This window comes from Thunnus maccoyii, chromosome 8 (genome assembly GCF_910596095.1).
Source record: "Thunnus maccoyii chromosome 8, fThuMac1.1, whole genome shotgun sequence".
In the NCBI taxonomy this organism is placed as follows: Eukaryota; Metazoa; Chordata; class Actinopteri; order Scombriformes; family Scombridae; genus Thunnus; species Thunnus maccoyii.
The window spans coordinates 33,607,501-33,663,172 of NC_056540.1; the positions used below are offsets into that span (position 1 = coordinate 33,607,501).

Below are 55,672 nucleotides of genomic sequence, written 5' to 3' on the forward strand. Positions count from 1 at the left end.
CTTCTCTCCTCCAGCCACGTCAACACCTCCCTGTTGGCTCTGTACCACATCACAAACCAAGCGCTCCCTTTTCACCTCTGTAGCAGCTCAGGATTCTCTCCTTCATCAACAACACTCCTCTTCTCTGGCATATCATACATCACAAACCAAACGCCCCCTTTGACACCCCTGAATCTCTGCTGAAGCTGCAACACCTCCCCACTGTCGAATATACTTAACCACCCTTCTCTCCTTAACTGACATGTGTTGCTTTACAAACCAAGCGCTCCCTTCATTACCTCAGGAGCTGCAGCTTGCCTTAGGTGGCATGTAGGGCATCGCCGACCAAGCGCTCCCTTTACCTCAAGAGCAGTTACAGCCTCAAAAACATAAAGCGGTGCTACAACCACATCAGACCTCCGCCTCCTCATCTCCCTACTGCATCACAAACCAAGCGCTCCCTTGATTACCATCTTGTTTTTTTTAATTTTTGTTTCTTTTTTACAACAAAATCAAGCATCCCCTCCTCTCTTCACTTTCTTTACCTCCCATCTCTCAGCTGGCATGTGATGTATCTAAAATCAAACACAGTTCTCTGCAACAAACTCAAACCGACCCGTCATCTCTTCCAAACCAGCAGCAGTGCAACACAAACCAAGTGCTCCCTTCATTATCTCAGAAGCATCATGTGTGTTATTCTGCAACAAAAATCAAACCAACCCTGTCTCTCGCCCCCTTCTCCCCTGTAGCTGGCGTGTGGTGCATCACAAACCAAGCGCTCCTGTTATTTCCTCTCTGTTGGAGCGTCTTCTGACGGACACAAGCATCGAGGTTTGTGTCCCTCCTCTATCTCCTCCCCCCATCTAGACTCTGAGCTGGCATGTAGTGCATCACAAGCCAAGCGCTCCTTTCATTTCCTGACCTGCACAAGCAGTATTTCTCTTTTCTGTGTTGCTGATACTGAATCAAACCGACCCCTCCTCCATTTAGACCCTCTGCTCTCTGCATGTGGTGTATAACAAATCAAGCGCTCCCTTGACTACCTCATGAAGTGGAGCTTCTCCTCACATACACAGGAAGATGTTTTTATCTATACGCAAGCACAAAGTGAAGCTGCAACAAAATCAAACCAACCCCTTCTCTATCTCCACCTTTCATCTACACTCCAGGCTGACATATAGTGTATCATAAACCAAGCGCTCCCTTCATTACCTGGCTTGTACGACCATCATCTCATCCAAAGTGTGCCTGCAACCAAAAGCCCTCCTCCATTTAAGACCCTCTCCCCTGGCATGTGATGCATCACACACCAAGCGCTCCCTTCATCACCTCAAGAGCTTCACATGCTTGTGTTTTTATTCTGTAACACAAAGTGAAGCTGCAATAAAAATCAAACTAACCCCTCCTCCATGTAGACCCTCTTCCCTTAGCATGTGGTGCATCACAAATCGAGCGCTCCCTTCATTACCTCATGAGCAGGGGCTTCCCATCACATCCACAAGCATCATTTCTGTTTATTTTCTTGTGACATGAAGTGTAGCAGCAATAAAAATCAAACCCACCCTCCTCTCTTCAGCTGGAATCACAAACCAAACGCTCCCTTCATTCATCACCTCAGGATGCAGTAGCATCTTATGTTTTTTTTTTTTTTTCTGCAACACATAGTGAAGCTGCAACCAAATCAAACCAACCCCTCCTCCTCTAGACCCTGTCCTCTTTAACTGACATGCAATGCATCACAAACCAAGCGCTCCCTTTACCTCCAGCAGGAGCATCTGAATCCTGCAGCTTCACATCAACACCATCATGTGCTTCTTTTTTCTCTCCCGCAACATCCAAAAAACGCAAAGCTGCAACAAAACCAAACCGAGCTGTTTGTGAAGAGCCCCCTCCGGCGTGTCGAGCATGACAAACCGAACACCCCCCCTCCTCCTCCTCCCCGGGAGCGGGTCTTACCTCTGGAGCTGCTGAAGGCGGTGTACCAGGACAGGGAGACCAGCCCGCACAGCCCGAACAACAAGACCGTCAGGAAGGAGACATTTCGGAGCCTCATCTCCGGAGCCCCGGGAGCATGTCCGCACCGAGAGGGGGGAGGAGAGGGACGGAGGAGGAGGGGGGATGGAGGGAGGGGGGGAAAGGCAGGTAGACAGAGAGAGACAGGTAGACAGACGCGCCGAGAGAGACACACACACACACACACACAGAGAGGCGGTGACAGAGAGAGAGAGGCGGGCGGAGCTGTTACCGTCTGAGCAGCAGCAGCGAGACTGAAGAGAGAGAGAGAGGGGGAGAGAGAGAGAGGCGACATGAGAGAGGGAGGGAGGGAGAGAGAGACAGAGAGAGAGAGAGGCGACATGAGAGAGGGAGAGAGAGAGAGAGAGGAGGGCGGAGACACACACAGGTAGAGGGACATACAGAGACATACAGAGAGATATGAAGAGAGAGGGGGAGCAGAGAAAGTGACAGTTCACATAATAATAATAATAATAGTAATAATAATAACAATCATCATTATCATCATCATCATCATCATCATCATCATCATCAACATCTTTATTTAAACTGTGGAGCAAATTTCCAGACCTGGATGATAAGACTCACACGCAGCAGTGAATAATCCAATTTTTTCTAAGATAAAATATAAATTTTTATTCAAATGTGGAGCCGTGTGGACGTGAAACATTGAAAACATTTACAGCAGTGAGAAGAGACATTTCAGCCATAAACCAACCAGCAGGAACAGAAACGAGCAGGAAAAGAAAGAAATAATATAAAAAGCAGAGTGGAAACATATTTGTTGAGTCAAATTTGTACCCAGTTTTGAACAATAGAGCACTGATGCAACATGCGGTTTGTTTTGAACCAACGTCAGTGGTGTTTATTATATGACTGTTGAGTTATTTACCCAAAACTAAAATATGGTTATTTTGTCCCAACGTTAAACACAACAAGCCTCAGCTAAAAAACTGTCACAAATGCAACGATTCATGTACAAAACGATGTGCAGACGACATGCTGAGTATTATTCTGGATGTAGTATATTATTACAGTAATATACTATAATATACAGTAGTATGTTACTACAGTAATATACAGTATAACTACATGTACAAGTTCAGTCTAAACGTCTCAGATCAGAGTGTTAAATGTGAAGATGAAAGGAAACGTCCTGTCCAACTTATGTTTATATTTCCTGCTGTATGTAAGTTAAAGGATCATTCTGCTGATTTTCTATATTTCTCTTCATGTTTGGATCCAAATGAACAATGAACTGATCTACTAACTAGTATTGTGTTTGTATAAAAGTCTGATATATCTGATTAAAAACACGTCAGTGAGTCACACCGCTGCACTGGGTGACATGTTCCTTCATCATGAAGAGTTTGGTCAAAGACTAATAACAGCATCATGTAGTTCTGTGTCAGGCAGACGCTACTGAGCATGTGCAGGAAACGTGGTTCTGTTTATAGCTTCACTAGCTTGTTGTGCTGCAGATCACAACCTCTGGACTTTGACCTGCATTGTACATGTACAAAAAAACATTAGTAATATAAGTCTATAGTAATTTGATGCAGTAGTGTTTGTTTGCACAGAGGGATTAGATATATCAGGTTGAAACAGGATTCTCTGCACATGTTCCAGCAAAATGCAGCTGAATCAGCTGCTTCTCCAGAGACCAGAAGAGACTGGAGCACATTGATGAATTCACAGCCTTTAACTGTGGCAACAGACTAACGTTTCAACACAACTGTGTCTTCAGTGCACTTTGACTCTGATGAAGACACAGTAGTGTCAAAACGTCTGTCTGTTGGCACATTAAAGGCTGTGAATTCATCAACGTGCTCCAGTCTCTTCTGTTCTCTGGAGATATATCAGGCTTTAATACACACACACAATACTTGATGGTTTGGATCCAAACATGAAGAGAAATACAGAAAATCAGCAGAATGATCCTTTAAACTGTGAGAAGATGAGATGATATATTTTATCTGCACATCAAATATGGAGAAATCCTGATACTGAAGCATCTGTCAGCCAGTTTAACTCACTATCACTAGAAAAATAACATCTGCATCCATTTAATTCTTTAATTTCCCTTTGAGATTAATAAAGTATCTATCTATCTATCTATCTATCTATCTATCTATCTATCTATCTATCTATCTATCTATCTATCTATCAAACTGTACACCATCTTTTCTTTTGACTTCATATAATTTTCTGTTTCATTCGTTTAACTATTCAGTTGTTTTTGTTTTTCTTAAATGCAATTTTACTTATATATGTGTATATCATATATCTGTATATTTGTGTTGCTTCTACAATAAGAGTAGTATATATATATATATATATATTTATATTATTATATCTCAGTTTATCACAGTAAAAGTTCATTCTCATGTCATGTTTTTCGTGTTTTGTACACTGTATGAATACTGATGATTAAAACACAAAGAAATGAATCAATAACGAAACATTCTTCATTTCCTAAATCAGATTAGAAATCAGACGTTTTGTGCTGCTTCGTCTCCGTCTCTGTCTGTGCTTTCTGTCTCTTGTTCTCAGTGTTTGTTTCTTGTGAATTCAGTCGTAACTGTGGATCAGCTGAGGGCTGTGAAGTAAAGGTCACAGTTTGATTCATGTTGGAGTGAGAATCCAGCAGCCTGCGGCACCACTTGCTGGTCAGCATCAAACCTCAGGACGATATGATTCTGTCTGTAAATCTCTCCATCTGGAGATGAACAGAAGAACATGTAAACAACAATAAAAATCTATATTTAAATTAACTAAAAGACAAAAATACCAATCTGGTTCGTGTGCTTTTCTTCAGATCAGGACAGAATATATTATTATCCATCCACCAGGTCACGATGGCATCAGACTGAGTAAAGAAAACCAGACATCCTTCATCCCAGCAACGCCCTCCAGCTGCTCCTGGGGGACCCCGAGGCGTTCCCAGGCCAGGAGAGATACGTAGTCCCTGCAGCGTGTTCTGGGTCTGCCCCGGGGTCTCCTACCAGCTGGACGTGCCTGGAAAACCTCCAGAGGGAGGCGTCCAGGAGGATCCTAACCAGGTAAACCACCTCAGCTGGCTCCTTTCAATGTGAAGGGAAGGAGCAGCGGTTCTACTCCGAACTCCCCCCAGATGTCTGAGCTCCTCATCTGATCTCTAAGACTGAGCCCCAATCACTCTCTGGAGCCGCTTGTATCCATGATCTCATTCTTTCAGTCACTACCTAAAGCTCGTGACCACAGATGAGGGTTGGGACGAAGACCGTCTGGTAAACTGAGAGCTTTGTCTTCTGGTACAACGTCCACATTACTGCTGATGCTGCACCGATCCACCTGTCAACCTCACGCTCCGTCTCACCCTCACTGTGAACAAGACCCCCGAGATACCTGAACTCCTTCACTTGAGGCAGCAACTCCCTAAAAACCCCAGAGGGAGCAGTCCACCTTTGTCCAGCAGAGCATCATGGCTTCAGAGTCATCATGTCATCCCGACTGCTTCACATTCAGCTGCACACGCCTGATGGTGTTTGAAATGCCGGGATAATTGAGATGAATTGTGACCCTTGCAGCTTCTTAGGTGAACAACCAATCTATAATGGTTAACATCATTTTTCCCACCATGACCGACACTAAAGTCCAGTCACTGACGTCAACAACCATTTAACAGCTTAAGAAAACATCATAATAATACAGTTTTATGAAGAATTTAATTTGTTTTCCCTTTTTTTGTAATTGTTTGTCTTTCTCCTTAAATTGAGGGAAGGTCTGTTGAACAAGTCTGTGGCTGCTTGACCTCTCCTGACACATCTCTTTTTTGAGATAATTTTTCATTATCTAGATTTTATGCAGTCTTATGTGTTTGCAAATAAAATGAATAAATCAATTTAATGCTTTTACTTAAAAAGCTATCTAGCCTAGGAGTTTTAGTCCTCTATCAAAGGGAGGGTTAACTTTCTTCTCTCCTGTAGCTTTAATTAAATCAGATGAGGAAGTTGAGAGGTGTGAAGTCTCTGCTTTTATTAAACTGTCTCTGATGTTTGCTGTTATACTGACCTCTGCTGGTCACAGCAGGGAAACACATACAACTTGTGTAAAACTCAGTGACTTTGAGAGGAAGACTCTGATATCAAAATAAAACACTGACACAAACAGTTTCTTCTTCTGCACAGGATTTAACTGCAGTGATGCTGCATTCAAGATTCAGTTTATTCATTTTCTTGTGTTTTTGCATCCACAAACAAACTGAAATGCTGTTCAGCCCACAGCAGTGCATCGACAACAGAAAGGATAAATAAAGTTCATGTCTCAGCTCTTGCATGTCAACGAGTCACCAGCACTGATGGGGGAGTGAAATAATCCATTTTTTCCGTCCAGAGAACATCAGGCAGCAGATTGTTGGACCTGCTGGTTTGTATGGGGGTCGAGTCGTTTCATTCACCACAAAATGTGTTTTAAAACGTGTCTTCAGATTGTCTGTGGTGTCTTTGTTCAGGTTGTTGTCAAACCTTGAACAGAATCAAAAGCTCATTAGAATATGCACAGCGGCTTTGTGACGCAACAAAAACAACAGTAACTCTGATAGTTGATTCGATTCTAGTTTAACTTCAGACAGACAGAAACACAGAAGCACCAGAGCCAGAGGTTCACACCTGAATACCTGAAACCCTGAACAGATGGATAACATCAGGAGAAGAACAGAATAAGGATAACATCAGGAGAAGAACAGAAGAAGGATAACATCAGGAGAAGAACAGAAGAAGGATAACATCTGGAGAAGAACAGAAGGATAACATCTGGAGATGAGTCCTCTCTGGATGTGATCCCACTGGAGTTACAGGTCACTGAACAGGGTTGTGAGTAAAGAACCATCTAGAAACACCTGATAACACCACCTACTGCAAACTAGAATAATCCAAACTAGTCTAATCTAACTACATTTAATCTGATGCAATCTAATCTGACATAGTCTGGATTAGATCAGGTCTGATACATGATCAAATCTTTCATAGTTATGTTAGATTTCATTATTATTATTATTATTATTAATCAACCACCTGAACTGACTCAAGCAACCACTTGATAACATCCTGAGTGCTGTTGGCTTTTAACGTGCTTTTAAAGTGAAAGATAATAATAATAATAATAGTGTCCAGAACAAGTCTAATATAATACAGATGAAATACACCTTATGCTAAAATATAACACTCATAACAATTCTTGTAACTGAACAAAAACTGGCATCTACAAGAGAAACAGGAGGGATAAATATAACAGTAATGTGCATTTTCCAATACAGTCGACCACAATCCATCTTTCTAATGCTGTAAAGATCTGATTCACATAAAGCTCATGACGTTTTAAACAATGTGTAATATGTAAAGTAACATTTTACATTAGAAATATGAGAATAGATGTAAACTAACTATGACTGTAGAGCAAATTACTGACCATAACAAGACTGAACATACTGGAAGTGAGCAGGTGGACGTGACTTCTTACAAAGCTTCTACCTTCAGTGTTCACGGCCTTTCTGCTGTTTTTGACTGTAGATGAGTCATCCTCAGGCTGAATCAAGCCTCGATGTGACGTGATCTGGTGAGATGCTGTGTCGGTCAATCACACATATGCAAGTTCACTCTGCTGGTGGATTAATTTACAACGTGAACTAACTCTGCATTCATGTGGTCTCGGAATAATCAGAGAAACGAGTCAGAAAATCAGTGAAAAGTTTGGTGCACAACTTGCTGACTTTGATGTCATATATGCAGAAACATGCAGGACAAACGTAAATGTTTGGTTGATGACAAGAAACCTTTTATTAATTCATGCATCAATCTTTTGCTCACATGTGATTTATACTATGGTTGTAACCGTTAGTTGACGTCCTAGATTAGTTAGAAAAGTGATTTATCAGTATTAACCCTGATTAGTCAGATAAAGCAATATTTTAGTGGTTTAGTGGTGCATCAACAAGTCTGGGACAAAATACAACACATCTTCTTTCTAGCATCCATGTTGTTTCCACATTACAGCTTAAAAGCTCATGAACACACCAAATATTCCACAGTTGTAACATCCTGTCTGTATTTCAATCAGTGAAGACACACGTTGACATCATGCAGAAGCTTTATTTGACGCACCCTGTCGATTAGATGGACGTATGGGGACAGAGCCCTATAAAGAGCAACCAATCAGAGATCCCCTTGCAGATGCATGTTGTCGGGTAGCATCGTAGCAGCTGCAGCCGCGGTTAATATCGCTAATATCAGTTAATATTGCTCCTTATCTGCCATGCTGCTACTTTACAGGTTATTTGATTAATGTATTATGTTGCTCCAGCTGCAGCCTTTTTCTTCATTGTCATTTTTGTTTAATTGCCTTTTTTCTTGTTAATCCTACTAAGGCTATACTGAGAAAAGTGTTGGTGGTCTGTTGTATAGTAAGAAAGGTAGCTTAAATGTTTGCATCCTCCAGTTCTACCTGGAGGATTTAGAAGCATTTCCAGGCCTAATAGAATATGCAGTGTGTCCAGCGTGTTGTGGGTCCATCCTGGGGTCTCCTCCCCGGTCGGAGGTGCCTCGAATAGTTCCCCAAGCAGACATCTGGGAGGCATCCTGATTAGATGCCTGAATCACCTCAACTGGCTCCTCTCGGTGTGAAGGAGCAGCGGTTGTGCTCCGAGATCCATCCGGCCGCCTGAGCTCCTCGCCTTGCTCTCTGAGGGTGAACCTGCGCACTCTGAGAAGAAAACTCATTTCAGCCTCTTGTATCTGCGATCACATTCTTTCCATCACTATATGAAACACCTGTGAGCGTTGGAGCGCACGTTGACTGGCTATATGTAGAGCTCTGTCTTCAGGTTTAGCTTCCTCGTCACCGTGACAGTCTGGTACAGCGTATTATCAAGCTTTATCTCACATATCACACATGAAAAAGGCAGGTAGGGAAGACTGATCAGCCGATGACGGGTAAGATCCTCCTGCTAAACTTTGGGGCAACCTGAGGCAGGCACAGCCACGAGTACTTGACCTTGATGCCGCTGTGAGCAGGTGCAGTGTGCAAAGAGAAAATACTACCTGTTGGTATGTGCTATGGATGATATCCTACAAAATATGGTGTAATAGTAACTGACAAAATAAGATAAAATGGTCTGAAACTAGTTTGCTTAGCAGGATTATTGGGTTTGCTCTTAGAGAAAGGGTGAGGAACGTAGGTAGGGTTAGGGTTAGCTTTGGGCAGAGCTGCTGCTGCTTTGTGTAAGAACGAGCTAGTTGATGTTAGTCTGGGATCTGATCGGGATGCTTCCTGGACAACACCTTCAAGAAGTATTCAGGACACGTCCAACTGTAAGGAGACCACAGGACATGATAGAGGGATTATATATATATCCGCATATATTGAGCCTGTTGCCACCAAGAGTCAAATGAGCATCAGGAAATGTATAATTGGATTGTTGTGCTTTGGCTTTGAGATGTGAATGTGTCTGACGATGACACCCCACCACTGGCTTCTGATGAAGGTCAACCTTCGTCTAATGCTGCTAAAAAGTAGGATCTCTATAAGTGAGTTATTTAGTTTGCTAGTAACACACATATGAATTTTTATGTCTTGACCAGTGTAGAAAGATTCCAGTTTAAGATTGTGTTATTATGAATTATTAATAATAATATCTTGACTTGGGTGTGTAGAATGCAAATTTATTTTTCTGGAGCTCTCTGACCACATCTCACAGTCTTCTTCATCATAGGATGGAGTTTGCTTAGTTATCATCTCCTTATATGGGAGTACAATACGATATCTGTTGATAATGTATACAAGAAAATATATTTAAGGGTGGAAATACTGTGTTGGAAATTGCAAAAGCAGTAACACGAAAATCCACACAAGAATATTGCTTTTGTCATCATTTTTTTTTTTTTTTTTTTTTTTTTTTTTTACCATATAACATCATTATTGGTGCAATATACTGTATAACAATTACTGTGTCCCTCTATCGTCTATTTCAACAAGAAAAGTCTGAATTTCCTTTAAAAACAGAGGAGTAAAATCTCCTGTTTGGTTGCTTTATAGGATATCTTTAATGGTTGCTCAGGTGTTGGTAGGTGGGAAAATGATGCCATGTTCTATCTGTACCATTTACTTGAAAATTAGACAAAATCTGCAAACATCCTTGTCTGCAGAAACTCATCTGCCGATAGTTCACTGCTGCTGAAACCAACCACTGCAAAGCCCTGCAGGCCGTCCATGTATTAGTCCTCTGGCCACTTCTCAGATCGTCCTGGTCCATGCTCCGTGTTTCCCAGTTCTCATTTTCTTTGGCTACAAATTCCTCTAATATTATCCTGTTAGACCAAGAAAATTCCTCCAGTTCCTCGGCATGTTCATGAAACAACTTTGAAGCGTCCTCTCTCCTCCGAACTCGAACATAACTTTCTGCTGAAACTACTCTGACAGTAGTTCTCCGCTGCTGAAAACAGCCTGTGTAAAACACTGCCTCCCATTTGTTAGTAATCTGGCAACTCCTTAAGTCCTCCTGTGAGCCTTTTAGATCCTCGACATGTGTCTGGTTCTCCAGAACCATTTGAAGCGTCCTCTCTCCTCTCATCTTGCGTAGTCTGTTAAAAACTACTAACGATGTACGCCTCCGTATTTGTTGTTAGTCATCTGGCAACTTCTTAAGTCCTCCTGTGAGCCATTAAGGCAAGTTTTCTTCCAGATATTTCAGTAATCAAAGTATCATAAAAGGAAAATTAAGTTACCTGAACATAAAATTTGACAGTGCAGGAAGATAAATGTTGATCTGTTTATTAACATTCATGTTTAATTAATAGATAAATAATAAGTAAATTCAGTAAGAAAACTACAAAACACATTTTCACTTTAAGATGTTAAAGTTTGACGTTTGCTTTGAATAAATCTGATCTCATATATTTATTTAGATAAAGTCTGAGTTACATGTAGATACAAAAAACAATGAACCAATGAATAAGAAGAATCGTCAGCTTTCAAAAAACATTTACATCGACCTTATTGTGATGAACTTACAAATAAATGAGACCATTTAAATACATTTCAAGACGTTTTGTGTTGTTGTCAGTCGGTTTGGGACTCAGATGAAATGCTGCTACTTGAAATTATATAATTATCAGTTTTACTTTTAAACAAAACAACGAAGCCTCATGCTGATGTTTAATGCAGAGAAGGTGTTAAAGGGTCTTTTGTTATTATATTTGAAGTATGTCAGAAATTTTAATTGTGCATCAAAGGCAAGAATATAGATAAATGCAATAAAAAAGTAGCACAAACAGCAACTTATACTCTTTCACATAAATAACAAGTACAAGTTGTTGAATTTTAGAAATATAAATGATGAGCATTTAAAGCAAAAATTGAAATCCTGTCAACAAATCGAGCTTCAACAGCAGCAACATTTAAAGGATTTTAAATTCTACTTTTGTTTTGTAGAAAAAGCACGTCAGACGTTATTGTTCCATGTAAAGTATTTTTATGTCTTATACACGTCTGGATGGGATCTTTAAATAAACTTTACTTTTATTATGAACTGAGTGTCATTAGATCATTTTGTCAGCTTCAAGTTTAATTGTTTAATTGTCACTTTCAGAACTTATAATCATGAGTTCAATGAGAGTAGAGAGAGTAGAAAACAACAACATACAACAATAACAAACAACAACACAAAATATAAAAACAACTGCAGCGAAACACTGATAAAGAATGATGCAGATATTAAAAAAGTAACAATAAGAATATTTGTCCATCTCTGCAGGATGATCGACTGTGACGTCACAAACCTTCACCTACAGGAACACAGTTGGAGTGTTTTGTTGTGTTTTGCAGTGGATTGTGGGAAGTGTAGTGTTTCTCAGAACATTAAAGGAACATTAGAGGAACATTAGAGGAACATTAGAGGAACATTAGAGGTCACTGGTGTGTTTCTTTAAGAAGCTCCTGAACTCAGTGAGCTGAGTCATTTCTCAGCTTCATTATTGAGTCAAACTGCAGCGTTAATACTGTTTGGTTTATGATGAGAACATGTGGACATGAACTCTGTGTTTACTTCTGATTATCAAAAACTCCTCCTGCACGTCACCTGCAGGTTTCTCAACGTGCTGCAGGGAGAAGAAACTCACAGTGTCAGTATAGTTTCACATATTTCATAATTATAACTTAATGTCTCATCATGTTGAAGTAAATGTAAAATTTCAGGGATGAAGTAATGTGTCAACAACTCACAGCATGTCTGCAGAAATGGAGGTAAATGAAGCCTTGGATGTTGATGCAAACACTTCCTGCAGGTTTCCCAACTTTAGTTGATTACTTACAAACCCTCAGTCTGTATAAAAGTTGGGAGGAGGAGGCGTGATGGATCCAGAGTTTGCCGTGCAGCGTCTCTGATCTACACCTCGCTGGTTCATCCTGCAGCGAGATAATGAACTAGAACAAGCCTCCAGGCTGTCAGAACCACCATAGAAGAAGAAAACGAGACAGTCTGCTTCAGATCATGGAACCAGTACAGTCATCCAGCTGGTTTGGGATGAACTGGACAGAAGGGTGAAAGCAAAGCAACCTGACAGGCTGTTATATCTGCAAATCAGCTGCTTTGATTACATTTAGTTAAACAAAAAGATTTATTTGTATGTTCACTTGTGCTTTAATTTCAGAGAACACTGAGACATTAAGCTACATTTCAATAATGTAGTGTAAATCTCAGGTTTATTTTATTGTCAATATATTTAATTTCTAAGTTTTTGTTTTGTGGAATTTGTCTTGTTTCTATCGTAATTAATTTTTCCTTCTTCTTTGACCAAATTCTATTTATCTTTTCGTAGTGAGAAACCTTCAGAAACCCATATTGTTTTTAAAAACTCTCATTTATATGAATGCATTATGTTTTATTGTTTTACTTGTGGAAATAAAGATTAAACTGTTGTTGCAGTGTGCAGCTCCATATAAACAACATATTCCCTCATTGTTGTTACCAATAAATCTGTCAGTCTCACATTTTTAAACTCAAAAACAATGAGAGAAGAATGAAAAAGAAAACAACTTTGTGTACTTTACATTCAGCCAGATGAGCTTCTATAATCTCTCTTTAATAGTTTCACTTTACACATAAATAATCATTTACAGGCAAACAGGATCTGACAACAGTTTCAGGTTTCACTTCTGCTTCACTGAAGACAACAAAATATGTTTTGGAGAAAAGTTTGTGTGACTCAGTTCAGCTGCGTCCATCAGTGCAGACGAGTGTTACTGTGTTATAGTAACAGTGAATGAATGAACAGAAGGACACAGATTAACCTAAAGTACAATGATATCAGATAATTTTGCATATGTAGTAATTATTATAGTTTGTTATTATGAAATCAGTGTGAGATGATACATTCCAGTTTAATTCCCAAGAAAAGAAATGTTTTCATATTTTTCTCACGTGTGGAAAAGACAATAACACAGCAGGTTTTCTTTTATAATCTGTTTGTCTCTCTAACGGTGACATTTGAAACAGTTTCAGTGTGTAAAGACCAACAACCGCTGACAGATTGTCATCGAGTGTATTTTCTATCTGTACTGTACATTTGAATGTAATGTTAACTCTGTGTTACATCATGCATTCATTTACTGATTTTTTTTAAAGCTATAAAGTCCAGTGAAGTATTTCCAGATCCTTCTGTTCTTCACTAACAGTTCACTTCTTTAGATAACTGTTTTGTTCACAACAGAGCCGTTTGACTAATTACTTATTAATTAGAGCCTGATTCACCAACATGAATTCAATTAAAATTTTTAATACTTCAGTAATGAAGTAATCAGTTTTAATAGCTCAGACTTTATTGAACTAAACAACAATAATGAAAGCTGTAAAACCGTTTACAGTGTAGTGTTACATTTAATCTATTTAATGCAGTAACAACACTGACCCAGCAGGTGTCGCTATTGACAAAAGCAACTTCCCTGTAAACTCATCCTGTCACATCTTATGTAAAACCTCACAATAATAGTCACTGCATAACGCTTATTCTGATGTGTATTTCTGAGACTATGCAGTCCCGATCCTCACATGTGGGGAATCTGCAGAGATCAATCAGCTCAGGTGTAATGATTGATCCTCACTGAGTGATCCATCTGCATGGCCATGTTTCCCCTGACAGGTAAGTAGAAGTTAAATATGATTAATATAAGGAGTCACTCCGAGTCAAACTGTTCTCACTGAAGATGTCACACTGAATATATGAGCTATATCATATGAATAATCCCGAACACACACAGAAACTCAGAAACGTAACTTTAAACACGGTTATTTGCTCCCGTCATGCACTGCGAATTATATTCCTGCAATTCTAGTGGACGAGAAACACATAAACTGCAGCTGAACATATTTTACAACACAACACAACACAACACAACACAACACAACACAACACAACACAACACAACACAACACAACGCAATACACCACAACACAATTTAAACTGTAGCATTCCCGCTCAGGAGACTGAGTAATGCACCGCGCACGCGCCAACCCTACGCATGGTAATGCCACGTTGACGTCACATCCGAATTACCGTAATTGCCGTGGTAATTACCCACAAAGTCCTTTTGGTAAGAACCTGCTTCCCATATTTTCAGCTTCATTGATACTTTTACTTCATATGATTTAATTGTGTTCAGTTTCCTTTCAACAGATTTTCAGTTTTTATATTTTTGATGCTGAATCTTATTTCTACAGACATTAATCTAATAAATCATCAACAGTCTGCTGCCTTTCCTGTCTGAAAGTCTCCTGCAGTCATTGGTTAAACCACAAAAGAAGAAAAAAAACACAAAAGTGTCTCACTGTTGTCTCAACACTCACAGTCACTTATGTAAACATGCCATATTTATTTATTTATTTATTTATTTATTGTCTTCAGTTCTCTTATTCATTTTAGTTTTTTGTTCCTTTGCCTTTTATGTTGTTCTGTGTCCTTCATGGTTTTTATTCCACTGTTTGTTTTGTGTGATGGTTCTCCTATATCCCTGTATTATTCCTATATTATTCCTGTATTATCCCTGTATTATTCCTGTATTATTCCTGTATTATCCCTGTATTATTCCTGTATTATTCCTGTATTATCCCTGTATTATTCCTGTATTATCCCTGTATTATTCCTGTATTATTCTTGTATTATCCCTGTATTATTCCTATATTATTCCTGTATTATCCCTGTATTATCCCTGTATTATTCCTGTATTATCCCTGTATTATTCTTGTATTATCCCTGTATTATTCCTGTATTATCCCTGTATTATTCGTGTATTATCCATGTATTATTCTTGTATTATCCCTGTATTATTCTTGTATTATCCCTGTATTATTCCTGTATTATCCCTGTATTATTCCTATATTATTCCTGTATTATCCCTGTATTATCCCTGTATTATTCCTGTATTATCCCTGTATTATTCTTGTATTATTCCTATATTATTCCTGTATTATCCCTGTATTATCCCTGTATTATCCCTGTATTATTCCTGTATTATCCCTGTATTATTCTTGTATTATCCCTGTATTATTCCTGTATTATCCCTGTATTATTCCTATATTATTCCTGTATTATTCCTGTATTATCCCTGTATTATTCCTGTATTATCCCTGTATTATTCCTGTATTATCCCTGTATTATTCCTATATTATTCCTGTATTATTCCTGTATTATCCCTGTATTATTCCTGTATTATCCCTGTATTATCCCTGTATTATTCCTGTATTATCCCTGTATTATTCCTGTATTATCCCTGTATTATTCCTATATTATTCCTGTATTATCCCTGTATTATTCCTGTATTATCCCTGTATTATTCCTATATTATCCCTGTATTATCCCTGTATTATTCCTGTATTATCCCTGTATTATTCCTATATTATTCCTGTATTATTCCTGTATTATCCCTGTATTATTCCGACATGATACTGATATATTGATATAGCCCTCTGCACAAATGATCACCAAAATCTAAGATTTAATGTCATTCATTTATAACTGGTTCTTAACCTCAGAGAAAATTTCTACTGAACTTAAACTTAAAGTAATGTTTGCTTCAGGACGCAGACGTAAATCCTGTAAAACAAAGTGTTCTCAAGTTGTTTTGCTGTCACTCAAACACACAGATCTTTATTTAGCAGCAAAAGGAAGTTTGTTGGTAAATCATACAAACAGTTATTTATTATCCTGAACTGGAAAAAACCTGATAAACATGATATTGATGTCTATGGGATTTTTAAAAATACACTTGTTTGTTTTGTTTTGTTTGTTGTTTCTGAAGATGTCAGTGTGGAAGTTGTTGACTGTTGTTTTTCTTTTAAAATGAAACATCTATATTGCATATTTTACCAGAGATACACTAAGTTGGGGAGAAAATAAGGAAAATTGGAGACAAAGCTTTCAGAAGATAGACGATGGAGGATTGTGTGTTTGTATGATGACAATCAAAAGATTCTTGAAAAAAACAATTAGTCCAAATATTTCTGAGTCAAAGAAAATCAATATGCTGCTGCCTATTTATGACTGTTGTCATGAATATTAAACTCATCTTGTGTTTGATTTGCTGATGACGTCTGTGAACGACCTGTGCAGGTGAGGAAAGAGGACAGATGAGCTGAATCCACAACATTTATTTGGACACTGTTGGCGTTTCACCTGACTCTCCGTTCCTCGGCCCCACCGAGGATTGATCTTCTACTTTGTGACCACCAGTCACATGATCACATGTCCCTCTTGGACACACTGGATGCTGGAGACGTGTGGACGGATCTGCAGGTGTGATGTGGAAGAGAAGACAAAGCTGACCAACACTGCTGTACTTCTATATCTGCTGCTCTCCTTCACATGTCCTGTATGTATAGTGAATATTTAGAGTTTTGTCCTGCATTACTTTAGTAATTACTGCAAAAATTGAACCGAATTGCTGAGTTTTTGATTAATTTCTGACATAAACTGAGAGAGGAAGAAATGTCTTTCATCTTGTTGTGATGGAATCTTAATTTATTTCAAATAAATACATAAAAGACAGTTATCAGCCAATAGAGACGCATGCTGTAACGCTCCCTGTTATTAGTGTTTCTGAGTGACGAGGTTTCTTTGTTGGGAGACAGACAGATGTTGTCAGACAGATGTGAAATGTGGATGAAGTGTTTTGGTTGCATTTGTGTATTTTGGACATGAGATTAACTGCTGCGCTGAGCTGAACTCAGTATAGAGAAACGTGTGTTACAAATGTAAAAACTGCATTTATTTATCTTTAAACCAGGTTTTTCATTACAACCAAAAGAAAAGGTGCTTCTTTACTGCCTTACAGTCACAGAAATGAATCCAACTGCACACAATGAACTAAAGTAGTCCCAGTAATGCAACGCTAAAGTTTGCATTTACATTTTACATTTAGTCATTTGGCAGATGTTTTTATCCAAAGCGACTTACAACCTGGTGGTGGTAAACCTTCCACATCCATGAGAAGAGGGATGGAGAGTAACTGGGAGAGACACTGAAACGCCACATCGTCACATCGTCAGTTATAAAATGTTCCTGGTTCAGCTCACCTGCACACGACTTTCATTCAGGTCATTGGTGAATGAAAGGAGGCGTTCACTGTTTTATGACCCACTTAGCAGTTTATGTATTTCTATTTTACTATTTCTTTTTATGTAGCAGATTTCAGCAAATGTCTAATTTACATAATTCTGTGTTATGTTTGGTCTTGAATGTAAATGTAACAGTTTTGACACAAAAAAATAAGCTGGTTAGAATTTGACCTGGTTTGGATCAATATGACACAATAACACAATACTGTGTTAATGTTGTTTGACCCAGTTTTAGTGTTGGGTTATTTATCCAAAGTAAAGCTTGTTATAATCTATTTTACTCTTTTTAAACTGGGTTTGTTATTGAATGTCGTCTGCACATTGTTTTTGTACAAGAAACAAAACATTTGTGACAGTTTTTAGCTAAAACTTGTTGTTTGTAACACTGGCTCACAATAACAGACTGCTAATGTTAACCTGATGTTGTGTCGGTGCTTTATTGATCCAAACCGGGTAAAACTAAAAACACAGTGATTTTCAGTGTGTAGTGTTTAAAGATGTGTAAAATGGACAGTAAATACACAGAGGTTTGATGGTGGTTTAGTCCACACTGACCTCTGTTGTGTCTCAGTATTGAGACATTCGTGTTACAAACTGTAAAACACGGTAACTGATTTGTTTCTTCACTTGGAGGCTGAAGAACAAGCTGCAAACACAACACTGATGTACCATCACGTTATAAAGTCTGCTGTTTGGTAGCAGTGGAAGAAGTATTCAGATCCTTTACTGCAGTAAAAATACTAATACAGCAAAGTAAAAATACTCCTGCATGAAAAATACTAATACAGTAAAAGTACATAAGTATTATGAGCTTGATGTAGTTAAAGTATTGCAGTAAAAGTACATAAGTATTATGAGCTTGATGTAGTTAAAGTATTGCAGTAAAAGTACATAAGTATTATGAGCTTGATGTAGTTAAAGTATTGCAGTAAAAGTACATAAGTATTATGAGCTTGATGTAGTTAAAGTATTGCAGTAAAAGTACATAAGTATTATGAGCTTGATGTAGTTAAAGTATTGCAGTAAAAGTACATAAGTATTATGAGCTTGATGTAGTTAAAGTATTGCAGTAAAAGTAGTGGTTTGGTCCCTCTGACTGATATATTATTATATATGACATCATTAGATTATTAATAGTGAAGCATCAGTGTTAGAGCAGCATGTTACTGTTGTAGCTGCTGGAGGTGGAGCTAGTTTACACTACTTTATATACAGTTAGCTAGTTTAGTCCAGTGGTTCCCAACCTAGGGGTCGGGCCCCTCCAAAGGGTCAGCAGATAAATCTGAGGGGTGGTGAGATGATTAATGGGAGAGGAAAGAAGAAAAAACAAAGTTCTGATACACAAATCTGTTTTCAGTTTTTGGACTTTTTCTCTAATCTTTGATTTTTGCTGAAATATTGGATCATTTGAACATTTATTGAAATGAAAGCATGTGAGAAGTTTAGAGGGAAAAATCACTATTTGGTGGAGCTGTTAACAACTCATAGACATGTGAAATGTGACCCCGACTACACACTGCTTTTTGTAAGACGTCGAAAGACAAAAAGGTTGGAAACCACTGGTTTCATCTTTAACAATGTGTTGTATTTTAAAAGCTTGTTATATTATCCATTGTGTCAAATCTTCATCTGAAAAGTAACTAAAGCTGTCAAATAAATGTAGTGGAGTAGAAAGTACTACAAAGTAAATGTACTTAGTTACTTTCCACCACTGCTGTCTGATATTGGGCAGGTTGTGTAAATCAAGCTTTATTTGTTTAGCCCAACTATCACAAATAACTCATTTTCCTCAGAGGGCTTTACAGTCTGTACAACAATACAACGTCCTCCGTCCTTGGACCCTCGATTCAGAAAAGCAAAAACTAGGAGCTAAAACAGGCAAAAAGCTTCATAGAGCTGCAGAGTTAGTGACGATTCTGTGATGATTCACAAGAGGGAAAGCAAAAAGGAAATGAGAGATGAAATTAGGCAGGAAAGAAGAAGAAAAACAAAGTATGGGAGCGAAGAAATGAAAGGACAAAAAGGAAAAGATGAAGAAAATAGGAAGGAGTGGGAATGTTGTAAACAAGCAAAGACTGAAAGAAGAGGAAGACGGGGAGGAAGTGAGTAAAGAAAAAGAGGAAGGAAAGACGCAAAAGAAGAACAAAATAAGGAAGTAAAGGTATCTGTTCACACATGTTAATTATGACTGATTCATCCATACAATGAAATTCAGAAGATCTTCCACAGATGAAGGGAGGAAGGATGGAAAATTGGAGGGAGACAGGAAAGGAGGTAAAGGAAGAGGATGAAGGGGAGGTAAGGAAAGAAGGCGAGGGAAGGAGATGAAGGGGAGGGAGGGAGGAAAGAAAGCGAGGGAAGAGTATGAAAAGGAAGGAAGGAGGAAAGGAAGCAAGGGAAGTGGATGAAAGGGAAGGAGGGAGGAAAGGAGGTGAGGGAAGAGGATGAAGGGGAGGTAAGGAAAGGAGGCGAGGGAAGGAGATGAAGGGGAGGGAGGGAGGAAAGGAGGTGAGGGAAGAGGATGAAGGAGGGTAAGGAAAGGAGATGAAGGGGAGGGAAGAAGGAAAGGAGGCGAGGGAAGAGGATGAAGGGGAGGGAAGAAGGAGAGGAGGCGAGGGAAGAGGTTGAAGGGGAGGGAAGAAGGAAAGGAGGCGAGGGAAGAGGATGAAGGGGAGGGAGGAGTAAATCAGTGTTGGAGACTGACGCGGAAGAAGAATCAGCCTCGGAGAAGGAAGAAGAAACCCAAAATGAGGGCAGCCCCTCCGGCTCACTTCACACTTGTTGATTAGCGTTTATCTTCAGCCCTGCGGCGGGTTTGGACGCTTTCCCAGCCGGGCTCTCGTGTGTTTAACCCGCGTCTGGAGCTGCTAGTTTTAGGCTTCACGGCTGTGATTGTTACTGAAGCCTTTGACTCAAAATAACATCACCGACAGGCTCAGCATCCAGCTTCACTGGATCAACATTTCATCTTTTATTCATCCAGCTTCCCATGCAGGAAGCTCCGGGAATCACGCCGAGCACGGCGCCCTCTCCGCCGCGCAGCGCCGCTGGGTGGCACCGCTGTCTCCGGGCGGAGGGACTCTGATCTCGGCGTGGTGGGTGATCTCTCTGACGTCGAGAAGACTTCAAACCCGACCATTACTACCTCCCTGATATACCAGCGCAATGTTTTAAGAAGGTGAATACACGATTAATACTTCAGGAGTTGGATATTTAGCTAGCCTGTAAGGCGGGAAGCTCCGTGAGACACGCCGACCGCGGCGCCCTCTCCGCCGGGCAGCACCGCTGGGTGGCACCGCTGGGTCCAGCCGGTGGGATGACTCTCCAACGGGGGTTAGCGACGTCACGTTTAGAAGAAAACTAATCTCGTTTGGATCACAAAGTCGTGACCTACTCTGTATTTTAGGACCTGGGTAATTAGCTTCTGAAGCAGAGGAAGCTCAGCACTCGTACCGAACACAGCGCCCTTTCGCCGGGCTGCGCCGCTGTGTCCGGCCCGGTGGGATGTGTCGCCACTGGGGGTGGAACATTTTCTAGAGATCCAGGCTTTTCTGTATCTGAGCCCTTCCCAGTGTGCTTTCCCGCCTGTCGTGACTTTGTGTGTGAAGACATGGCCGACAGCGGCCGGGCCAGACCGGCGGACCCTGACGCCGCTGACAGCCGGACTGCGAGCCCTCTGACGGTGAAGAAGAGGGCGCAGCAGTCCCCCGGGCTCCGGCCCAAGTACCAGAGCTCCACAACGGGCCACTGCTTCAAGAGAGTCACCCTGACCAAACCCACCTTCTGCCACAGCTGCAGCGACTTCATGTGGGGGTTCCTCGGCTTCCTGTGTGAAGGTAAGACTGCAATAACTGATGCATTATGTAAAATATACCTTTAATTATTTAGAGCATAAAGTTGAAGTCATGTCCTGCATGCACTAAGTGCACAAACCGGTACTCCCAGTAGGAAGACAACCTCCAGCCCTGGCTGGCCTGCTCTGTATGAATGACAAGAGACCCAGTCAAGGAGTGTTTGGGGGTCTCCTTCAGCTCCTTCCAGTCACGTGATGCTGCCTTTTCAACTTGCACCATACTGCACAGATTTAACCTCCACCAGAGACATGGAGCTGATTCTGTCAGGTGTGACTGGTTCCCAGTTTGCTCAGTTTGAAAAAACAAAAAGTAAAGATGCAGATTGTGGAGTGTGTGTTCAGTGTTCAGTGTGTGTTTCACTGTGTTCAGTGTGTGTGTTCAGTGTGTATTCAGTGTGTGTTTCACTGTGTTCACTGTGTGTTCAGTGTGTATTTCAGTGTGTTCAGTGTGTGTTTCACTGTTTTCAGTGTGTGTGTGTGTGTGTGTGTGTGTGTGCTCAGTGTGTATTTCAGTGTGTTCAGTGTGTGTTTCACTGTTTTCAGTGTGTGTGTGTGTGTGTGTGTGTGTGTGTGCTCAGTGTGTGTTCACTGTGTGTACAGTGTGTGTTTCACTGTGTGTGTTCAGTGTGTGTTTCACTGTGTTCAGAGTGTGTTTCACTGTGTTCAGTGTGTGTTTCAGTGTGTGTGTGTGTTCAGAGTGTGTTTCACTGTGTGTTAATGTGATGATGTGATGGATCCTCTGCAGGCAGAAAAAGTGTGTGTGTGTGTGCATGCTTATGTGTGTGTGTGTGTGTGTGTGTGAGTGTGCCAGAGGAGGTGTAAAATGTCTGTTGCACAATTGTAGCTGCAGTCAAGTCGTGATTTACTTCCTCTGGTCGGCATGGCAACAGCAGATTGGCAGGGATGCTGGGTGTGGGGGAGTGAGTGAGTGAGTGTGTGTGTGTGTGTGTGTGTGTGCGTGTGTGTGTGTGTGCGTGTGTGTGTGTGTGTGTGAGTGAGGTGAGCAGAGACATGACCATCATCCTCTTCCTCCTCCTCCTCATCACAAACAGCAGCAGGCGCATTAAAAGCTGCAGCAGAACAACAACAATGCTGCTGCGGCTGATTACATAATGTTTCTTCTTTAAGCCGTCAGTTGGATTAAAACAGACCTGTGATGTCATCAAAGTGCTTCATCTGTGAATGTTTCCTGTTTTTATTATAATACTCGATTATTATTAATTTAACTGGAGGCCACAGCTGCACATTTCACTGCACATAGCCGCCCTGGTTTATTCCAACCAGGCTGACATTTCCATCAGTAATAATCATCACACATCTGGGAGCAGAGCGACATCAGAGTGACATCACTAACAAGAAGTCTGACAGGTTATTAATGATTCATTATTTAATCACTCTTAAGGCAGAATACCAAACATTTGCTGGTTCCAACTTCTCAAATGTGAGAATTTGCTGATTTTCTTCGTCTTATGTTAGTAAATTTCTAGGTTTTAGACTGTCGATCAGACTAAACAAGACAGTTGATGACATCTGACACGTTGGTCTCCATGAAAGTGTGATGGACATTTCTCACAATTCACTGATGTTTTGCAGACTAAAGGATTCATTGAGAAAATAATCAGCAGGTTAATCGATAATGAAAATAATCACTAGTAGCAGCCCTTCGTCACACTTAATAGTGGTCACGTGACTGTCAGTTCTCTCTGCTACAGTTTGGATCCACATGAAACTCTCCTGTTTGAATCATCATTACAAAAGATGAACGACTGAGTTAAAAATATCTGGTTGTCTTGTAAAAAGTTGAAGGTACAAGACTGCAGACATAAAAATTTTGGGGTAGAAATAAACTACGACTCCCAAGGTGCATTTCAGAGAGAAACAGCCAATCACTGTGCTTAAAATTCTGTCTCGTGTGCCTCTAACGGCGAACAGAAGCTAAAGATTTCTGTGTTGAGAAAACTTATTTTACAATCTGCAGAGTGAATCAGTTCACTTTTATTTCAGGGGTCACTGGGCAGAGGCTCATGGGTATTGTAGTATTCTATGACATGATTTGTCAGAAACAAAGTGTAAATAAGTGAAACTGGTGTCAGAATATGAACCAGTAGGATGGTTATATTATCCAGCAGAGTCCTGAGTTTCTGTGTTCAGTAACATCGAGGAAAACAATTAAAGAACGTTTCGAAATGGGAACAGAATGAGAAAAAGCAGCTGCTTCCACTTCACAACTCCATAAAGAAACACGACAGGTTGACTAACAAACTTAACAGTGTTTTACAAATTGTCAAAGAAGACTTTTGTGTGGACGAAGTAACGAGGCTCTTAAAAAACTAAACTACTGACGCCTTCGACTCCTGGAAAGGCAAATCCATGATTGGCTATTAATCATGTAATTTGGGATCTAATGTGCATATAGTAAACACTTAAAAACTATGAGAACAGCCTTTTACATAGCCTATGTAGTTCTTTAGAAAGTTTCTCTCCCTTCCTTTGTTACTGGGTTGCAGTTAGACGGGGCTAAACTAGGGAATTTATTACGTAATAAATACCTGCCCAATCATATTTAAGAGAAAGATGATTGACGTTGCTTTGCTTTTAGATAGATTGAGAATTCAAATTAGCCTGACATGGTTTGAAAGTTACTGTGTTAAGCTAACTAGCAGACTTGGCTACACCATCCAGATCTGTATTAATCACTGAGTGGATAAGTAGCTCAAAAGTGTAGCATAGCAATGCTAATGCTAACAGTTTCATGTAAGTGAATGAAAGATGCTAAAACACTTAGCTTCGTAGTCTGGAAGGTATAAATGAATAAAAACAGATATGTGTGGTCTACTCTAGTCTGCTAGTTAGCCGATTAGTCAAGATAACTAGTAGACCACTGGGGTAATTGATAATATGCTCAAAAGTTTTGAATAGAAAAGCTAATGCTAACCGTTTCATGTAAGTGAATGGCAGATGCTAAAACGATTAGCGCCATACTCCAGGAGGTACAGTTCAATAAAAACACAGTTTCAGGTGGTCTGACATTTGTTAGTTAGTGGATTATTCAAGCTTTCAACCAAGTAGAGTCCATTTGATAGATTAGATTTATTTCATATCAGCAAAACGTTTTAGTGAATGAATAGAAAATAAAACTACTTGAGCTGAAAGTGAGCTGTCAATCAAACGTGATCTGGACACGCCCACACAGTCCTGAGAAATGGTTTGAGCAGCCAAATGAGCTGTTTATGAGCTCAGTTTTCTAATAGTTATAAATGTTTATTTTCATTCAGATTTTTGTGGATGCTTAATGAGACACTCAACCCTGATATCATATATGCATTTTTATGATTTCAAGCCACGTTTCCAGAGACTTTAATGATCCTCTGACTTTCCATCTAGTGCCACCATGAGGTTTTCAGTTCTTTATTGAAATATCTCAACAACTATTGGATGGATTGCTGTGAAATTTGGTTCAGTCAATTAGTTGTTGAGTCTATAAAATGTCAGAAAATGGTGAAAAATGTCAATCATTGTTTCTCAAAATAGTTGCAGATTAATTTCCTGACAGTTGACTAATTGTTTAATTGACCAGTTGTTGCAGCTCTGGTGGAGACGTGAAGTTTCATCTGGTAAAAAATGTCATTTTGTCCAATACTTTAGTTAACGACCAAACACCTGCAAAACTAATGATTTTTCCATCAACCTCAGTGGTATTTTTGTGTAAAGCTGTAAACATGATAAAGAGTCTTCTTGTTCCTCAAACTGTCTTTTTTAAGTTTTAAATATAAGTTGAGTTTGATTGTATCTGTAGGAAACTGCTGCTGCTGCTAAATGGAACAAAAACCGCACTGGTGGTTGACCATGCAGCCAGAGCAGAGGGTTGTGGGGGATGTTTTTGACTTCAAGTGTTTTGTAGATTCAGTCTTGTAGGTCTGCAAATAATAAATATTTCATTGTAGATTATTTGTCCGATGTCCTGTGCTTCCTCGTGCTTCTAGTGTGGTTTTTTTTGTAGTTTAGGATCCTTTAAAGCATCTTGACTACCTTGAAAAGCGCTCGATAAACAAAATGTCCAACCATCTAAAACCCAAAGATATTTAGTTTATGATGATATAAAACACACGAGGAGAAGCTGCAACCAGAGAATGACACGGCACTTTTTGCATGATAAAAGACTAGAAATTAATTTATTATCAAAACTGCTGTCAAATAACATTCTGTGAAATGAATAAAACACTAAAACGTCTGAAGTCTCAGCAGCCGGCCGAGTCATTGCTGAGTCACTGTGATTGAATAACAGGCGTAATGATGACGGCGTGTTTGGAGCTCCTGGACAGGAAAAACCTGACTGATCTCCTCTGTCCAAGAGTTTTTTTTTTTGAGATGATGATGATGATGATGATGATGATGATGGCGACGCTGAGCTGAAACAGACACAAAAGTGTTTGACTGCAGAGCGTTTGTTGATGAGCTCAGAGAGTGAAACTGGCCGGAGTGAGCATGTGGTTTACCATAGTGTGACAGAACAGACAAAAACACCACAAACTAAATGTCAGTTGAGCAACGCAGGCAGGGCGGGGCGAGGCAGAGACGCATCCACACCTTCATTTAGCCCACACTCTCTCTTTTTTTTTCATGTGGTGTCGCATAGTATTATAGTTCTTTTATTAAGACGAGTTTCTGTGTAGGAAACCCTGAATTCATCAGGTCATTTAATCTGAACTCTGCAGTGTTTCCTCCTTTTGTTTAGATGAGAACGAAGACATTCTTTAAATAGCAGGGTTGAGAGGAGATCAAGTGTTGATATGTGTGACTTCTCGGTATTCACAGGGTGTTATAATAGAAGAAGAGTGAGAGGTGCTGCACTTCCTGCACCAGGAAAAAGTAGATTTCTTTAAGAATAATGAAGTTCATTATGTATTAGGACAATATGGATGATCTCTTTTATCGTGGAATATGTCATTTTATGTTGCAATAATAATACTTAAGTTATTACGTTTTTTTAGCAACTCAATTTAGAGCAATTACAGTAAGTGTATGGCTGCAACTAATGATTACTTTCATTACTGATTAAGTTGCTGATTAGTTGTTTGGTCCATAAACGGTGAAATATATGGATCAGTGTTTCCCAAAGTCCAAGACGACGTCCTCTAATGTCTTAGATTATCTTAGATGTTCAGTTTACCGTCACAGAGACTAAAGAAACCAGGAAATATTCACATTTAAGAAGCTGGAATCAGAGAATTTGGATGTTTTTCTTAAAGAATGACTCAAAATGATGCATCAGTTTAATAGTTGGCAGCTGACTGGTTGCTCATCGCAGCTCTAGTAAAACGTGGCTTTAACTTTAGCAGAAGTTAGTGATGAGGTGACTGTTGACATCTGATCAGCAGCAGTTCCTCTTGTGGGAAACGCTGAGCAAAAAGATGTCTTGAGAAAGTTTTTTAAAATGTGTTTTTGAAGTCAGAGAGCAGCTGCGTGCCAGTTGTGTGTTCGGGTCTGTAGGGATTTGAACCTCCACCCCCCGACGGTGTCGATGCCTTGCTGATGGGTCTGTTCTCTGTCTCCTCCTCAGTGTGTAACTTCATGTGTCATGAGAAATGCCTGAAGACGCTGCGTTCGGCTTGTTCCTGCATGGCTCCGTCTCTGGTCCGGGTGAGTAACAAACAGCTGCTGCTGCTGCTGCATCAGTGAAACTCTGCACAACCCCGACATGATGTTTATTGATCAGCACAGCACTGATCACAGAGCCTGACAAACTGCACTGATCAATACACCAGCGATAAACATAGACAGGCAGGAATGGAATGAGTTGACTTATCTTCCAGGTGTTTTTTTTTTTTCCTCACCTGTTCTCTGGGAAAATTCCTGCATCAAGACGTTATAATAAACAGGATTTCTGTCGGGAACGTGACACTCAGGGAATTGTTTACTGATCAGGACTCCAGCTGCTATGATTAATTACCACAAAGCAAATGAACCATGTGATTGATAAATCTGTTATCTGCTGTGTCCGTAACAGCAAGAAACAAAAACTTTCAGGTGCTTCAAACTGACATCAAATGTCAACTCTTGTCAACTTATTTTTTGATCTGATAGTTATTGATTTAAATCGTCATTTTGTCAGTTTTAAGCCTCATTCAGGCAGGATGAACATCACAAAGGGAATGAAATACTCTTTATGCACCTCGGTGATGTACTCATGGTTCAGGATGGCATTTTAAAAGTGACATATTCATCACATTTCCAGCTCTATATTATTATTCTAGGGCTCTACTGGAATATCTTTGCATGATTTCCAGTTAAAAACTCCTTATTTATCTTCTACTGGTCCTTTATGCAGCCCCTCAGTTCAGCCTCTGTCTGAAACAGGCCGTTTTAGCTCCTGTCTCTTTAAGGCCCCGCCTCCTGATGAGCCCACTCTGTTCTGATTGGTCAGCTTTCAGGAAGCTTCCTCCGGCTCCGGAGGCTACGTAAACAAACTATAGTAGCAGGATTTCACTTCTTTTTCTCCTTCTTTACTCCAAATGTCAACTTCTCAACTCTCTGTACATGTTGGAGCTGAATCACATCTGAAATATGAGAGTGAACAACACATGGAAACACCTTAGCAACCTCTTTAGCAACCACCTTAGCCACAAAGATTACACATTTATGGGCTTGTGACAAGCTGACGTCATTGTCAACATTCAAATTAGCCTGACATGGTTTGAAAGTTACTGTGTTAAGCTAACTAGCAGACTTGGTTACACCATCCAGATCTGTATTAATCACTGAGTGGAAAAGTAGCTCAAAAGTGTAGCATAGTAATGCTAATGCTAACTGTTTCATGTAAGTGAATGAAAGATGCTAAAACAATTAGCTTCGTAGGCTGGAAGGTATAAATGAATAAAAACAGATATGTGTGGTCTACTCTAGTCTGCTAGTTAGCCGATTAGTCAAGATAACCAGTAGACCACTGGGGTAATTGATAATATGCTCAAAAGTTTTGAATAGAAAAGCTAATGCTAACCGTTTCATGTAAGTGAATGGAAGATGTTAAAACGATTAGCATCATACTCCAGGAGGTATAGTTAAATAAAAACACAGTTTCAGGTGGTCTAACCTAGTTTGTTAGTTAGTGGATTATTCAAGCTTTCAACCAAAAAGCAGAATATGTCCCCTTTAACCACGGGGAAATGACAGGATCTGGTCTGGACAGGAGCATTCAACAGGACAAAGACAAAAACTTCCTCAGAGCTGAAGGTGAGGCAGAGATACTGCGTGAGGTGAAGAAGAGTCAAAAATCCGTCTCAGAGTCATAACCGAACACAGACATGAAACACATATTGATGTCATTCAGTGCGACTTTCACTTCCTGACTATTTCATTATCTCTGATTTCCAATAAACCTCATAAATCCACTTAGAAACCAGAGATTAAAGAGGCTGCAGAACCTGAGAATCATCACGTTTAAGTTTTCTTCAGTAATCAGTGATCAGTGATAGTCATCTGAACGTCATGTTACACTGCAGACAGATGATTCACATGACTTTATCGGAGACTGTTTGACTAAATGTGAACTAATACGACATAAAAACGGGTCTTTTATGTGGTTTTGTGGCCGACGTGTCGCTGTCGGCATGTTTCCATCTCAAGATTAGCAAAAGGAAAGTGTTGTGTTTTTTTTATCTTATTTCACCGAACGTCGTCATGCTAACGTGTCAACATGTGCTGCCCCCCGCAGGTCCCGGTGGCTCACTGCTTCAGTCCAGCTGGTCAGAAGAAACGTTTCTGCTGCGTCTGCAGGAAGCAAACGGAGGGAAGCACGGCGCTGCGCTGTGAAGGTCAGACCAGTACCGTCACCCGGTAGACCAGTTTAACTAACATCTACTATCAAGTGTATTATCACCGCAGGAAAAAACACTATTGCAATGTCACACTATAGTGGCAAAGTCCCTCTTTTTGTTACTATACTTCCACCACAGCTCAACAGGAAACACTGTCCGAGGAAACACAAAGAGGGGAAATTTTATTTATATAGCACCAAATCACAACAAAGGTCATCTCAGGGCACTTTTCACATTCCCGCCATGAGCAGCACTTGGCGACAGCGGTAAGGAAAAACTCCCCTTTAACGGGAAGAAACCTCAAGCAGAACCGGACTCTAGGTGGGCGGACATCTGCTTTGACCGGTCGGGTTGAGAGAGAGAGAAGAGGGTGGGGAGTGAGGGGTTGGGGGGGGGGGGGGTAATATTACGTAAGTGAAAAAAGGCAGTCCTTGAAATTTGTTTTATGTGGGAGTTGAAGGACATATCCTGATCAAAGATAACACCCAGATTCTTTACGGTGGTGCTGGAGGCCAGGGTAATGCCATCCAGAGTAGCCTAGCTTAGCACTGCTAGCCTAGCGCCACCAAAAAAATACAACAACTCCGAGGCTGCCAGCAAGACTGTACCTGTATGAAGACTGTGTGATCTCTTTTTCTAGTTTTAGTCAGAACACGTGCAGCTGCATTCTGGACCAGCTGGAGAGTCTTTAGAGACTTGTTAGAGCAGCCTGATGATAAGGAACTGCAATAATCCAGCATAGAAGTAACAAATGTGAGGACTAGTTTTGCTGCATCTTTTTGGGACAGGATATGCCTGATTTTTGCAATATTACATAGCTGAAAAAAGGCAGTCCTTGAAATTTGGGAGTTAAAGGACATATCCTGATCAAAGATAACTCCCAGATTCCTTACAGTGGTGCTGGAGGCCAGGGTAATGCCATCCAGAGTAGCTATATCATTAGATAATGTGTTTCTAAGATGTTTAGGGCCAAGCATAATAACTTCAGTTTTGTCTGACTTTAGTGGCAGAAAATTGCAGGTCATCCAGGTCTTTATGTCCTTAAGGCATGCTTGGAGTTTCGTTAACTGATTGGTTTCATCTGGCTCTATTGATAAATATATTTGGGTATCATCTGCATAGCGATGAACATTTATGGAGTGTTTCCGGATAATATTACCAAGAACAGAACCTTGAAAGACTGTAAATGTGTCAGATATCCACTTGATATGACTAACTCAGACTGATGAAGCTGAATATAAGCTTCACACAGACTTTTAAATGCATTGAAAGCACATTTGAAGGATCTTTTTAATATCCAGTATGAACAGGAGGAATGATTACAGCGAGGAAAACCTCTTTCACTGTTCATATGGACACCTGACTGCTGGTTTATAAGACACACTGGGAACACTGGGAACCTGCACTTTGTGAACTTCTAGTTCATGTTGGCGGCTTGTAAGGTTAATTCTCATTTGTTCAAAGCACAAGTGATGTGAAAACTGATCATTTAACAGATATTTTTTTACAGTTTCAACATGTTCCTGCTTTTCTCTGTTACACAAAAAAATAGTAGTAGAGAAACGGCAGAAGAATGAAAACAGCACATGCTTTGTAAACCTCGTTGTACAGAATGTGTGTCAGCTCCTGTCTTTAGACTCTTTCCCTCTGTCTGAGACTGATATGAATGATTTTGCTGGTGTTGATGAAGAAATGCTCAGGAATGAAGTAATGCAACTAAAACCCTCCACCTGCTCGCTTTGCCACATCCCAACACCTTCTTTAAGACTGTTTACTTGTCTAGAACTGCTAGTGTGAAGAAAAGTAATCTGAACCTTTCTTTTTTAAGTAAAAGTCTCGAGAAATTAGTATCTAAACAGCTAAAATGATTACCTAAATTTCATTTGAGAGTTTCAATCTGGCTTCCGTCCTCGCCGCAGCACTGAGACGTCGTTAGTTAAAGGTGTAAATGAGCTGAGAACGGCCTTTTAGTTGCTCCCCAGGTGAGGACAAAGAACTACAGGGAGGCGACAATTAGTGTCTGTGGTCCTCGCTGCAGGAACAGTCTGCTGGAGGAGCTGAGAGCATCGCAACACCTTTTAAAAGATATTTTAAGACCTTTTTAGCTTAGCATTCGCTTAATCCATTTATCCAGTCATTTATTCATGGCGGCCCGCTGCAAAATAAACATTGACCACAATTTAATTTACTATTTAAAATGGGTAAAATCTAATTTCATTGTAGAGCCTCCTCTCTGAATCAAAACATGATGATGCTTTGATTCAGGAAGGATCGTTGTCGGCTTTTCCTGCAGAGAAAACGACTGAATAGAATCAAACCACAGTTATCAAACTCTCAGTATCTCATGAACACCTGCACACATTTGTCCACGTTAATCTATGTTCTTAACACAAAATATAGCCGGGTGGTCGAGATTAGCACGCTGCACGGTAGCTGCATGCTATTTGCAGTGGAGCACCTTATCTACAGTATTGTTTAATAATTAATTGAAGAAAGAGCAGGTGTACGGCTGAACTGAGCTTTTACATTTAGCAACAGTGTGATGCACCACATTTAAAGGATGAAAGGAAAATTAATCTGTGTAATTTTTGTTGCCTCAAAATATTCAAATACAAGCAGCTGGTCGGTTGAAAACAAAGACCAAATTTGCATTTTTCTCTCTATGACTTCCTGAAAGTTTGTTCATTTACATGTAAAGACGTTGAGCTGCTGCCGCTGAGTGTTTTTACTGAAGCTCAGCTGCTGTCCTGCAGGAAACGGAGCAGTGACAGTGAGTTTAGACCGGACAGACGACAGGAAGTAGAGAACAGACACCTGCAGGGCTCAGGAGGGAAAATATCAAAAAAATGCTGCTCATAAAGTTAGTAAATGACTTAGTTTTACCTTCTATTTACTATATTTAAGTATAAATAAGTATCACTGTGTTTAGATTGTTCACAGGCTGTTATTATGTTAAATAATTCAACTGTGAACTAAAATGAAATTAGAAGGTTTTATTAATAACATACTCAGTGTGCAGAAGTCAAGTTTTATCTATAATGAGCTGCTGAAATGTGTAAAATTGTGCCGTACAGGCTGTAAAGTTCCTGAGCAGATGTTTGTTGTGACTTGTGGCTGAACCTGTGACCTCTGACCTCACATTCCAGACACAAGCTGTGAGTCAGATTACATGTCAGCGATATAACAGCAGTGTAATATAAGACGTTACGTTCCTGTCTGACAGCTACTGCGGCGCTGTGTTTTAGTTATGAGTCACAGTAAATAACTGGCTTTAACGTGTGTGTGTGTGTGTGTGTGTGTGTGTGTTTGTGTGTGTCAGTGTGTGAGCTGCAGGTCCACACTGACTGCGCCGTCTTCAGCTGCGCCGACTGTCGCAGTTGTCACCTGGACGGGACTCTGGAGCAGGTGAGTCCTGACGTGTTCTGAAACTGAAGGTATAGACTGAGTTACAACTGTAGATGTTTAATGAGTAACTACACACTAAGATGTTGTTGTTGTTGTTGTTTTTTTTACACTGTACACATGATCACAGATGTCTGTTGTTGGTGTATGATGGTGATTTTTTTCAACAATACACATATTGTGTGTAAAAAAAACACAAACAAACTGCTTTTTCTGCTCAGAATTAGCTTATTTCTGTCTGCTTGGATTTGAAAATTCAGTTCCTCACCTCCCTAAACGTGATGTCATTTTATTTATTTATTTATTTGGATCCCCGTTAGCCAATACCAAGGTAGCAACTACTCTTTCTGTTGTCCACACACGTGAACATTACATCATAATGCAAAACAATAGTGTGATAAAGTCCCTTTTAAAGGTAAAGGCAACAATAGCAAGAACCCACATTATATCTAAATAATCAATAAAAAACATTTGATACAGCTCAGAAACGGTTGTTATCACTAAAAACAGCACATACAGTGTTTAGGAATAAAATGACTTAACGATCATATGGTCACATGTTCTGCTTCTTATTGGAGAGAAGCTGATGTTCTGGTGATAAGCAAGACTCTGACGTCTGTTGCATATATGAGACGGCAGAGAGGCTGGTTTCATCTTTAAAAGCTTGTTATATTATCCATTGTGTCAAATCTTCATCTGAAAAGTAACTAAAGCTGTCAAATAAATGTAGTGGAGTAGAAAGTACAATATTTCCCTCTGAAATGTAGAAAGTAGCATCACAACATTGTACTTAAGTAAACAGCAGGAAGTTAAAGTAAATCAACATTTGTTGTCTTTAAATCAGCAGCCGTTCTCAGTGTTTCAGGTTCTCGGCAGCATCTCGGAGAAGTCGCCACAGTTCTTCTTCTGCTGCTTCTGTCTCTTCATGTTAATCCCAGAATGACTCCATGATGTGGAGATCAGACACTGATGATAGTTCATTATGACTCCGGCTGCAGACGATCAGACGCCTCACTGATGCTGCTGCTGCTTCATGGAAAAGAATCTAAACATCTAAAGTGATTAAAACATTTGCACAGCACAAAACAAACGATTAGACGACAGCGAACAACGTCTGCACAGATCAAACTGGATTATAAATAGTGTGTGTGGGCGTTTAGACACAGTGTGACTGTCGGGGTTTCTACTAGTAACAGTGATCTACAGTAGGAACTGGAGCTGACTGGACACTGTGTGTGTGTGTGTGTGTGTGTGTTGGTGTCAGATTAATGACTAACTTGATTGAGTGTTATTGATCAGAGTTCAGTCTGACTGATCGCCCGACACCTGCCGCCGTCACACACTCTTTAATCAAAGACTTCTTGTGAGAACAAGTGGAGCAGAGTGAATGAAGAGGTTTGAATGTGTGTGTGTGGATTGATCGGTCACACATAGCTGTTGATTAAAATCAATAGCGTGGAGCTGAAAACCAGTTCGGCCATCAACAGGAAACCAGCAGCAGACGTCAGAGATGGACTAATAGCTCGATAGCTGACAGGAAGCGGTCATCAAAATTCAGCCGATACATTCGTTCAGTCATTGATCTGTGAATCAGGCGTGACGGCCCTCGTCCCGCGGCTTCCTGTCTCTTCCCTCCATCTTCATGTGGTGGACTTATGGCGACACACACAGTTCATGTACAGTGTTTAATGTGGCAGAAATCTACTTATATGAATAAGCCTGAACAGGATCTACTTTGTGTCGTTGCAGGATACGTTCCACCACCACTGGAGGGAGGATAACCTAGCGTCGGCGGCGAGGTGTGAGGTTTGTCGGCGTTCCCGCGGTTCATCTGAAGTCCTGGCGGGGATGAGGTGTGAGTGGTGCGGCATCACGGTAAGAACCAGCTGAGAACCACAACCACACAGCTCCACGTGGAGGCTGGTAGTAAAGGACGAGTTCAGTCAGTGTGTCTTTAAACCAGCAGTCAGGTGTCTGTAATCATTGTGATGGAGGCCAAAATCCACAGTGTGTCCACACAGTCATTTAAAAGTCTGTGTGAAGCTTCTATTCAGCTTCAGCAGTCTGAGTTAGTCATATCAAGTGGATATCTGACACATTTACAGTCTTTTTAGCATCAAATTCTCCTCTTTGTGTTTCCTCGGACAGTGTTTCCCTGTTGAGCTGCAGGTGGAAGTATAGTAACAAAAAGAGGAACTTTGGCACTAAAAAGACTGTAACGTTGAAAGATATCTACTTGATTTGACTCATTTGGACGCTGAAGCTTCATATTAGCTTCAGATAAACTTTGAAATACATTTTTGTCCTCCATCACTTCCATTGTAAGGTCATTATGAAGGGATCTTCTAATGGTCAGTATGAACAGGAGGAATGATTACAGCAAAAACAACAGCTTTAATGTTCATTTAGGCTCCTGACTGTTGATTTAAGACACACTGGAAAAAGTGTGAACTGTCCTTTAATGCACCTTCAGATTCACTGTGTCACCTGCTTTTAAATGTGATTACTTGCAAATAGAGATTAGATTATTTGGTTTCATCAACAGCTTTAGATAAATCTGTGCAGGAAATCTTAACAGTAGAATTTTGGCTCGTCAGCTGATAAATAAACTCTTAAATATCAATATCAGCCTCAAAAAAATGTCATTGTGTGATATTTCTTCATGCTGTCTGTGTCGTCTCTGCAGAGCCACGTGTCGTGTTACCTCAGCGTGCCACCAGAGTGCACTATGGGACGTCTGCGCTGCATGCTGCTGCATCCGGCCTGCGTCCGCCTCGACTCCAGAAACTTCAGCAAGATGCACTGTTACCGCATCACCGAGAGCTGCAGCCAAGACCTGGGTACACATGCACACACACGCACGCACGCACACACACACACACCTCCAAACCACATCCTCTCTGCTGCTGCTCACACAAACTGTGTGTGAAGCAGAAACACTCGTTTCATTTCCTGACGCTTCTCTCTGATCTGAGCTGTGAAACTAAAGGATGTTTTTCACAAAATTGTGATGTTGATAACGGTGACTGTGTCTGTCCCGCCTGATGTGTAATATATCTGTTGATTCCAGCTGTGGAAGAAGTACTCAGATCCTTTTCTTAAGTAAATGTAAAAATACTCCATTACAAGTAAAAGTCCTGCATGAAAAGTAAAAGTACACAAGTGCGACCAGGTAAATTTACTTGAGGTACTAAAAGTAACAGGAAATGAGGCTGCGACTACATCAAATACATCTAATAAAGTACGTTATTAATACTGATGAATCAGTGCATAAGCAGTCATTTATAGTTATTTGATCTTCAGGAGTCACAAGATAAATCTGACTGGGAGATGAAACTGCATCCAAATTTTTCTCTCATCTTTGCATTTTTGTGAAGTTTTTGTGAGTTTTACTTTTATTACTATTAAACTGCTGGTTTAATCTTAAATAATGCAGCATAATTTAGAAGCTTGTCTTTAAGTCTTCAAGTAAAATCTTTATCTGATAAATAACTAAAGCTGTCAAATAAATGTAGTGGAGTAGAAAGTACAATATTTCCCTCTGAAATGTAGTGGAGTGGAAGTATAAAGTAGCATTGAGTGAAGTAAATATACTATCTAAAACAAGAGTTCCTGTTTTAAAGTCAACAGTGAGGTTAGTTGATCATTTCAGAGTAAGTTGAACATTGTTTCTTGACATTGCTGTAAAGTTTTTCACACACTCACAGCTTTAGTTTCTTTTGGGGATGACCTCAAAGCCACAACAAATACATTTTTAGAGGTTAATGATTCGATGCAGCAGAGAGCAGGTGGGAAAATGTATTTTTTTGTGATTTTTGTGAACTTGTCCTTTAAGTCTTTTCATCTCTTAAAAACTATTAGAAAGTGAAAGCAGCTGTTTGTTTTTTATTTCTCGGCCAAAGTGCACAAAGAAAAGACACCATTTCCAAGAATTTAGAAACTGAAACTGAGAGGAAAACTATATTCAAGGCTATATAAGACAATTAAGAAGATATTAGATATAGTTTTTGCCAGGACTGCAGTGACTCAACCAATTTAACTTCATGATGTTCCTAAACTCAATATTTAAAATGTTTCTTCTCTTTTCCTTATGTTTCCTTGTTTATTGTTTTCCACAATTCCAGCCCTTTAAAACTGACACAAATTCTCCAAAAATAACAAAGTTTGACAATTTCAAATCCGTCTGCACATTGTTTGAGCCGCCTTTTTTAAAGCTTTTATGCCCAACTCTGTCCTAAACTTACTGCATCGTGATTCTAAACCATCAGGAAGTTCTCGAGCCTTAAATATCTGCTGTTATCTCTCTGACTGACTTTCTCACTGTGTTTTTATCAGATAACTCGGATGACGTCGATCCATCCGCTGCGGTGTCAAAAGACGGTCAGCCGGCTGCTTCAGACCCCGGTCAGTTCCAACACCCAATCTTTGACCTGTCGCTCAAACGTTACAAACTTATGTTGTTTGTCCAAACTTTGTTCAAACTCACAGAACCCAAAGATACCAATCTTTATATGTGTGTGTGTGTGTGTGTGTGTGTGTGTGTGTGTGTGTGTGTGTGTGTGTGTGTGTGCTCTGTCTCACAGGTAAACAGTTTCTCAAGGTGTTTGACGGTGATGATGCAGCCAAGCGTGGAAACTTCCGACTGATCTCCATCTTAAGAGCCACCAGAAATGAGGAAGTGGTGGTGAGAAATCTGCTTCTTCAAAACATTTTACACACTGCCACTGCTATTTTTATCACTACTACTATGTCTAACACCACTACTATTACTACTACCACCTACAGAGCAGATATCCGGTGTACAGTAAAAAAAAAAACTTAGTAGAAAAATCCTAAGTAAGTCATATATGTATCTGTCTTTTAAAATAAAATCAGGTAAAACAGGTTTAAGTTTAGGTTTTATGCACCCGTGTTGTCCTGCAGGAGTCTAACAGTGTAGTACCCGTGTAGTCCTGCAGGAGTCTAACAGTGCAGTACCCTTGTTGTCCTGCAGGAGTCTAACAGTGTAGTACCCTTGTTGTCCTGCAGGAGTCTAACAGTGCAGTACCCGTGTTGTCCTGTGTTGTTCTGCAGGAGTCTAACAGTGCAGTACCCGTGTTGTCCTGCAGGAGTCTAACAGTGCAGTACCCGTGTTGTCCTGCAGGAGTCTAACAGTGCAGTACCCGTGTAGTCCTGCAGGAGTCTAACAGTGTAGTACCCGTGTAGTCCTGCAGGAGTCTAACAGTGCAGTACCCTTGTTGTCCTGCAGGAGTCTAACAGTGCAGTACCCGTGTAGTCCTCCAGGAGTCTAACAGTGCAGTACCCTTGTTGTCCTGCAGGAGTCTAACAGTGCAGTACCCTTGTTGTCCTGCAGGAGTCTAACAGTGCAGTACCCTTGTTGTCCTGCAGGAGTCTAACAGTGTAGTACCCGTGTAGTCCTGCAGGAGTCTAACAGTGCAGTACCCTTGTTGTCCTGCAGGAGTCTAACAGTGCAGTACCCTTGTTGTCCTGCAGGAGTCTAACAGTGCAGTACCCTTGTTGTCCTGCAGGAGTCTAACAGTGTAGTACCCGTGTAGACCTGCAGGAGTCTAACAGTGCAGTACCCTTGTTGTCCTGCAGGAGTCTAACAGTGCAGTACCCTTGTTGTCCTGCAGGAGTCTAACAGTGTAGTACCCGTGTAGTCCTGCAGGAGTCTAACAGTGCAGTACCCGTGTAGTCCTGCAGGAGTCTAACAGTGCAGTACCCGTGTAGTCCTGCAGGAGCCTAACAGTGCAGTGCCCGTGTAGTCCTGCAGGAGTCTAACAGTGCAGTGCCCGTGTAGTCCTGCAGGAGTCTAACAGTGCAGTACCCGTGTAGTCCTGCAGGAGTCTAACAGTGCAGTACCTGTGTTGTCCTGCAGGAGACTAACAGTGCAGTGCCCGTGTAGTCCTGCAGGAGTCTAACAGTGTAGTACCCGTGTTGTTCTGCAGGAGTCTAACAGTGCAGTACCCGTGTAGTCCTGCAGGAATCTAACAGTGCAGTGCCCGTGTAGTCCTGCAGGAGTCTAACAGTGCAGTACCCGTGTAGTTCTGCAGGAGACTAACAGTGCAGTACCCGTGTAGTTCTGCAGGAGTCTAACAGTGCAGTACCCGTGTAGTTCTGCAGGAGACTAACAGTGCAGTACCCGTGTAGTTCTGCAGGAGTCTAACAGTGCAGTACCTTTGTTTCTTGCAGGAGTCTAACAGTGCAGTACCCTTGTTGTCCTGCAGGAGTCTAACAGTGCAGTACCCTTGTTGTCCTGCAGGAGACTAACAGTGCAGTACCTTTGTTTCTTGCAGGAGTCTAACAGTGCAGTGCCCGTGTAGTCCTGCAGGAGTCTAACAGTGCAGTACCCGTGTTGTCCTGCAGGAGTCTAACAGTGCAGTACCCGTGTTGTCCTGCAGGAGTCTAACAGTGCAGTACCCGTGTTGTCCTGCAGGAGTCTAACAGTGCAGTACCCGTGTTGTCCTGCAGGAGTCTAACAGTGCAGTACCCGTGTTGTCCTGCAGGAGTCTAACGGTGCAGTACCCGTGTTGTCCTGCAGGAGTCTAACAGTGCAGTACCCGTGTTGTCCTGCAGGAGTCTAACAGTGTAGTACCTCTGTTGTCCTGCAGGAGTCTAACAGTGTAGTACCTCTGTTGTCCTGCAGGATGCGGCACTCAGAGCCTTCTACCTCCCTGACGAACCACAGGACTTTGAGCTTCATGAGATCGGCGGTCTGCAGCGTCTCCATAGTGATGACATCCTGAACCGGAACGGCAGTCCGGATAACAGGAGCTCGCTGAAGGATGGCGGTGACACCTGGCTGCTGAGGGCCAAACCCAGAGACACTGAGGTCATCAAGGTGTACGCTGCCTGGCCCAGGTCAGCAGGATGATCTTTTATTCTACAAATGTAAAAGAAACAAAGTGCACAAGTTAGATTTCGTAGACTCTTTCTTATATTTTACCAGTAAATGATCCCTGAATTTGCTCAGATGTGCTGTTTTTTTCTCCAGATTGTTAATGTTTTTACCTGTGTGTGTGTGTATGTTTGTGGGTTTCAGGTCGGGTGCAGGTTTCGTCTCCGTCTCTGTCTCTAAGAACAGCACGGCAGCTTCAGTCCTCACTGAGGTCCTCAGTCAGCTGGACAGACAGGTAGAGACGAGCTCCTACAGGCTGGAAAATCCTGAAAATGTTGTTAAACGTTGCCCTAAAAACGTTTGGAGATCTGCTGAAATACTGTTCAGAAAGTTTATCATTTTCTCCAGAACAGGAACTATGAGTGACCCTTAAGTCTTCTTAAGATGAGCACAGAGAAACTTTCCTCCATGTTTTTACTTGAACTTGATGTCTATAAAATATTAACTTTAAATAAATGGAAAAAAAGCAGCAAATCCTCATTCATTTCAACAATTAACTGATTATCAAACTCGTTGCTGATTTTTTTTTTTTTTTTTTTAATCTCCTAATAATTTCAACTCCATGTATGTTATACTTGTATTGCTGCTGGTGTATTTATGGATGAATGTTTAGTTTGCGTCGGAGCTTCTGCTGATCAGTTTGCGTTGTTTCAGGATGAAGATGCGTCCAGATTCTACCTGCTGGAGGTTCTCATGAGCAGCAAACAAGGTAAGTTTAAAGAATTATCAAGTCTGAGCTGTCAATAACAGTTTATTCTCATCCTCATAATGGATGGCTCATCACATGTGACGTGTATGATGATGATGATGATGATGATGATGATGATGATGAACATCCCTTTAAAAAAAAAAAAAAAAAAGCTTCAAAATGCCTCGATCATGGCTGTCAATGCAGACTGAGGCACGTTCAGAGTTTAACTGGTCTGTGTGATAATAACACAGTAGTGACATCATGAACAGGAGGTCAGAAGGTCGTGACCTCTCTCCTCTCTGTGTCCTCAGTGCAGAGACAGACGCTGACGCCTCAGGAGAAGATCCTGGACAAACTGCAGGAGATCAGGAAGGTAAGAGGAGCTACAACACAGCAAATCTAATTTTTTTTATCTCTATTTTACTTGAGTCTAAGATTTAAACTACTTTACTGACAGCATAAGTAAATAAACACACACCTAGATGAACCAACAGATAAATGAATTATTGGTTAAACAGCATAAAAAGTGCTCTATGTTAGACCTTCAGTTCGAGCTGTGACTCCTGTCCTGACGTCAGACTTGTTGTGGTTGTGTTCCTCAGACGTCTCTGCGGCAGATGAACCAGACTCGGTTCTACATCGTGGAGAACAGGAACCGGTCGGTGCAGGTCGGCCTGCTGATCGGAGGACTGCCCCCCCTGCTGAACAAAGACGAGTACACCCGGCTGATCCAGGAACACCTGACCATCAAGAGTGAGTCTGCAGCAAATACACCTGAAAAAAACCAGAGTTCTGCTCCACATGACACACAAACCTGATGTAAAATATTAAACAGCTCAGTGCCACATGAATACAGACACACAGTCACACATTTATAATAGACAGTGATGGAAAGTAACTAAGTACATCTACTCAAATACTGTGTTTTAACTTTATACTTCCACTTACTTATGTACTTTTACTGTAGGAGGATTTTTCATGCAGGACTTTTACTTATAATGAAGTATTTTTACATTTCTGTATTGGTACTTTTACTGCAGTTAAGTACTTCTTGCATCACTGATGATGAAATATAGATGAGGATGAAGAGTCTCAGCACATCTCTCCTCTGTTTGCTTCTTATTGAGGTCAGTTCACAGCAGGACTGTTCATATAACTCCCCCTCCTCCCCCTCCTCCTCCTCCTCCTCCTCTTCCTCCTCCCCCTCCTCCTCCTCCTCCTCCTCTTCCTCCTCCCCCTCCTCCTCCTCCTCCTCCTCCTCCTCCTCCTCCTCTCTCTGCAGGTCACCTGGTCACTATCAGCCACATCTATGCCAGTCAAGGTGAGACGGTTGTCATGGAAACAACTCTCCAACAAAATATAACACAGAGTTAATACAGCCTATACATGCCTGTGTCTTTACTGTGTGTGTGTGTGTGTGTGTGTGTGTGTGTGTGTGTGTGTGTGTGTGTGTGTGTGTGTGTGTGTGTTCAGGTGCGGTGGCGTTACAGATCTCGTGTTTCACTGAAGCCGAGAGGATCTACATGTTGGCTAAAGACACGTCTGTCAACAATAAGACGCTCAGTTCATTCGTCATCCCAGAGATCCTGGTAAACAACATGATACACTGACACATATCACAACAATCTGTTTACTGTACTGAACCTATAAACCATCATCACGGTGGTGATGAAGGTCGTCTGTGTGAATGTGGAACTTCTTCTTCAGTCTTAGAAGACGAGTGACGTCGCTCATTAAAACCAGCAGGAATTACTTTCAATCATCAAACTTCTGATTTCTGTCCCTGTAATCAGAAGAAATGAACATGAAATATATAAATAAACAAATATCAATAAATATAAAGACACATTACGCTAACACCAAGCTAACAGCGGGTCGGTGGTTTGTCAGCCACTCAGAATGAAACATGAGGATTTAATGCAGATTCCTGGAAGTCAGCAGGTCTGATGGAGCAGAGACTCCTGCTGTCAGTCTGTTGTTGCAGCAGCTGATAAAAAAATTCAAACTGGAACATTTAGTTTGTAGATTAAAACCTTTATTTTATATTTTCAACAGAGAACTTGCTGCTACAGGATCTGCTGACAGGTTTCTGTGCAAAAGCTCTTAACAGAGGGAAACCTTCTACAAACATGACATCATTAGATGCTGTTTAACGAGTGAAGAGTCACTGCAGTGATGGAGGATTTTCTGCTTCCGCCTACAAATCATATTTGTCTCCATCAAACACCAGATCTCACTCTGAGCGGCCTGATTTAGTTCAGATTTAACTATTTTTAGTTTAGTTTCAGTTTCCTGTTCAGTGATTGTTGTTGTGGTCTTTCAGCATAATAAACTGGGACAAGACGTCTGTCCTCTGCTGGTGTTTGTCAACCCGAAGAGCGGCGGACTGAAAGGCCGAGAGCTTCTCTACAACTTCAGGAAACTTCTGAACCCTCATCAGGTCTTTGACATTTCCAGCGGAGGACCGCTGGCTGGGTGAGAACCAACCAAACACTCAGAGGACGGATCATCATAGTCTCACACCTGCATGTTTATATGTCCAGTTGTTTGTTGAATCCATGCAGAATATCTTAGATAATGTGAGGTTTTATTATTTTCTTACATCGTAGCACTTCTAGAGGATCATAATAGTGTTTTTGTGCATTTTAGCCCATCAATCAGGTATCATTCTCAGGGTTTCTGCAGGCGTCCTGTGAAGGCTTTAAAAGTGTTAAACTTCCTGTCCGCAGGTGTTGAATATGGTCCCTGCTGCTGTAGACAGTAACAATATGTTCTACGTCTATAAGCTACAGTGAGACTGAGCTGCAGGAAGCTGTTTCATCCTTCTTTGTGGAGTTTCAGTCGGCAGCGTCAGATCTGCAGCAAACACTGTCACTGCTGCAGCGACAGGAAGTTCCTCCGCTCTGAGGACAAGACGACAGTTTAGAGACAAACTTACACTCATTATTTTTTAATTATTTAATCCATCCATCACTCGAACGCCTCTTATCTGGCTCAAGCATTAATTTAATTAATTATATCATTAGGAATTATTATTATTATACTGCTGGAAAGTAATGAAAAATGTGATGTCATAATAAATAACTGAGCGTCATATTGTTCCTACTGGTTTGGTGGTGTTAAATTTCCTTCTATGTGATATTAAAAAGGTCTTAAAAAGTCTTAAATACTTTAATTAAAACAATCATTAGAACAAGAATTAAAACAGAGATTTTACATAAGAAATTTGTCTAATTAATGACTAAAGTCTGGTCATATTTCTGCTGCTCAAATAGGATTATAAAACCCTTTTAATTAAAATATGCTGTAAAGGACTTTAAAGTTCAAAAGAAACTTTTCACCCACTGACGTAAAGTAGTTCATACATTTAGAGCCTTTAACTGGAACATTTACATAAGACAGCAGGTTTCTCTGAGAAACCAGGTTAGACAGGAAACCTGAGGATGTATTTACACGCACTGATGCGCTGTAGAAACCTGGTTACTGTGAGATTACGGGTCAGTAATCACGTCTCTCATCTACCTCAAATCTGCACGACTCAGAGTTTCAGCAGGTCTTCGAACATCTTACGAAGCATCACATTCAGTTTCCTTAAAATCTTACAAGGTGTTAAAAAGTCTCTGTGACTTGGTTAACTTGGTGACACCGACTTATTTCAACTTATTTGTGTTGGTTTCAGTTTAAGTCGAACTTTGAATGAAATGTTTTTGAATTTAAGGAAACATCTGTACTTGTAATGATGTAAAATATCTGATGTTTCTGTTCTTCTTCTTCTTCTTCTCTGCTCCAGCCTGCATACGTTCCGGGAGGTTCCCAGGTTTCGGGTGCTGGTTTGCGGGGGCGACGGGACCGTGGGATGGGTGCTGGGAGTACTGGAGGCGGTCCGGCACAAACTGGTCTGTCGGGAGCCGCCCATGGGCATCGTACCGCTGGGAACAGGTCCGAGGATCTTTGAATAAGTCATTAATCCTCTGTTTATTAATTAATTAACACACTGCCGAGCGGACAGGTACTAACGTCTCTCACCGTCCCGTCAGGTAACGACTTGGCTCGTATCCTGCGTTGGGGGGCGGGTTACAGCAGCGAGGAGCCCCAGCACATCCTGGCCTGTGTGGACGAAGCCGAGGAGGTTCTGATGGACCGCTGGACCATCCTGCTGGACGCTCAGGACATCTCTGAGGACGGAGAGGTCAACGACTTCCTGGAGCCGCCCAAGGTCTGGTCCAGGACCGTTTTTACACCTCGTTAGTTCTCTCTGAGCCTCAGTTAGGTCTGTTTAAACGTTTGAGGAATCAAATGTGAGGTTATTTGTTCAGAGTGAAGCCTCACATGTGGCTGATTATTATACAAACATTCACTGATTCATATTAAAGTAAACTGTCTCAGATGAAACTGTTACTGTGTGCAGATTTAACGCTGCAGGCTACAAGTTACATTTAGACTTTCTCACTTTTTATGTTGCTGATTTTATATTTAATCCAGTCTGTTTTGGAAAAAGTATCACAGTTTATGTCCCAGATGTTATCAAGTATCGAGCAATAAAGTAAACAAAGAAGTGTTTCATGTTTACATCTTTGCCAAAAAGCTGTTTGTTCTCATCACGGCAACTTTAACCAGAAAACCTGAGATTAGAAGTAATATTTTCTGTTTAATGTTGAAAATTTATGAGAAAAAAAGTTCTTAATTCTCAAAATATTATGACATAATTCTGAGAGACTTTATTTTTGTAAGTTTTCAACTTTATTGTCACAATATTATAACAAAAAAAATAACCCTGGAAATATTATTCTTTTTTCTAAATTGGTCAATTTCAGCCCCTGTATTAAATTCAATAACCCATTAACCAGTTTCCTCAGGCAGCAATTTTCAACTTTATTTTCAAAATCTCATATTTGTTTTGCTTTATAATAATCCTGATACTCTTATAATAATCCTGATACTCTTATAATAACCCTGATACTCTTATAATAACCCGATACTCTTATAATAATCCTGATACTCTTATAATAACCCTGATACTCTTATAATAACCCTGATACTCTTATAATAACCCTGATACTCTTATAATAACCCGATACTCTTATAATAACCCCGATACTCTTATAATAACCCGATACTCTTATAATAACCTGATACTCTTATAATAACCCGATACTCTTATAATAACCTGATACTCTTATAATAACCTGATACTCTTATAATAACCCCGATACTCTTATAATAATCTGATACTCTTATAATAACCTGATACTCTTATAATAACCTGATACTCTTATAATAATCTGATACTCTTATAATAACCTGATACTCTTATAATAACCTGATACTCTTATAATAACCCTGATACTCTTATAATAACCTGATACTCTTATAATAACCCCGATACTCTTATAATAACCCGATACTCTTATAATAACTTGATACTCTTATAATAATCCTGATACTCTTATAATAATCCTGATACTCTTATAATAACCTGATACTCTTATAATAATCCTGATACTCTTATAATAACCTGATACTCTTATAATAATCCTGATACTCTTATAATAATCCTGATACTCTTATAATAACCCGATACTCTTATAATAACCCTGATACTCTTATAATAACCTGATACTCTTATAATAACCTGATACTCTTATAATAACCCCGATACTCTTATAATAACCTGATACTCTTATAATAACCTGATACTCTTATAATAACCTGATACTCTTATAATAACCCCGATACTCTTATAACAACCTGATACTCTTATAATAACCTGATACTCTTATAATAACCTGATACTCTTATAACAACCTGATACTCTTATAATAACCTGATACTCTTATAATAACCCCGATACTCTTATAATAACCTGATACTCTTATAATAACCCCGATACTCTTATAATAACCTGATACTCTTATAATAACCCTGATACTCTTATAATAACCTGATACTCTTATAATAACCCGATACTCTCATAATAACCCCGATACTCTTATAATAACCCTGATACTCTTATAATAACCTGATACTCTTATAATAACCTGATACTCTTATAATAACCCTGATACTCTTATAATAACCTGATACTCTTATAATAACCCTGATACTCTTATAATAACCCGATACTCTTATAATAACCCCGATACTCTTATAATAACCCGATACTCTTATAATAACCTGATACTCTTATAATAACCCGATACTCTTATAATAACCTGATACTCTTATAATAACCTGATACTCTTATAATAACCCCGATACTCTTATAATAATCTGATACTCTTATAATAACCTGATACTCTTATAATAACCTGATACTCTTATAATAATCTGATACTCTTATAATAACCTGATACTCTTATAATAACCTGATACTCTTATAATAACCCTGATACTCTTATAATAACCTGATACTCTTATAATAACCCCGATACTCTTATAATAACCCGATACTCTTATAATAACTTGATACTCTTATAATAATCCTGATACTCTTATAATAATCCTGATACTCTTATAATAACCTGATACTCTTATAATAATCCTGATACTCTTATAATAACCTGATACTCTTATAATAATCCTGATACTCTTATAATAATCCTGATACTCTTATAATAACCCGATACTCTTATAATAACCCGATACTCTTATAATAACCCTGATACTCTTATAATAACCTGATACTCTTATAATAACCTGATACTCTTATAATAACCCCGATACTCTTATAATAACCTGATACTCTTATAATAACCTGATACTCTTATAATAACCTGATACTCTTATAATAACCCCGATACTCTTATAACAACCTGATACTCTTATAATAACCTGATACTCTTATAATAACCTGATACTCTTATAACAACCTGATACTCTTATAATAACCTGATACTCTTATAATAACCCCGATACTCTTATAATAACCTGATACTCTTATAATAACCCCGATACTCTTATAATAACCTGATACTCTTATAATAACCCTGATACTCTTATAATAACCTGATACTCTTATAATAACCCCGATACTCTTATAATAACCTGATACTCTTATAATAACCCGATACTCTCATAATAACCCCGATACTCTTATAATAACCCTGATACTCTTATAATAACCTGATACTCTTATAATAACCTGATACTCTTATAATAACCCTGATACTCTTATAATAACCTGATACTCTTATAATAACCTGATACTCTTATAATAATCCTGATACTCTTATAATAACCCCGATACTCTTATAATAACCCCGATACTCTTATAATAACCTGATACTCTTATAATAACCTGATACTCTTATAATAACCTGATACTCTTATAATAACCCCGATACTCTTATAATAACCCGATACTCTTATAATAACCTGATACTCTTATAATAACCCCGATACTCTTATAATAACCTGATACTCTTATAATAACCCGATACTCTTATAATAACCTGATACTCTTATAATAACCCTGATACTCTTATAATAACCCCGATACTCTTATAATAATCTGATACTCTTATAATAACCTGATACTCTTATAATAACCTGATACTCTTATAATAATCTGATACTCTTATAATAACCTGATACTCTTATAATAACCTGATACTCTTATAATAACCCTGATACTCTTATAATAACCTGATACTCTTATAATAACCCCGATACTCTTATAATAACCCGATACTCTTATAATAACTTGATACTCTTATAATAATCCTGATACTCTTATAATAATCCTGATACTCTTATAATAACCTGATACTCTTATAATAACCTGATACTCTTATAATAACCCCGATACTCTTATAATAACCTGATACTCTTATAATAACCCGATACTCTTATAATAACCTGATACTCTTATAATAACCCTGATACTCTTATAATAACCTGATACTCTTATAATAACCCCGATACTCTTATAATAACCTGATACTCTTATAATAACCCGATACTCTTATAATAACCTGATACTCTTATAATAACCCCGATACTCTTATAATAACCCGATACTCTTATAATAACCTGATACTCTTATAATAACCCGATACTCTTATAATAACCTGATACTCTTATAATAACCTGATACTCTTATAATAACCTGATACTCTTATAATAACCCTGATACTCTTATAATAACCTGATACTCTTATAATAACCCGATACTCTTATAATAACCTGATACTCTTATAATAACCCTGATACTCTTATAATAACCTGATACTCTTATAATAACCCCGATACTCTTATAATAACCTGATACTCTTATAATAACCCGATACTCTTATAATAACCTGATACTCTTATAATAACCCCGATACTCTTATAATAACCCGATACTCTTATAATAACCTGATACTCTTATAATAACCCCGATACTCTTATAATAACCTGATACTCTTATAATAACCCCGATACTCTTATAATAACCCGATACTCTTATAATAACCTGATACTCTTATAATAACCCGATACTCTTATAATAACCTGATACTCTTATAATAACCCTGATACTCTTATAATAACCCCGATACTCTTATAATAACCTGATACTCTTATAATAACCCTGATACTCTCATAATAACCCTGATACTCTTATAATAACCTGATACTCTTATAATAACCCGATACTCTTATAATAACCTGATACTCTTATAATAACCCGATACTCTTATAATAACCTGATACTCTTATAATAACCCTGTTACTCTGTTACACTGGTTGTTTTCCAAGTCGGTTTATTATAAACTGTTATAATATTTGTTTCCCAGCAATGGTGTTGATGTGGAGCAGATAATAAAACGTGTTCATATGTCAGTTCTTCCTCCTGTATGTGGATGAGACATCACTTTAACCGTAAATATAATTTATTCATCTCTTTCTCTCTCTCAGATCGTCCAGATGAGCAACTACTTTGGTCTCGGCATCGACGCGGAGCTCAGCCTCGACTTCCATCTGGCCCGAGAGGACGAACCTGACAAGTTCACCAGCAGGTAACGGAGCACACACCTCACACACACACACACGTTTCTGCAAATAAAGACCACATTTCCCATCAGCCCCTTTTGCTTTCCCCGTCCCCAACAGGTTCCATAACAAAGGTGTGTACGTGAAGGTCGGTCTGCAGAAGATCAGTTACACCAGGAGTCTCCACAAAGAGCTGCAGCTGCAGGTGGACTCACAGATCGTCCCGCTGCCCAACATCGACGGCCTCATCTTCCTCAATATACCCAGGTAACACACACACACACACACACACACACACCACTGACAGCTCTCACAGAGGGAGACCTACACTCATCTTGGTGTGTGTGTGTGTGTCTGCAGCTGGGGTTCTGGTGCTGATCTCTGGGGGTCAGAGGTCGACAGTCGCTACGGGAAACCCAGCATCGATGACGGCCTGCTGGAGGTGGTGGGGGTCACCGGGGTCGTCCACATGGTGAGACAAATGATAACAAACATGAACTCTGTGCTCTGCTCTCCTTTCATCTGCACACACCCGTTAACGTCTTTAGTGTCAAAAATGCTCCACAGTTTATTCAGACGACGATCGCACCAGACGCCTGAAAAGCAACATGCGGTACGAAGCTCCTCCTGCAGCTCTGAGGGCTGGTAGCCATACTAGACGTTTCCATGGCAACGTCTGTCTTTGGTCCGCACTGAAATATCTCAACAACTACTGGAGGGATTCATATGAAATTTGTTACTGTCAGGATGAACTGGAAACTTTGATGATTCCTTAATTTTTAATCTGGTCAAAGTTTCCAAATACCTGCAAAAGTAAAGATATTCCCATCGGCCTCAGCTCTACCTTTATGTTTAGTACTAATTACCAACGTTAACATGCTGAACTAAGATGGTGAACATACTTGTGTACTTTGTGTACACCTGGAGGAATAAAAAGATCTTTGAAGGGGCAGATCAGAGCCCGATCATCCCTGACCGACACTGGATTAACAGAAACAATCGAGGAGATTCTGTTGATGTTGAGATCACGGCTGAAAGTAGCAACAGTGACATCGTAGCGATCTCACACCTTCTATTCTGGCCTGTTTATTTGTATATTAAATGGGGAGCTTTATACGTTTCTCTTCAAAACTTTCCCTCCGATGCTGCTCCCAGTGGTCATGTGCTGAATCGCATCTCACAGGCACGTAGCGTTAATTTCCGAGGACACAATCAACGCTGCCAAGGACGCAGGAGGTCGCTATTATGTGAACGCAAAGTTAAACACAAGTATATCAGCGGCTTAAAGCCTCACAGAGCCGCAACATGGCTGTAGACACTCAGATACTCACCTGTCAACCATGATAACTGTGTGTGTGTGTGTGTGTGTGTGTGTGTGCAGGGTCAGGTGCAGAGCGGCCTGCGGTCAGGGATTCGTATTGCTCAAGGGAACTACATCAGGCTGACGTTGAGCAAACCCATACCTGTGCAGGTGGACGGAGAACCGTGGATCCAACCGCCGGGACACATCATCATCTCTGCTGCTGGGCCAAAGGTACGTCATGATTCTATCGGCAGTTTCTACAGCGTTTCTATTCTGGTAGATTCTTTATAGACTCATTTTATCTGTAGTTTACCTGTAGTTTGGTAGTTATAGGTATATATAATTGTTGTATTCCATTTGTTTTTGTTGGTAGTATGTTGTTTGGTGTATTCTGTGCATACCTGTAGGCTATCTATAATTTGATGTACCTATAGTGTATACCTGTAGTGTATACCTGTAGTGTATACCTGTAGTTTTTCTATAATTTACTGTACCTATAGTGTATACCTGTAGCGTACCTGTCATTTGGTATATTTCATGTGTCCTCTGCTGTCTGTAGGTTCGGATGCTGAGGAAGTCCAAGCAGAAGCAGAAGAAGTCATCATCTGGCGTGAAGGACGGACGCTCAGAGAGTCCTTCCTCCAGAGACGGAGGACACTGACCGACCCACCTGAACACCCGTATCCTGCCTTGTACCTGCTTCCTGCCGCACCTGGAAGCCGTTTTTGCTGCCAGCAGCCAGCCATGACTTCACCCATGTAGCTTCGTAGCGACGCTGACGGGGCCGCAGGTGGACCCGGAGACTGAAGGAGGAGGTTTAACTTTTACATCATGCATACATGGTGGGAGCAAGTCCTGGATCGCCTTGAGTTTGGCCCAGTTGGGATCACATTTCCATCCTGCTGACCAAGCACTTACCAGTAACAGAATTCACCGTAACCATGGTTACTATTCAGCACCTAAAATTTACTTTTTTTACTTAAAACGCAGCGGTAACAAGTACTTAATACATTCATAGAATTTCTGCATAGACTGGGCAAGAGTTATTACTGAATTTTGACGATTTCCCAGTATTGATAAGCTCTGGAGTTGAACAAAAAAAAAAAAGTATTTAACAGAAGTTGTTGAATTTCTGAGCAGATGTGACTGTACATGTACAGCGAGTAGCAGTAGACTCAGTGTCAGTTGATATATTGTAATTACTTAGTTGTGAAAATAATGTGCAGCTATAGAGTGTTGGTCATTTTGTCAACAGAAAATATGAAGAAATCAAACAGTGAAACACTCCTGAAGAGACTGACTGGCAGTTTTTTTTTTTTATAAAGCTGCAACCACATAATGTTTATCACAACCAGAAATCTCCTGGGATGCTGAACTGGCTCTTCTTCTTCTTCTTCTTCTTCTTCTTCTCTTGTGTGAAATCCTTTTAGTAACGTCGGTCCTCCAGGCGTCAGAAGACGACGTTCATGTTGCGGTGAGCGTCCTCTGAAACCACGGCGACCGCTGTGCAGCTTCAGTGTGTAACTGAAGATTTCACACATTTGTTTAAAAGTCAGTTCAGTCTGAGCTGTAAAAACCTTGTTAACTGAAGACCAAGCGTACAGTCTGAAGCACAGTTTGTACTTCAACAGAGGAAATCTTCTTAATGAAAGAGTTTGAAACAGCTTCTACTTTGGCAACAACATCAGTGTTTCGTCACCATATTAGTTTTGCTCATCTTGTACATAATAACTTGTGTGCATAAGATAAAAAAAAAATGTCTTTTCTGACTTTTTTATCTTACCTTTCTCCATTAAAAACCGTCAAAAACCTCCTAATGACCTGTTGGTCAGACTAACAGCAACATGAACTGTCTGCTTCTTACTAAGATTATGTTAATCTGCTTCCACTTTATTGTACTTGTGTACAACCAAACATCTGAGATCCTGCATCTCGCTAAAAACTACGAGGTAAAACAAGAGAATCTGTTGTAAATAGCACATAATTTAAAAAGATTAGCTGCCATAACTTAATAATTTATTTTTTATTAGCAAAAAAAAGAAGAACTGATTTTAAATAACACAGAAAATTGTAAAATCTGCAGAGATGCATGTTAATATCTGAAAAATAGAACTTGAGCAATCATTTAGATTAAATCTACCAACATTATTATTGTGATTATAATGACAACAATGTGTTGAAAATGTCCTGAAGCAGAATATTTTACATGCAAACAATGAATCAATTGTTGGAAGATTAACTACAACGTTAGAAAAACTGTTAATAAGTTACTTTAAATACGTCTCTGTATTTATCTGACTATGAATCCTCTACTCAACATATCAGCTTCTGTTTGAAGATGAACATCTGACATATCGAGTGTCTTATGAGAACACGAGCTAAAAATAAAGTGACATGCTACAGGCGGTGCTGTTGCCAAGTTAGAAAGATGTCTGCTGGTTGTAGTTCAGTGTTAAGTGCAGTAGAAACTGTGCTGCAGCTGTATGTTAACAGCGGTGACGTTTGACTGACGTCTTTCTCTTTCCGTCCTCTATGAATATAAATCTATCATTTTATAGAGATAAATCCTGTTTTTCCCCAAAGCTAAATGACACGTTTAGAACAGAAAATGACCCAAAATAATAAACTTGCTCACCTGTAGAACAGATCACCACCAGATCAATAATAAACTGGAGACAATAAATGAATCGAGGGTAAGAAACACACCACCAGGAAGCTGCATCAACATTCATTTAAGGAGACAAATTAAAGTTACTACAAGGAACTTTGTCTCATGATGCCTCTGATGTAACCTTCATAAGCAAACGAGACCATCAGCGAGATGATTGGCTGTTTCCATGTAGCCACACCGGGTCGGATTCCCGCCAAATCATACGGAGCGATTTACGCCACTCAGACCGAAGAGCCGAAGTTTACATGACGTGTAGCGTTGTAGCACGAGGTGAGGACAAAGACGTTACGAGGACGCTTGATGACGTTAAAAGTAAAGTTAGACATGTTGTCGGCTTCCTGACTCGCTTTAAAAAAAAGACGAGAGAAACAGAGAGAGAGAGAGAGAGCAGTGGTGGTCGAGCGAGCTACAGAGTGAATGAGGAGAGCGAGCGGCGGTGCGGCGGGAACAAACGAATCAGAGAAACAAAACGTTGTTTTCTGATTGTTTCACGGCGGTTCCGTTCTAAAGCAGAAATAAACTCGCCTACACCTCAACACAACCCTGCAGGAAGCATGTAACATGTGACCCGACGTTAGCTGCATGAACGCCGCTAAAACCACGTTTACTTTGCTTCACGATCGTCACGTTACAGTTATTAATCTAAAACAGAGACACGACCTCATCGCTGTGCATCCTGCAAACAGCTGATTAAAAAAGAAAAACAGTATTAAAAACGAGAAGCATCTTTCTTTCACTCGCTTCCGAAACAAATGCACGCGCTGGTGCTCATGGGAAACGCTGCTTTTGTCCACAGGAGGCGCCAAATCAACAGGAAATGAAAGTTCCTTGTAGTAACTTTAAATTTAAAAGAAATCAAGTATGAATAACAAAATTTGTAAACAAAATAATATTATTCACTTGAATTACTTATTTGAAGGAATGATTTTTAATTTGAGGGTAAAATTACTAAATTAAAGGAGAAACAATTATCAATAATGTAACAGATTAACATATAATATAATATAATATAATATAATATAATATAATGCCCGAGAAAAAGTCAAAGCTGCTTTACTATTTGATCATCTTTCACAGATTTACAAATTTTATTTTACAGTAATTTAACTCTTTAATGTTCAATCAGTAATAATTCTATAAAACCCTGAATATATATATATATATATATATATATATATATATATATATATATATATATACATGCTGTATTGTTTAATTTGACGCCTGGATTCGTAGAGTTCATTCTTGCATGTGTATCTGGTACATCATACGTGTTGATACGAGCAGGTCGTAACTGACTCCAAACTTTCAGCATCTGGTTTCTGATCTTTGATCTTTTTCTGCTTCTGAACCCTGAAATCTGAGCTTCTGCTGCCAGTTTACACTCAAACAGCCTCTGACAGACGCAACGCAGGAGGAGGATTTTAACGGAAGAGGCTCTTCGTCCACATTCCCAGACGAGAACAGACGAGGGATCTTTTAATGACGAAGGTTCCCAGCTCTTATTGTAGCCACAGCAATATTTGATCACTGGTTGTAATGTTCAGATTATTTTTATCTGCGTTAACTGATTTATTTTGATGTTATATTTGGTGCTAGGACGTGTTATAGCTCTGTGCTTGAGTTGTATTTCATTATTCAAAGCCTCAAACTGACATGAAGCTTTTATTAAAAGCCTGAACTGATTCGTTCCAGATGTTTTAATTCAAAGAATTAAGTTTGTGGCTTTGAATAAACACAAACATGTCAGTGACTCATTACCTGTTGATTCCCATCGACTGTGGAGTAAACAGCTGGACTCTCTGCAGTCAGAGAGGCTGGTTGTGTGTTTTTAGCGTTGACGCTGCGTACTGACAGTAGTTTAAACTGTTGATCACATGCATGACGTACTGTAGTGTGTTGCGTATTTACAGCGGCGTTTCATCTCCTCTTCGTCCCCGCCGGCCGAGGAAGAGTCCGTCCGTCCGTCTGCCGTCGCTGTTCTAGAACCGTAACTGCTGGTTTTTACATGTTTTAGCTCCTTAACGCCTGGTGATCGTTTTTCACGTCATACTATCGGTTTTTATTTCAACTTTATTGAATCAGAGATCGAAATCTCTCATTCACAGTCAGACAAACACACCAAACATTCAAAAAACAGCAGATTGAAGTTTATTTCATTTAAAAAGTGCATTTAGTACTTTTTAAATCCAGTTCACCATGATTAGTGCAGAATATTGAAGGTTATTGGATGGTGGAGATTAAAATGAGAGAAGCTGAGCTAGTTAGCTAGCTAGTTTTGAAACTGTGAGTTTTATTGTCATCAGTGATGAAGAGTAAAGCACTGATGATGATGATGATGATGAACAGTGACAGTACAGAATATCTTACAGCAATCAATTAGTCAATTGACAGAAAACGAATCCACAACTCAAACAAAAAAAGTTTCAAAAGGG

The 55,672-nt window shown here is 39.9% G+C and overlaps 2 protein-coding genes across 2 annotated transcripts in view; one reads left to right on the forward strand and one right to left on the reverse strand.

The window, feature by feature from the left end:
• The window catches only part of mgat4b (alpha-1,3-mannosyl-glycoprotein 4-beta-N-acetylglucosaminyltransferase B), a 109,202-nt gene extending 107,077 nt beyond the window's left edge, over positions 1–2,125 (reverse strand). The window contains exon 1 of the mRNA XM_042418386.1: positions 1,936–2,125. Within this exon, the coding sequence (XP_042274320.1) occupies positions 1,936–2,032 (97 nt within the window). The 5' untranslated portion in view covers positions 2,033–2,125. The remainder of the gene's footprint in view (positions 1–1,935) is intronic.
• Positions 2,126–20,329: 18,204 nt separating this feature from the next.
• On the forward strand, positions 20,330–55,381 carry LOC121901534 (diacylglycerol kinase theta). The gene is made up of 23 exons (XM_042418373.1): positions 20,330–21,468; positions 27,046–27,125; positions 29,197–29,296; positions 32,619–32,704; positions 34,451–34,576; positions 35,388–35,541; positions 37,037–37,105; positions 37,285–37,385; positions 39,348–39,562; positions 39,744–39,834; positions 40,254–40,308; positions 40,602–40,663; positions 40,893–41,043; positions 41,573–41,611; positions 41,764–41,879; positions 42,614–42,765; positions 44,081–44,229; positions 44,328–44,506; positions 49,189–49,289; positions 49,384–49,530; positions 49,624–49,735; positions 50,645–50,797; positions 51,126–55,381. Exons 1-23 carry the CDS (start codon positions 21,243–21,245, stop codon positions 51,225–51,227), a joined length of 2,766 nt encoding a protein of 921 aa, XP_042274307.1. The 5' UTR covers positions 20,330–21,242; the 3' UTR covers positions 51,228–55,381.
• Positions 55,382–55,672: the final 291 nt, after the last annotated feature.

What these genes read in the sequence shown, in the direction of transcription:
- LOC121901534 (XM_042418373.1), top strand. Translation starts at nt 21,243, where the DNA reads ATGGCCGACAGCGGCCGGGCCAGACCGGCGGACCCTGACGCCGCTGAC. An exon ending in CCACATCTATGCCAGTCAAG is followed by an intron (nt 41,612 to 41,763) that starts GTGAGACGGTTG and finishes GTGTGTGTTCAG; the next exon opens with GTGCGGTGGCGTTACAGATC. An exon ending in AGCGGAGGACCGCTGGCTGG is followed by an intron (nt 42,766 to 44,080) that starts GTGAGAACCAAC and finishes TCTCTGCTCCAG; the next exon opens with CCTGCATACGTTCCGGGAGG.